This window comes from Gossypium hirsutum, chromosome D04 (assembly GCF_007990345.1).
Source record: "Gossypium hirsutum isolate 1008001.06 chromosome D04, Gossypium_hirsutum_v2.1, whole genome shotgun sequence".
In the NCBI taxonomy this organism is placed as follows: domain Eukaryota; kingdom Viridiplantae; phylum Streptophyta; class Magnoliopsida; order Malvales; family Malvaceae; genus Gossypium; species Gossypium hirsutum.
Genome location: NC_053440.1, coordinates 3,122,964 through 3,184,157, shown reverse-complemented (window position 1 = coordinate 3,184,157; position 61,194 = coordinate 3,122,964). Strand labels below are relative to the sequence as shown.

Genomic DNA, 61,194 nt, shown 5'->3' with positions numbered 1-61,194 from the left:
AATAATTCAATATCTCAAGTTAAATATATATCATGAAAAGGAAATATTTTTTTTTTACCGAAGAGTTTCACTCACAAATTGGATGGAATGAATTAAATTTCAATTCTTCAAACTTTTTTTTTATTTATAAAACATTAATAGGTACCTCAGTGACTCTTTAAAAAAGATCACTTTTTAAGTTTCAATTTTTGATTTCAAGAAACCATTCATTCAACCTTTTACAAGTATTCGTTGGACCTAGTGACGCAACTTTTCGATTTGGGAAGGCTCACCCGAATGGTCATAATGCTTTTTGTTGAATAGAAGCATGTTCAACTAAATTTTGAACAATGTCATTACCATTCAAAATGAAAACAACTTTTCGATCCATTAATAGACCCTTTTCTAAATGTGCATTTTCGTTCAATCTTCTTTCTTTCTTTCTTTTTTTCTTGCAAGATATATAATATATATTACAATGAACTAACATTTGATTTTTTTTGTCAAGTAATTGATGCATGAGACACCTACATCTTTTGCATAATGCAATTCAATAAACACAACAATTGAAATCTAATTATGCAATAAGAGTAAAAAAAAATGACATACCTTTTTTTGTGAGAAAGATATTTCTAAATCAAAATTTGACAAGATGATTTATTGTCATGCAACCACAATTGCCAGTATCCATCTTCATAGTACCATGCTTGTAGTGGCATGTGAATGTGTGGTGAACAGACAAGTCTTCTTTAATTTTTCATAGATTGCGAAAATAGAACCTTAAAATCATTGGTGTGTGGGGATAAAAATAAACTTATGAGAAATTAGTGAAGGTTTCAAGGCGTGTAACAATATCACTTTCTTTAAGGTTCTATTCGCCCCCACCTATATTATGTGTGCAAAAGAGTTACTGGCAAATGAACCCTTGAGGATACAGTGAAGCTCAATGACTATCTACGTTTTACACTGACGGAAACAGTCTACTGAGTACTGAGCAGAGCATAACAAGAATTTATAAAGAATTTTTGCAATAATTCTTTATAGAACAATCTAGGAGTATAAAAGATGGTGAGAGAAATGGAACAAACTTTGTTTATATGTTTTGGGTGTATCCTACAAATTCATAGGGACATAACTACTCAAATGGATAGTCATATCATTAGCAATAAAAATATTTATTCAATAGATATCTACTTGAATAATTATGACTATTTATAACTTATTCATAGGACATAACTTTTGGTTATTTATAACTTTTTATTTGTAACTATTGAAACACTATATATATTTTAAAAATATTCCAACAAAGATGGAACTCAAAATTGTTATCGGAGATGTTTCATGAAGTTAGATTGGGATGGCTGACTCTTTAGCAAAATCAGGATGCATTTAATCAGAAATGTTTTATGCAGCTTGGTGACTACTCATACCACCCTGTTGTTGCTTTCGGTGCTTGCTGCTTAGCTTTACTATGCGACTTTTCCATGAGTTGCTTTCTGTTTTTTTATAGCTTTCCTTTGGCCTTGTATTCAGTGGTTTTCCATTTAGTTTAACTTTGTGGATACCTAGTACATTGGTTATTGGTTAAATTCCACCATTCATTAAATTAAGAAAAGATGAGAAATATTTGGTTATTGGTCAAATTCCTTCATACATTAAACTAGGAAAAGAATTGAAAAGAAAAATGCCACAAGAAGTGAGATTAACTTCAACATGTATAAATTTTATTAGTTTTATACAATTTTTATAATTAGTTTTATACAATTTTTATAATTTTTTTTCAGTTATGAAAATATTTTTAGGAAAACATATCAAACAACAGAAAATATTTTGCACAGAATCATTCAAATACTAAAAATGTTACATTTTCTAAAAAATCAATCCATGAACGGTACGATTGGCCCAGAGAGACTTCTCAACTTACAATTTGCTTGACAAGTGGACTCACTCATTAACCGCCACATCAGATCTCAACTATCACGTCCCATCTAATATTACTCAAGGCACGTCATAACGCTACTTTACTTAAACCTATGGCACCAGACCTATTGACCACTTACCCCCGGCCCACTAATAGTGACCCGACACGTGATACATCAAGACAGGGTATAACATGTAGATAAGCCTCATGGCTTAAGATTGGATGCAAGCACCCTACATATCCTCTTTTACGATCTCACTCCAAGCTGTCTTCTTCTCCCTATCTTTTACTCCAACCACCCTACTAGATGACTCTTTCACTCTATCCTAAAAAGGGTGAACTACCTATCTCCGCCCCCTACTCTTTGAATCAACAAGTTCGAAAACACGTCAATGACGATAGTTGCCATCATTGACGATTCCAATGTACAAAATATACCAACTAATATTGGCGTTTCTAACGAAAATTAATTCAGAATTAAAGCAAATATGAACATACGAGAGAACCATGAATGGACAACAAAAAATGGCAATCAAACTGTATTCATTGAAAACTGCGTGTATGTTTCTGTGTATGATTTCTTTGTCTGTAAACAAGGCTAATTTACATTCATTTTATACAATAAAAAATACAAACCTAAGGTATATTAATTCTATCCTTTGGATAGCAATCAATGAAAATCTGACGATGAAATTTAATACTCTGCAGAAGCCTAAAGAGCATGATACTTTACAAGAAAGAAATATGGTCAAAAGAAGGAACAAAATCACCTTATCATCGCCTTTGATGGTCCAAGATCGGACTCATTTCTACTTCTACTGCTGCAGACTGATTCTGAGCCCAAAACTTCTCTGCTTCCCGTGCAATCTGAACATCGCAAGGTGCGTAAAACTGATAAAGAACTTTCACGACAAATCGAGGTATTAGTGCAGTGACAATGATGGCAAGTAAACAGCACCAAAACAATCTGGTTTTCGCAATTTCAAAAATAGCCCTGTCAAAACAAATAATAGGTTGCCAAGGATCAGAAACTATACGCAAGCAAATTTAACTAACTTCAAATGAATCATTTACTAAAATGCATGGTTGGCATGCTAATTTATGGCAACTCATTAGCCTTATAATGTAGAATCAATTGCAGACAGTTCTTATACCATTAATTATTGCCATCTTCCTAAGGCCTAGAATATAATAACCTATATTTACTCGAACTCAGGTATGTGTTGGATATGAGTATGTATCTGACATGAGTATGTTCAACTTTTTCTAAGTTTTTCCATGTATTTGGTGGGTCCTTGGAGGATCATATCCTCATACCAATGTCTGAAAATATGTTCGACATGGGTACTTAAAAAAAATAGAGTTGGAACACCATAGATAATAACCTCATGGCTAGAGCTAAGAGCACGGAAACTCTGAAACTTGGGGACAACGATATTTATATGCACACATACACCCCAAAGCACATCTATATGTTACATGGAGGTAACAAAGTAAACTCGAACCTTAAAACCCGTCCAAGAGCCCAAACGTAATCTAAGTCGAAATGAATAAAGCGAAAGACTCAGACACAAAGAATCAGAGATAACCTGATCCCTAAAAAATCCAAACCTAAACCTAAAATAACTCACCCAACAACACCTATTTGCCACCTCTATATGAATGCACTAGTATATATATTTTTGTATAATACTTTTGTTGTATAGCAAGTAAGGAAAAATAATAACGTTCTTAGATATGTTAATGTGGAAAGTGTCAAAAACTATTATCTTGACACTATTCACCTACATGCTTAATTAAAATAAATCTGAAGTAAAAGAGCTTACCAGTAACCAACTAAAGATGGTATAGCATCTATAATGATGACGCAAATAAAAGTTGCGATTATAGATCCCCAAATGGCTGCATGAGTTATCCAATTCCATTGGATGACATCCATGGCCAAGTGTAAATTAACCAATATAACTACTGCAAGAGTCCAAAGATCTCCGATACTTGAAGCATCAATGGTGCTGCCCCAGTATGAAAGAAGAGGAATGAAAAAGACAACCACACTTTGGTAGAGAGTATCGAGCATTGTCATCCAAAAGAGTGTTTTGTTATAGCATTCATCTCGGTGCCCAGCCCCATACAGCTGAGGATGCTTTAAAAGTGTGAGTCGACTTAGGTCCTTGTCAAGAATACCGACAACAATTGTAGGCACAGATGTGTAGATTACAGAATACAACACACTGCTCCACTCATTGATTGCAGTGGTCAAAGTGAAACCAGTGAAGAGAACATACCTGCAAAGAACATAGAGAAGTAAACAAGTGCTCATCTATAGGTGAAAATCCGCACTGATTGACCAAAATGCGATTCAAAGTCTATTCCAAAAGTGGAAATTATAATCTTGAACGAATAGGGATAAAAAAATCAATTATATTTATCCTAATGGAGCAAAGGAAGAATTTTACTATACATATGCATATATGAAATGATGACATTTTATTGCCTCAACCCCACTTTTGGCCTAGTTAGGACAAAAAGATACCGTCCCTAAGCCAACCACCTATTGTAGGTTGAATATCGGCAATTAGTACACATGAGAAGATTAGTATCTGGAAAATAAAATAACTCACCAAAATAGAACAAGGACGAACACTGCATTCCTGTAAAAATTGTATAGTATCATGTAGCCCATCCGCTGGTAATTCCAATGCCCATGGACAAACAACAGAGGAACTAAGAATCTGAACTGACCCATTGCAAAATCGGATGCCATTACAGCTTGCCTACCCTCTTGGCCACTGATGCCAACTCCCACATCCGCCATTTGGATCATTGAAACATCATTAGCACCTGTGAAGCATCCAGTAGCATTGCTTAAATCAGCAAAACGAAATCAGTTGAAAATCAAGAGAATGATGATTACCATTCTCTTTTTTTATCGTAAGATTATGATTAGAAAATCAAAAGAATGATGATTACCATCTCCAATGGCAAGTGTCATGTCTGAGGTCCTCTTCTTCACAAGGGAAACGATTCCGGCTTTCTGTAATGGGGCCACCCGACAACACAAAACCACAGAACAATTACAGGCTAACTCGAAGAGCTGCAAGCAAAGATGAATAATAAAGTCACATCATCATGCAGGATAGTAGAAAAGTGAAAAAAACAAAACAAAGGCAAGTTGACGACTCCTTACCCTTTCTTCGAGTTCACTGTCAAGAATATAAACAAGGCTGGTACCATCAATAATCAATGCTACAGGTGTTGAACCGGATCCCAAAGTTCTGCCAGTTTCATTTGTAGTGCCAGACATAGTTGTAAGTTTCTTAGACATGATGATGGCATCTTCTAAACTCTTTCTGCATGATTCCTTAGAGTTGCTGTTAACTATAACTTGTGTCATTTTACTGGTCAACAGCTTTGAGGAGTATCCAATTGATATGGCAGTTTCTTGCTTGTCCCCAGTCAACACCCATACTTTGATCCCAGCTGTTCTAAGAGACTCAATGGCTTCTGGAACTCCTTGCTGTAGTTTATCTTCGATACCAGAGGCACCTAATATGCAAAGATTGCTTTCGATATTGCTTGCAATCTTACGAAGCAATCTGGCTCTACCCATTAAAGCAGTGCTAGCCACCTCAAATGCAGAATGCCATTCCTCAAATTCTGAAGTACTCAGTTCTCTCATCCCAATGACAAGTGTTCTCAAGCCTATTGAGGAGTAAGACTGCAGATGGCCTTCAGTTGCACGAATTATACTCGTATTCAGAGATCTGTCTATGACACTAAACATTGTTGTGTCAGCTCCTTTTACAAACACTTTAACGGACTGGTTTGGGAACCCCAATATAACAGACATCCTCTTCCGATCACTATCAAACTCGTGCAAACCCAAAACATTGAACCTGCATGACCCAAAAAAATTTTATTCAACAATGAAAACTTAATATAAATGAAGTCCAGGAGTACAACCAGCATTCCTTTAATACGATTGTATACTATATAGTATATATACACTTTTCTTCTCCCAAAGCAAGAGAATTTTCAATGCCAGTCCCTAAATATTACAATATCCCAACCTCCAAGTGTCTTGAAATTTAAAAAAAAAAAAAGGAAAGAAAAATGATGATACTAAATTCAAATAGGTATTTACATACATTTCACCTACCTCAGTACTTCGTATATATGTAAAGATTAACATAAAAAAATGCCAATAACCTCAAACAATATAAAACTATGATTAATCCATGAAAAATAAAGTTCATAGAAGTCGATCACGCCCTCTTCCCAAGAAATACTAGTTATTTTCACTTGTGCAGATTAAGAATGTAGTTTTCAAACCATCACTTTATTGTTGCAAAAGTAGTAGAGGAAGCTTCTCCAAAGGAAATATATATACTGACTATCCAGAAAAATAAAGGAAATTCACATGCCTGCTTCATGGTATAATATGTTCCATAAAATTTTGACCCTCCAGAAGTTCCTATCACAATTAAAGCACTCTGTCCAAGCATTTACAGTAAATACCGACACCAAAAACTCAAAACAAATCTAGTAGCAATTCCTGTATTGATGCTGGCAGAGGTTATCACAATATAATGATACAACAGAAATGGTGGAAACAAAACCAAGACGATAGAAGTCAGCACTTGATATTTACCTTTTCCTTTCTCCTTGAATGTCAATAACAATATGGCCAGAGGTTCGCTCTATCAGCATAAATCCATATGCTGCAGCAGCATAAACCAATGCCTGTTCATCTGGAGACTCGCCTTGGTAATCTATCAACCTCAAAGTAGGATCAGGTGTATCCACAATTATTGGCACAATAGTATTGCAAGCTGCCAGTGCAAGGAAGAAATCATGGACATAACTGCCTTCTTTTGTCTCTTTTCCATTCCTAACAAATTGTAGAAGCTCAGGGTCAGTCTTTACTACCATCTTCGGCCTCAAAACCTGCCCATCCGCTAGATAAGAATAAAAGAGTTTAAGTTAGAAAATGCTAAACAAACCTCAAATAAATTTCTTTCTACACAGAAGTATTACCAGAGATAAATTTTTTGTTTACCTTGGACAAAGTAGCCATCTTTCTGATCTTGTGAAGTTGCCTTTCCACCATTGTAATCCACTCCCCAAATGCTTGCACACTGGAATTCCATCTTGTTCTCAGTAAGCGTACCAGTTTTGTCAGAGAAAACATATTTTATTTGTCCTAAGTCCTCATTTATATTCAAAGCCCTACACTGAAATCTTGTATTTGAAGACTCATCATACATCTCAGCATCTCGAATCATAAAGTAAGCCTGACCGACCCGGACTAACTCCATGGAAATATACAGTGAGATAGGAATCATTATCTGAAACACAATTACTGACATGAGGAATGTGAAAAATATTTCCAATCCCCATCCATGATAATTATAATTTTTTTCTTCATCCTCAGAGAAGTCCTTTCTTCTATAAAAGGGCAAGTAATCCAACTCATCCCTGTGGCGTCTCAACCAAACAGCAGCACAGACAGAGACAACTGTACACAAAGCAACAAGAAACAGTGAAAGGAAGATGATCTCCAAGTTCATATGGGTCTCAAGTCGGCTCCTCTTTGATGGAGCCCCTGAGTTGTTAAGCATTGCTTTGGTCTCACTGCCAGCATACACAACAACCCCAACTGCCCAAGTAGTATTTTTGAGCTCACAGCCACGAAGTATAATATTAGAGGGACCAAGGGACACTCGTTTCCCATCAACTTCCATGTTAGCCTGAAACCCATATATGTTCCTGTTGGGTTTCTCGCACTTGATCAGCCCAGAAACATTTTCCTTTTCCGGAATCTTCTGAAGAGTCTCCTGTTTGGCATATCGTGTCTTCAAATTAGACTCTCCATCCAAATTAATAGTCTGCACGTATGCAACTCCTGTCGGTTCACTAGTTGAGAGTAGAACCATATCACAAGGAATAGTTTCATTAGCTTGAATCTTGATTATCTCACCAACCTGAATGTTCTTCCATTTCTTTTGCTGAAATTCATTATTAACCAAAACCAATGCTAGCCTATTATTCTCAATCCTGTCTGCCCTATGGCGCCTGTAGTCCTCGTATGCGTCTTTAACAGCCGTAACAAGAAGGACAAATGCCAATGGCAAAATGGAAGCTGTACGGCCGAATACAGCAAGCTGAGGCAGCTGATTGAGCACTGCGATCACAAGGAAGTATATATAGGCAACTCTATGAAACTGCTCGAACAAGTTCCTAGGCAAAAATGTTAGGATTGAGTACTTTGCGGTCCGAATGGAATTCCCAGCAAACTTAAACCTCTCATTTGTGTTGACAGGATCATTTATATGTACCAACCTAGCATCTTCATCATTGATCTCTTTCTGTGACATGCTATATGTATCTGACTCAGCACCTTGAGATCCATATCTCACAGGCTGTGGTCCCACATCACTAAAGTTCACTTCTCTAATCGAACTCCCTCCCAAAGATTTGGAACGAGCAGAAAAATTACTCCTCCTTGATGAGGAACTTAAGGCAGGTTCAATACTATACAAATTCTCAACAGGGGTTTTTGAGTCCATCCCAGAAACAAATCCAGGATCCCCCTTGTTGAACTTTCTTCTCTAAAATCAGAGGGGTATAAAATAAAGTAACCCAAAAAAAAAAAAGAATTCTAGAGAAACCACTTTTGAGGCTATGATCTATGGACCAAAGACATCTCCAGCAGCTCAAAGGTCAAGAAATAAACAAAATTCACGAGAGATACCCAGAATATGATTTGAAACAAATTTGCTAAAAGACCAAACTTCAGCAACAGATATTAAGAACAAAAAACCAACCCAGAATTCCAATTCAGCAGAGTGAGATACATCCAAAATGATTTACACACATGAACACATGATACAAAAACAAGAACAAACAAGAAAGAAAGGAAGGAAGGAAGAACCTTGAGTTGATGATCGTGGTGGGAATATAATTTAAAAGTAACTTTAGCAACAAGAAATTGAAATTGAAAGGGATGAGAGGATATCTGTACAATGAAAGGGAGAGGGTGGGGTGAGGAGGGCTGCTTTGTAATCTGTTGTTGTTGGTGTAAAGGCGTGTTTGAAAGAGGGAAATGTCCAAAGTCAAAGGCATTTGCAAATGGAAAGGAGAGGAGTGGGAGGGCGGCTTTTGCAATGAAAGAGTAAGGAAGAGTCTTCATGGGGTGGCGACAAAGGAAGGATCAATATTCAAAACCCAACCATTTTTCTCATTTGACAATCAAGTCTTGAAGATTGCCTAAACCTGGTCTACACGTAGAAGAAGGTTCTTCGATAGTGAGAGAAATTCAATATCTTACTTTTTCTATTTCTAGAAAGTCTAGGGGCTCACTTTGATTTACACCGTAATATTCCTATTTCTACACGCTTTGAATCACTGAATTTTCTTACGTACTCTTTTTATTTACTTATATTTAATGTTTTCGGATAAAACAAGTTAAGAAACTTAAATGAAATTAAAATAATAGAGTTTCATTTGTTATATAAATAATAAATTTATCCACCCCTCCTACATAGAAATTTTGATTTTTTTATATAAATAATTTTAATTATTATTTAATTAAGAAAACAGGAAAATTATATACGAAAATGATCCGTTTGTTATAATACCCGTCAGTGCCGCCGGTTGGTGCCCCTTTTCCTCCTAATTATGACCCAATCATCAGTGTTTAATTTTTTTTTAAAACACTGTCGATTGGGCCATGACTAGGGGGAAACGAGGGTGTCGCTAAGAATGTTCAAACTTCGGTTAAAACAGAATTAATTGACCGAACTGATCTAGTTCGGTTAATCAGTCGGTTAAAGATTTTTTGGAGTTTCGATTAACGGGTTTGAAATCGGGTAATTAACATAACTTAATAAATAATATTATATATTATATGTATTAGGTTATTACTAGTTCGGTTAATCCGGTCATATGAAAATTATAAATTTATTTTTTATGTGTTTCATACTTGTTTTAACCAAAACAAAGTATATAAATTCCGATTAACTGACTAAATTAATCAAAATATTTCGGTTCGGTTAATTTTTTTTAAAAAAAAATTCTAGTTCGATTAACGGTTAAAGGATTAAAAAATTCGATTAATACTAATTCAGTTCGATTAACCGTTTGAATACCCATAGATGTCACCGATTAGATATTATAACAAACGAATCATTTTTTATTATAAAATATACTATTAAGAAAAAAAAACAATGATGAGAAAATTCCAAAATTAGGAAAGAGAATGATTGGCATTAATTAAAGGTAAGGGTGTTCCATTAAGAAAGTTACAAAGTTGTCTGATATTTCCTCTTTATTGTCAAGTTTTAACAACTACTTTATTTATTTATTTATTAAATTAATCAAATTTGGCTGCTGCTTTTCCTATTTTTTTTAATAAGAAAATTAATTGAATCTGTAGTTTCAATGTTTCATAAAAAACAAATTATTCACGTGTTTTTTTTTTTTATTTTTGCCATTTATTTATGTGTCCACTTATAGTTATCTAGAAGGCCATATATCATTATTTTATAACTAAGGTATATTTTGGTATTTGTATTTTTTTTATCTATTTTAATTTTTAAACGTGATAATTAAATCTATTTTGATCTATTAAGTTAGCTTCAGTCAAAATTTGATGATTTGACCAATATCACTAGAACATGAATAGATTGGACGGATCGAGAATCGATCAATATAACGGTCCAAACAAAGGAATTGAACCAATTAACTTGGAAATTGTTTCAAATTGGTAAAAATTGAAAACTGGGACAAAAAGCAACAATTGAACCAGTTTACTATTTATTGTTGGTCCGATAATCGAACTGATTAATTGAGAATCGATTATTAAAACATTGAACCCGACATAATCTCAAATTATCACATCATCAAACTTTTTGATAATTTTCAAGTTCAAGAACTAAAACAGACTTAATTGTCAAATTCAAGTACCAAAGTGAACCAAATTTAGGGGCCAAAAATTATATTATCCCTTATATAATTTTTGACAAATCAATTCATTTAAATCTTGATTATCGAAATACCAAACAAATCATATCAAAATCACGTAAGTTTGTTGATTTCAAAATGCTCCATTTCCGTCAGCACAAATACTGATCCTTTTTCGAGAATCTATGGTTATCTCTCTTAACAATATTGTCTCCAATGTCTGGACTTATGTTTTTATTTGAAAGTGTAATATGTGTTACTATTGCACCCAACACTTGTTGGTATTTTTTTTTTTTGTGAATTACAATAGCAGGGCTAAACCCTAACAGCAACACAACCAACATGACTCGAACTCAAACCACACTTGAGACAGTGAACATCCTATTTATCAAATCTATATTTAATTTTAAAAATGAATGAAAGGTAACTTTATTTTTGTTCTTGGATCACTTGCTTTTTTGAGAATAGACAGCTTCTTCTTAAATTGTTTTTTTATTTGTTAATTATTGAAGAATCTTTACTCATCATTAATATTTTTACAAGTAATTGGATTTAGCAGTTTAGCATTATTTGTCTCTTAGAATAACGAATATAGAATTAGCGTACGCTCACCTACTAATATCTACCCGTAAAAAGATTTTTTTTTTTTTTTAGATATCGGTATTATTATCAATATACGAGGATGTAGATTCGAGTGAGCTGAAGCGTATTATCTTCCTTCTTTAAGTATTAGAGAACATTTATAAATAATTTTAAGCATTATATTAAAAATAGCGAATATATATTTAATAAATAAGTAAATGAAACTTAGTGGTCAATTTTTTATTGCTTAATTGGGTTTTTTTATTAATTAATTATTATTATCGGAAGGAATGGGTTTTTTTTTCCAAAGTGTTTGGAATTTATTTATCCAAAATTTGTATATGTTGTGGTATATTTGATATTCCATTACCACAAACGAAATTATTATTCGACTTTTAATTTATTATTTTTATCTGAAATGCTATTCTCAATTACTGTTGCATCTTTATTAATATTTTAATAATTTAATTGTATTAATTAGGCACAAAATTTTTGAGTTGATTTAAGTTTTCGTTGGATGGATAGTGCTTGTTTCCGGTGAAGTTAAAAATAAGAGTGAAAGTGAAATTGGATACTGCAACGTGAGAATAAAAACAGTATAGAGATATGTGTTTGGATTCAAATTGTAGCTATAGTGGTGATGTGAGAATAGAAAATGACTATTAAAAAATTAGATTAAAAATAATAATTCTTCTACCATTATTAGAAATTATATATAATAGAAATTGTAAATTATTTTATTTTATAAAATTATTAAAATGTGTAAAATTATAATTTTATTTAACCATTGTAATAAACTAATAATATTAATATTAATATAATTATAAAAATTAAATTTAAGAAAATTGTTTAATATATAATACAAAATCTACCATAATTCTTTTTAAAATAGATAGATACAAACATAAATCAATCTTCAAGTGAATGTCATTTTAAATATTTATTTTAATTTTGTTTTTTTAATTGCTGGATATAGATCTTAAATCAGCATACAAACTATCATATGGATCAACCTTTTTTTATGGAATTAAAGTGTCATTCATATCCGTTTTATGATCTATAAAGATTAATTCTTTTGAGATTCATATATACCCGTATTGACAATATCATTGTCAAGGTTCGAACCCAAATTCTCGTTTTAAAAGTCACCAACACTTATATGTATGGATAAACTACTTTAAATAAAATAATCAAATATATAAAAGAATTACAACATCCTATCTAGTACTTATTTCAATCATACTCATAATTCAACAAAATAAAATAAAATACTTAAATCTTCACATTTAAAATAATTAGTAAAATAAAAATTTTAAAATAGATCAGATATAAAATTGATTCATGAATTATATGCAACAATACATTAAAAATCGTTTAAAAATAATCGTTTGTCGATTAAGACTTAGCTCAATTAACATTGATGTTGTTACGAGTGTAGGAGGATGTAGGTTCGAGTGCGTTAAAGCACATTATCCTCCTATTTAAGGGTTGGGGAAGGACTATGAGTCGTTTATAGGTATTGTATCAAAAAAACAGATAAGATAATAACCTATAACGAGATTAATATTAAAAAAAATTCACAGTGATAAAAAAATTCACAATTATATATGTATTATTAAAATTATATGATAATAAAATTATCAAATAATAATATAAACTAAATATATCAAATAATAATGAAAAGCATATATTTTTAGTAAAGAAAAAAAACTATTAAAAAATACTAAAATACGATTTTTCATTAATTCTTTAGATGAAATTATATTTATAAAAAATATTTTTAATTTAAATTAAAATATTTTTTCTAGTTTTGACATATAAATTAAAAAATAAATTTATACATTATACATACTATTAAATTACCAATATATTAATATTATCTTTATATATATATAATGTTAATCTCCCACGTTTAATTTCTATTAATTATAAAAAAATTGATTTTAACATGATTAGATATTACCATATTTATATATATAAATTATATTTATTTAATTAAAATATTTAATTATAAAAAACGTAAATTTTTATTTTTTTAATTTACCCAATTATATTTAATGATTTTATAGATTTAAAATTTTATTGATTAACAATATATTATTTTATTTCTAAGTAAAACTTTTACATGATATGGTTAAATTATTTAATTTCACATTCATATACTATCACGTTAATTAATATTATTTTTTATCACATCTTATTTATTAATATACTAATAAATTGTTTTTAAGGTTGACTTAGTAATATAATTAATGGATAATGATAAATTTAGCCCTCCATATTTACATTTTTTTGTCAATTTAGCTGTAACATTCATACTCGACCCGCTCACCAAGTTTGGGTAACGGATGCTACAATTACCCGTCATATCTTACTAAATTCCTAATTGATTATTTGCAATCCTAGCCATAGTATATACTCTTACCCGTTACCAAATTTTCATAAGTAATAACAATAATAACTTCTCATTCTAAACGTTGAAATAATTACTATTCCATACAAGTATTGGGCTCATGTCGCCCTTCCAACCTAAGAGACTATAGCAATCATTTACAACTTAACGAGACATATGACTTTACTATGGTTATACTCAATAAATTCTCGAGGCGTGGACTCTAAGGGTGCCCCTCTATATGCATGAAACATCTACCCCCATTCACATGGGTCTAGCTATGACTGGCTTGATTCCTCCATCACAATCCTCGAGTCAAACATTAACCTTGCAACCAAATGGTTCAAATGTAAGTTCAGACGAACTTAGTGAGATTCCATTCAGTAATGCTATACAGGTTATCTAGTTCATGAGATAAGAAATGAAACGAAAAATTTTAAAACTCCCTATTTATCTTTAAGAGCATCATGGACATCCTGGTGTAGCCAATGCTTAGCATTCCTCGTGCTATAGTGGTGGTCTATCAGATAGTCCGTCCCAATTGGCGAATTCTTACCGCGTTACCCTCACTGAGTCTTTCTTACAATTCTGCACGTGTTAGAATTTTTATTCAGGTGAAACCCCTTTTAAATCATTCTTATTAGCCATCTTGATTGGGAGATTTAGCGAATATGCGAACTCCTAGATCAAGGTGATTTCGTACCTGCCTAATGGACCTTATAGGACTATTCCATTTCTGGTTATTTTCCCACGATGTCCCCAAGGTATCAGTCAGTACCTAATGGCTCACTTTTCCTTAGGTTTTTCCTTGGCGAATTCATTGACATGCCCATGGTTCCATCTCATATCACCTTTGACGAGTTTCCGTATTATCTAGGTGGTTTATGCCTTTCTAGCAAACCTCTTTTATGCATATTCGTAATTTATCGTGTCATTCACGTTGTTCTTTCTAGGTGGTGAACTTCCTAGTTAGGGCCCCATGTTTTACATCTTGGCAGACTTATCTATGTTTACTGTCCCAACAGACTTTCCATAATGTCGTAACGCTATACCGTCATGGTCTAACTTAGCGTAATCCCTATGTTTAACATCCTAGCGGACTATTTGCGCTTGGGTACCAGCGAACTACTTTGGTTTCCTTAATCAAACTAAGGTCTTACACCTTTCTCACTACGTATTCCCTTAATCCTGTCAGATCTCCCCGTGTTTACTGTCCTGGCGAACTATTTGTTCTGTGTTTACTATCCCACCAGACTATCTCTATGGATACTATAGAGTCTTCCATCCATGGTCTTACTCAATATACCTGGTTGCCACATCGTCTTTCATTTATGGTCTTACACCGTATATCATATACCTTTTACCATGCTGTCATGACATCTTTCATCCTTGGCCTTATGTTACGTACCTCATACTTAGACTGTCATGACGTCTTTCATCTATGGTCTTACGTCATACACCGTCGTCACAATGTCGCCCTAAAAGACCAGTCGATACCACCATCATGATAAATACCTTTCTATCATTTTCATTTCCCGAATTCTCCTCCCATTACCTCCTTTACACCACCTAACCTTGATACTCGAACACCGTAATGTTCCTTCCGCAAGGTCCGAAGCTTCGCCCGTGACAATAACTAACAGGGTCACTCCCCATTTCCCTTCCTAACTTTATTTATCCATTCACAGTTTTCCCTACGGATATCATGCAATGTATGCAAGTGTTATCATACAACACAATAGCATGAAGTACTACAAACCCCTAAATCATACCATGATCATTTCATGCATACTGACATGCATCGGTGAATACTCATGTTATCATGCATACATGTCATACTAATCCAATAGAGAAAAAGAAGAATAGATAAATAGAATTATGAAGAATTTTGTTCCCAACTCGTCCTATTTTCCCTTGGCACGATCTCCACATACTGTTGTCACCTCTCAGTTCTAATTATTGTGTCTTCCACTATGGAACCAACCGGTTCTAGTCTAACCAAATTGGGTTTGAGATTTAACTTTCCCTAACCAGCCATTAAAATTTCTAAGTGTCTCATTAGTGCCCGTGAATTTTTACTCCTATTCAATTAGATCCCCGACTCTATTTCGAGTTCAGGTATTTAAGATAACCGGGTTTGACATTAGCCCTTATTCTTTTTTTTAGCTACACTTGACCATTTGCCTTTCGAAAGAGTCGAATTATTTTTTAATGGAAATGCTCACTAAAATATTATTTTTTTTAATTGTGTTGCATTGCAACCTATATGAGAGTTCAAGTGCACTTTATGCTTACATTGCTCTATTTATTTATATGCCACGTCAACAAGTAATAAAAATTTATTAGAATATTCTAAAAATAAAAAACATATAAAGTTCATAAAAATTAAAAAAAAAACCATTAAGTATATATGGATTGTCATGCAGGTTGCTATGCTTAAAAATTTAACATTTTAGTTAGTATTTCCGTTTAAAAAAAACAATTCAATTCTTTTTAAAAAGTTGCTGTTCAAACTTGATTCATTTTAAAAAGTTGAAAGTCAATTTAGCCCAAAAAGAATAATAAAGGCCAAATTGACATAAAATATAAACGTTAAAGGCTAAATTTATCATTATACTTATCATTAAGAATATTTTTATTTGTTGAAAACTTTCTCCGAACTTATACTAATATATATATTATAAATTTAAAGTAAAAGTTATTTTATTATTAATAGTAATTCATATAGACCCTAACGGAATTACAAATTACTTATCTAAAACACAAATAGGATAAATGGTATTACTTTAGACATGTTTGAAAATAGACTTGTCCATGGGCTATGCCACTCGAAAAGTAAGAGGGTTTGGACAAAAATATAAGCTCGAAAATTGGGCTTGAGCAAAAAAATACCCATTTAAAAATGGGTCGAGCCTCGGGTAAGGCTTTTTTGAACTAGGCTCGGCTCAAATAAGCAAAAAGACACACAAAAAAAATCTGTTGTTTTCTTGTTATTTTCTCATTGTTTTGCTACCATTTCACTGTTATGTTACTACTATTTTGTTGTTATTGTTTTGGTTATTGTATAACTCTTGTTTATTATTAATTTTGTTGCTATTTTAGAGGCATTTGTTTGTTAAGTTACACTATCTTAATATAAATATTTTTTTAATTTATTTCCAATTTGTTGGGAAACATTTATTTTAATATTTTTAGTATTGTTGATGTATTATATATTTTTTAAAAATTATATAATAAAAAGAAGTAATTCGGACGGATCGAGCCAAATTTGAGTTTTAACATTTTTATCTGAGTCGGGTTTATATAAAATTTTGACAAAGCTTGACTTAAACCCGTCCCGACTCATGGACAGGACTATTTGAAGACTTTTGAGAATGTATGTTTATTTGATTGATGTGTGTGTTTTTTTTAATGATAAGCAAATTATGTATTTATATCCATATGAATTTTCAAAATTTGAATGATGATGGAGAAATTAGAGCACAATATTATTATATTATACTTTGAGGTTGGACATAATTTTCACTATTATTACCCTCAAAATTATTCTTTTGTGAGAAACAACAAACCAACTAGAAGGATCTAAGCTTTACGATGCGACCAACAATTTATTCAACAAATTCTAAAATATTGAATATGACTTTAATTCATTGAATTATTAAAAAGTATAATAAATATTTTTACATAAAAAAATCAAAATTGCTCTTAAAAAATGAATTTATGAAAATATAAAATATTCATTGAATTAAAATCCGAAATTTTCAATAAAAAATCTTACATATAAATACTATAGATGGTAAGAGAACATAAAACAAACACATAAAACCTTGAAACAGAATACAGTCATGCGCGTGCACGTCACACTCTTCTAGATGGAATTTAGCAACACAACGCTTCTAGATGGAAATATATTTTATTCATTAACCTTTCCACATCATACCTGACCTTTTAGGGTCTCTCGGAATTTGAAAAACATGATGTAAATTTTGGAAATTAGAGTTTTGGTAAAAAGAAAAAAAAACCCTCCATTGGGCAAAGAGAGAAGCATTGATGTATAAAAAACTGATGATAATGAAAGTTCAGAAAGCAAAAGCAACAAAACAGACAGAAAAGAAAGTAGTTCTATATTTTGATGAAATTTAAAACTGCATATCTTCAAAAAAACAGCAGAATAAAGGGGATAAACGTCCCTTTCAATGGAAAACAAGCAGATGATTGGTCCTCTAAAATGCCAACCACAAAAATTATCAATATTTTTAAAAGTAATAAATATGGTTTTCAGAATTAAAATTTCCTGAAAATATAGAGCATTAGCAGCACAAATTCTGAGATTTATTCCTTCACTACCGTCCTGTAATTGAATAAATTTGTATTAATGAATAAACCGACCCTTGTAAACTCCTTGCTTTTCAAGTAATAAACACCAATACATGCATGGGATGCCCATTCAATGGATTACCTTCAATTTTTTTTATAATGAATTTCGCCCCCTTTTTTTTACTTTAAAATATCTTTTTCTATTTAACTTTAATGTATTTTTATATTTATATATTTTTACAAATCTAATTATATTCATTACATATTACCTTTTAATATAACTTACATTTATATACATCAAATTTCATATTTTTATTTTCTAACCCCATTTTCTATGTGACACGATTTTACGTTTAAGTCATGTAAATTTCTGACATTACATTTTGTTAAATTAAAACACAAACAAACAAATTTAAATTATTTCCACCTAGATTAAAAAATAAGCACACTTAGATAAAAATGCTTCTTATTTTCTCATGAAATTTGTTTGTTTTTAATCTAGATAGAAATAATATAAATTTGTTTGTTTGTTTTTAACCTAAAAAATGTCATGTTAACATTTACACACGACTTAACAGAAATTTATTTCACATAGATAATAGAGTTAGTGAAACTTAATGAAATGTAAAAATTAAACCAAAATTAAAGTTTGATGTATATAAATGTACTAAATTAAAGTTGCTATATAACATTACAAGCTGTGTCAAAATTAATGTATAATTTTAATATTTATCTCTATTATCATTTCTAACCAAGTCTTCCTATACATATATATATATACACCACTGCCTATGTATCCCAACCATAAATTTTAGAAAAATAACATAACATGGTTTTTCCTCATTAAGCAGCAGTGTAACGATTATTAAAATGATTTTTATAGAAATAAACCTATAATTATTGCATTTTTCTTAAAAAAACCTAAAATGTTTAAATAATCCTTAAATCCTGCAAAAATATAATTGCAGAACTATTTCTTTACAGAGCTCAATGCAGCAGCCTACATGCAAATGCAATCATCAGCTTTTATGACGGTTGATGCTTGCATGCGAGGAGAGTTACCTTAATTTATACATACATCATGTATTTGTTTCAGAGATCTACATTCTCTGTTTCAGCGATCAGCTCAGACATCTGATGCAGATCCCTCAGACGTTCCTTGAGCCAGCTCCTCACTCTGATGTCACCGAGTTTCGGTAATTGATCATTGAAACAATTTGAGCACCAATCAGCAGTAGATATCGAAAGTTCTCTTCGTTTTAAACCCCCGACTCCAGGCCACTTAGAGCTACAATGGAAAGGCACATCACGCAGCAATAGAGAAAAGGATACCTATCGTCTTTTTGATCTTCGACGCTTCCCCAAAAGTTTTAACATGTTGTCAGTGACATCAAGAGGGGAACCATCATCACCACGACTATTGTCAGAGGTATGAGTCAACCATGCCAATGCTTCTACAGCGGCATCCCTCTCAGCAAGCTGCTTGTTTTTCATGGGCTTTCCCACAAACTGCATTCCTTTGAATTCCACTAGTGCCCTAAACTCATTTGTCTTTAGATGCTTCGTCTTGTATTTTGGAGGTGAGTGCCCAGCCCTCATTAACAAAGTCTGTAGCAAGCTCTTTGGATTTGTTCCATCCCTCGTGAATCTACTGTTGTCAGCAGAATCCTTGGGCTTCCTACTTGCACGGCCAAAAACAAATCGCCCTTCACATAAATCTCCAGACACTAGCTCTTGAACTGCAAGCATAAGGTACTTCCCTTCCTGGAGAATATCAACACTAGGATCTTGAAGCTGCATATAAGGCAACATATCATTTTAAACACAAGGCAGGTCATGCAGCAAAATACAAAAGTCAAAGCATAAAATCTATGTTAATCTCAACTGAGTGCCGGCTATGGGTATGTTCAAATTTTATTTTTTTAAGCTCTTTATATTTAGAGAGTCATTTTCCCAAACTCATGTCCATATGTGCATCGGACACAGATACCTGCTACATCTACACTATAGAGCACCTTAGCATGAACCGGAACTAAATAAATCCCACCAATGCTATATTTGATCTCATCCTAGAAGTCAGCAACAGGATTTAACAGCTATTTGCAATGCTCAATACATGAAATCTTGAATTCAATTAAATCGTGAGAAGAGAAAAGAATAGAAGCGCAAAAATTGTGGTGTGATGATTCAAAATGCCAACTGAATACATGAATTCTTTTTTCCCATTCTCGATAAACTATTCAGATTTTTTCAAACGGATAGGTGTGCTATAATCAGTGAGATAAAGAATTAACAACTCAGAAGAAAAAAAAGTACACTTAAGATATTGACATCCAAGTCGAGGCTGTATATATTATGCTAGTAAAATAAATATGGTAAAAATATCAAAAAGAAAGAATCAACTTTTGATTGATAAGACAAGCAGCAAAATCTTAACACTTAACACAAGACACATTTTGTAATTTCTAATATGTAAAAGAATGCATCATAAGAATTGCATATAGAAGTATTCTTTCACCTTCTTCTGAATAAGTCTATCAAGTTCTTCTTTGAGCTTCAAATAGCATTCAGCCAAGGTAGAATCCATGAAGAAATCAATGTACCCTTGCAACATTTTCAAATGCCCAACCTGGAAGCAACCAAGAGATTAGTTAGAAATTTTTTCACAGTTCAATCCTATAGGAAGGAAAATTATGCGTAGGTTTTCAAAAAATGAAATCACCTCTGCCCCACGGCTTAGAGAACCACCAAAGAGCATTAATATAGAATCTGATACGCCAGTGGAGTCACGTATGAAAACTGTATTGACCTTTACTTTTTCACCAAACACTAGCCACGGATAAGGTATTGTTTGGTACCGTGCATTCACAGAATTCTGAAACAAAAATCATTATCAGCCTCAAATAATAGCAGTGGCATCTGGAATTTAAATTCCACTAAATGCGCCTTTATCTTTTTTGATAACTGACAATAACGTTAACACAAAATTACAAGATGTAGTTCTGAGTAAATAACCCTTTCAATATCCACCCCAAGATTCACCTTTTTATGGTATTATTGACTAGCCATAGATGTCTGGCTAGTTATTAGGACCAACTGATCCATAAATTTGTATCCATGTATGATGAACTATGTAACTCAAAATTAGGGGTGACTGCTGGATAGGGTATGCTCAATTTTCAGGTTTACTATGTACTTGAAAGGTCAGTGAATAAAAACTAATAAATAATTCAAAATAATTTCTAAAACTGACAATATAAAGGCCTTGCATGGATTTCCAAAATAAGCTATTACTTCACAAATTTGTACTTTGGTGCCAAACTTAAAAATTTTGGCCCTTGTTACAAATATTTTCTTGACTTGTGTGCATGCGTATATAAACTAGAAAAAAAAGGTTGAAACAATCTGATTGGCAGCAGAAAATAAAATATAAAAGCAAAATGATTGACAATAACTTTCTTGCCTAAAGGAGTTCAAAGAATGTAAGAAAAAAATAATTTGTTGTTTTAATTTGCAACTTGAGTCCCCCATGATGAAATAAAATGCTGCCAAAGTTATTGTACAGGAAGCAAAATAATTAAATATCATTCTTGCTCTACTTCTGGTAAAGAAAAAGGCAATCTCAGGACAAGATTTGGTCTAGCTTCCTTTAAAAAATGCAGATAAGGATTATTGAATTTTTGTTTCATTGCAAAGGATGGGTTGCCAAGGAAGCATGGTTCATGGAACAATAGTCTTAATTTGGTGTTTTCACTTACAGCATATAACAAAACCTGGCCATCATCCATTGTTTTAAAAGACATTGATGTCTCTCTGTGCTGCATATAAGGCACAAAAATGAAGATGTCATCTCATATAATCAATAAGAAATATTGAAGCTGCATTTACAGATAATAAAGATGTCTCACCACTACAGATGCTATTCCAGGAAAGAGTCCAGAGCATATGACAGCTCGAACTAGAGACTGGTTGTGACTTAATTTATTGTTTGCAGCTACATCTGCATCTACCAAGCCAGCTTCTTTTAGAATATAACCAAATTGTTTCCTAAGAGAATGAATAGCCTGAAGAGTTTGTGCAGACAGGAAGTTTCTCCAACAATACTCATATGCTGATCCTTCTCTTTCCGCATCCTTCCAGCCTTCATAAGCACGGACAAGAGCCATGTGATCACTGTAGTCTTTCGCAGAAAATCTAGACTTGGCTGTCCCAGCTAACTAAAATATACAAAGGATAATTAGTCAAAGAAAAAATTGACTTAGCCCAGATATATTAAAAATTTTAAGATGGCAAAGAATGTTGGTAATACAAGCAATGATCTACAAATATCAACAGCCTACATGTCAAATGATCAAATTGATAACTGTTATCTTGTAGAAAATTAACTTAACAGAAATAAAAGTAATTAAGCACTTTGAAAAAAGCTACATAGAAGCACCAGACGGTTACGATACTATAAAATTAACAAGCTGCAGAAGAGATGGGCCTCAAATAGCAATAAGCAAAAGATCTTTGGTTGGGCTAATATGGAGTGCAAAAGGATATTTACAATAAAAACAGAATATACATCAATAATTCATAGTTCAGTGGTAGCAAGTCTTTCCACATAAAAGATGGAGCTTATAAGATTAATCAATTTTCAGGGTCAGAATTTGAGCCACTATTTTGACATTTAGAAAAATATGACCTTTTAAAAATAGACAAATGGAGTAAAATGCAAGTAAATAGCTAAGATTTATATGAGCCAAGTTCAGAGAAGTTGTGTAAACTACTTTAGAAACTCCCATTAAATTAGTCAAAACACACACTTATTCATAAACCTTGAGAGCTTTACAGCTACCAAAAGTGCCAATATCACAGTTACTTTTTCGGAAGCCAACAAAATGATTATAGCCAATTTGCTTTCTTTCCCTATCATCTACAACATCGAAATGAGATGCTTACATATATGCCTCTAGTTGTTCCTAGCAAGGCAGTCAATACTATACTGGTAGACATACCATTTTTCTACCGGTACTGGTATGTACCAGTACCGGTCTGTTTCGGTGTACCGTTTTGGAGTTATCGTTATTTTTGAAAAACATTTGATATGTGTATATGAAAAGTATATACAAATATCAAATAATGAGATTAAATAAATACAAATATCAAATAATTCTTTTTACAAAAAATTTAAAAATATATTAATTCTTTTTACAAATAAATAATAAAAATTTAAATTTAAAATATAATTTAAAATTAATTTTTTTTGGGTACCGGGCAGTACGGGCGAAATCAACCGGTATGCACCGGTACGAGTGGTACCGACTGAAATTTACACTGGAACAGAACCTAAAGTTTGTTGTTCTGGTTTACTATCAGAATGAAGCGCTCCAGCTGGTATGGGCGGTACCAGAATGGTACCCGACTACCATGGTTCCCGGTCAACTTTCTGCCATCAAATATCATTTTAATGAATTATCACCATAAAACCAAAAGTTGCGTTCAACTTGTACCTTAAAATAGCATTATGATGAATAAAGGCACAAAAATTATTCAAAGCAACCAGTATTTTTTTCTTCCTAGGATCAGTAGCCATTGTAGTCTTGTCCTGCACCTACCCACCCCAACTCAACCCCAATCTGCACTATGTGGATTCCAGAATAATTATTTGAAACTCATAAAAGAGAAAAGAAATGAAAACCCAGTAATGCAGAGGCATTATCCCATATGGTAAATCTGAATCCAGATTAATGTTGAATTACTTGCAAAATACTATTCTAGCAATAGTGGCAACCATTCTCCTTTTCCCTTCGTGTTTAAGCCCATTCACTCTTTTAGATTTTTTTTCCTTTTGTTTTTAAGAGTGCCTCTTTATGGTTTTATTTTTGGTTTGAGCCAATGGCACAATTAGAAAATTGTATTTTGATACTCTTTTATTTGTCTTCCTTCATTTTTAAAATTTTCCACTTTTCTAAAGAAAGCATTCATATATTCTTTTCCAATTCCTTACTTGTCCTTCCTCCCCTTTCTCTTAATTCAAATATTTGTTGTTACATTTATTCGAGTTCTGATACAAATTTTAACTATACCTTTGTATATTAAATAAGTCTCACAATTGCAGCATCCGTTCTCTATGTCAATATCTCCAATTTGTTCTTTATGACAAATAAAGCTGAATTCTTCTCTATTTGTTGATCCTATCCTTCAGTACTCCATCAAACTAAGTGAATTATTAAGTCACATTGTAGTGCAAATATAAAAGTTCTAATAAGTAAACACTTTACTATTACTACTTAAATCAAGTTAATTATATTATATGCACTATCAGTTTAATTTTTCTCATAAGAAGAAAAAATTACATGTTAAATCTATCATACTAATGAAAAATACTTCCATGAATCACTTATACATGTATAACAAAATTTCTAAATTATATCATTCCAATACTAACAGTAAACTTATATATATCCGGATCTTTTCAATCAATAACTTAATGAAAACATAAAAGTTATGTCTTGCAAACTTGCTTTACATCACAACTGCAGAAGCAGCAGAACAACTAATGATTATCAAGGCGTCATTTTTTCTGTTCTCAATGTGGATTTGCAAGGAAAGAGAAAGAAAGGAGAATAATTTGAAGAGAGGAATGGAAACCATTATATGTTTTGATATACATTTTGCAAGAAGCATTTGGTAGTATCAAGGCAGTTCAGATCTTGTCATAGTTCTCAACACATGAGCAGCAAACATCAAAAGATAAGAAAGCAAAACACAGTTCAATATACCAAAAAGAACAGATGTTTATGCACTTACATCCTTCTTGTCTTGAGGCAAAAGAAAAGGATCCCTGACACTAAGTCCAGACACTATTGTTAATACAGGATCAAAGCAACGGAAGATGGCACCCATGATTAGCATTTTCCCAAGCTTGGGATCTACAGGAAGCATTGCCAAAAACTTTCCTGATTGGAAGAAGGGGGAAGACACAATAGAGGGAAATAAGTAACAATAGTGAATACCCCTTCAATTCCACATTGAACATGCACATTTGACTTGCACAAAGTTTAAGAAAAGAACTAGAACTCATGGTTTTTATTTTAAAATTCTGAAACATCATAAAAAACTAATGTCTAGTTTTTTAGTCCAAAAGGATGAAAAAGATCATGATAAATAAATGTATGAAACAGTAAAGTATTAGCTTGAGATATTCAAAAAAGGAAAGAAAACATAATTTTGAAACACCCAAAGAGGACAGATGAACATTCAATCAGTCATAAAGGAAAGAATAGATATAAAGTTTATGCTGCAAAACACATTTACCCAGCATAGCAATAGCAAACTAACCTAGATTAGTGAGATTTTCCTTCTCATCTAGTGCCCCAACCATTTTTAGAAAATCAATGGCGTTTTGGACCTGTCATTCATTATTTTGTCAATGAGCCATGTTGCAGTATTCATAAAAATGAAAACAAGAAAGAAAGAAATAAACAAGAGCTTAAGCGAAATTGCTAATAGGGAGACAATGGAAGTATCATATATATATATATAAATATATGTATGTATTGAGTATTGAGTATTGAGTATTGAGTGTTGAGTATTGATTATTCATTCTTGCACTGGGAAGAAACCGCTGTCTTGCCATCCTAACTTCCTTTTTCCCTTTCTTTTATTACTTTTGAAAGGATCTTAACCAGTTCACGCTATCTATAGTCATACATGCCTCGATTCTTGCATGTTTTCTATGAAGGAACATTTTTACATTCTCGCATGTTTTCGTAAGGTATCCAGTCACTGGAGTATTATTCTCATAATTTCTTCAATTAAACCTTGTTCTCTTATAGGAAATATAAAGATATGATTTCATACAGGTGAACCAAATTCAATAGTGTGGCAGATATAAATATGCTTAAACTATAACTAGTAAAAGCTTAAAATAATACTTACAGCCAATGGTTCTGGTGCTTGCAAAGCTGCTGACAAGAATCCTCCAATGCTTTCAACCTGCAAACTTTTTATTTGCAAGCAGAGAGAATTCAAAGGAGTTCTCAAAAGTTCAGGAAGTTGATACTCAGAGAAAGCTTCATAAACGCATCTTGGATATAGGTGGTAGCATTCGCCTGGCTGCACACGACCAGCTCTACCCCTTCTCTGGCCACCAAAATATCAATCAAAACCACTTACATCAGCCACAACAAGATAAAGTAGGCAACATAAACACAATGGGATCTGATATAACAGAGTCAACAATCAGAGTGTAACTCTTTTAAACATTGTTAAAAACACACGCTAGTCTTTGAAAATGTCTAAAGGTTGACCAAGGCCAAGAAGAACCTAACCATACTCTCAGGCAATCAAACACAAGTAGCATCTCCTGGACAACGCATATGAACACATGTACAAATAGAAAACTGAAAAAAAAAAAAATCAGATTGCTAAACTTCTGTAACACCCAACAATTAACATAGCCAGATTTGTATAATAGGGGTATACATGTACAGTGTATACTCTACAGAGTATAATAGAGCTACACATGTACAGAGTATATGCAACAATTGACATAGACAAAATTTTATAATAGAGGTACACATATACAGAGTATACCCAACAATTGACATAGACAAAAGTTTATGATAGATACACATGTACAGAGTATACACATAAAAGGATAATCAAAATTACATAAACCTAGTTTCAAAGGATACTTACTTGCCGGGCTGATGCTTGAGATATCCAGGAAGGTAGCAAACATGGTGTATTATTGAGAGCATCGTATGTGGTCTCTTTTGCTTTTCCACAATCTACCACAAAAACTATATCATTGATTGTAATGCTTGCCTCTGCCATATTTGTAGCAAGAACAATTTTACGTATATTGGGAGGCGGTTTCTCAAATATTAATTTCTGCAATAATAACAACAGAAGACAGCCAAATGAATGAAATGAACCTGTACAAGAGCATAGTTGCCCTTTGCTTTAAAAGCTTAATCTTCATTTAATGGTATCTTTGCTTTGAGATGGTTCAAGAAAGTATGTTAGGCTCCTGAGCTAAAAAATTTAAGTTATTAGCAAAGGGATATATACTAACTGCATTTCTAAAACCCCTCCAAAATTGTGGTAAAAGGGATCAAACTATTACAGTGATTGATAGCATCAATGAAAGAATTTTCCAGAACTCAAGTTTGGTGCTTGCCAGCTACTTAGCTTTATCATATGGCATTGCTTATCTTTATGGGAAACAACTAAATGCTAGCACATTTGGTTCTCCAAAACCTCTGGATCAAAAGTTAATATTTCATGGTTTTAGGTCAAGGTAAATTTCTTCATCCATGGCCTGCCTACTTGCTATCTTTAGTTTCCAATTCTGTATTGATACATATCATCTCTTATTTTTCGTTGCAAAACTAAATGCTGAGCACCCATTAACTAAAAGTTACTGTGCTTGAATTTTATTTGAATTTTGAAATGCTTAGATTTAATGTGAAAATGTGAATGCAATTTCTTTAGAATGATAATGCCTTCATTTTCTATTCATTGTTTGGGCAACCTTCAATCATAAATTATAGCCAAAACTTCAAGTGATTCAGAGAGCAGAAATAAATCTACCTGTTCAGATGTTGCCATAGAACCATGGCATGTTAGAAGCAGAACCCTGTTAGGATCTCCCAAAAGAGGATGAGCTTTAAGTTGATCCCTCAAAGAACTGATATCTTCCCAACCAGTCATAAATACTAGCACAGCACCTGGTCTTTCCTTTCGGCATATATGGCATAGAACTGCTTCGATAAGATTGAATCCTATGCAATCAGGCATCCAACATGCAAGAGAATCACGTGCTCTTGAACTATAATTCTCAAAGCTTGATTTGTTGAGAGCATCCTGCAGAAATATGAGAAAAGGCGAAACATTTAGAGATAATCAGAATTTTTGTATTTAAGTTTAGCTTTAGAGGGTTTCAATCAAACACTATTCAGAAACAGGTATAACTGTCACACTATTCAGAAACAGGTACAACTGTCAAAATAAAAACAACAAAACCTGGCCTTAAAGTAAGTAATCATATCATAATGCCCCCCCCCCCCAAAAAAAAAAAGCAAAAAAAAGAAGCAAACATTACATGATATAATGCTATTCGCTGGTCAGACAACTCCTATCCGAGGACAATGATGAATAATTGCAAAAGCCTTACTACAATAAGTCAAACTCAAATATGCTCAATGCTACATCTTACAAAAAAGACTATACAACTTTGTTTGAACAATAGAAAGTTCAATTTAGTGAAATCAATAGAGTAATGTAAGTCAGATGATCATCATCCGGTCCCAGTTATTCTAAGGTAGCTTCCTATGAGGGTTGATGCTTGTGACATTTCAGCATCAACTGCTATTTAGCCTCACTAGTCCTATGTATTTGCAAGAAAGCACAATTCCAACAACATGCATTACAAGTGGGATTAGAAACTCTTCTAATCTAAGTATACATAAATCCAGACTTTTCATCTGTTCAGTGGCTGCTAAGTCACACACCCAGACACTGCACATTAGCTACAGACGAAATAGTGCCTTAGACCTTTTCAAACGAAGTGCATTTGATCAGCCAGACTTTTTATAAGGTGATGAGCAAAAAAAAACTTGATTGAAATTCTCGCCAAATTTGTTTTTCTAATTGTTCCTTTTCCTTTAGAGAAAAAGGATTAATATCAAATTATCTACTCCATAATGTAAGTATTTAACAACACAGATGGAACTACACAGAAATCCTTCATTGGGGGGGGGGGGCGTGTTAGAAAATTGACCAACAAAAGAAAAAGAAAATTTTGCAGTATAAACTGTACCAGTCTTTAAAAGTGTAACATCAGAATTACATATCTACAGACACAAATATACCTGCTTTACTTGGGCAAGGCCCTTTGGCCTCAATTAATATAAAGGTTCTAGTTTTCAAAGTGTTCCTTGCACCCTTAGCAATCCAATACCTAACAAAATTGACTTTCTTTTCTACTATCCTCTTTTAAGTACAACAGTCTGAACTTTGAAGTAGAGTAAGCCAAACCAAACTGACCAAATTGATTCCAACTCCAAAGTTGCCACTAAAGGAAGTAACTTCGATGAATTTTTAATCCTCCCAACAAATCATCACTTCTGGGGTAGAAACTAGAGGTGCTCATGGGCCGGGCCGGGCCGGGTTCCAGTGCCCGAGGCCCGGCCCATCTTCTAAGCGGGCCTCGTTTTTTTGCCCAAGCCCATATTTCGGGCCTATATTTTTACCCAAACCCTCCCATATTTCGGGCAGGCAGTCAGGCCGGGCCCGGCCCATGAGCACCTCTAGTAGAAACTATACCATGCCCACGCCCGCCACCAAAAAATATGCAGATCAGATTGAAAATATCCAGTTGGGACACTTACTTTCAAACTAAACTACCCCCAGAAAGGAAGACCAGAGTCCAAAGCTCCTCCTTTTAACTTAACCATCAGACATGTTCTTAAATAATTATACAAAAGCCCAATTAGGAATTGCAAGAAGAAGAGGAAGAAGAAACCCCATATGAAAAATTTTGAAAATATCACTGCATTCATCAATGGGACAAATGCCAACAATCCTACAAATTTTAGATTGCTTAAAAGTTAAATCGAACATTATCTTTCTAACAGCAATTAATTATCACTATTCCAAACAATGATTCCCAAAAATGCCATGATGTCCCCAGCTGATAACCAAGTAATTGTAGCATACCTCTACAAGAGCAGTAATCTGGTTTTTCCTTTTCCGTGGGGCAAGTTGCTTCTGCATTTTCCACATTTTCTCTTGGCCATAATCATCAATTTGATTGAAAGAAGTCAACTTATATCCAGTAAATTCCAAAACATCTTCCAGAAAATGTGCCCTGACCGGATACGTAAAACCCTGAGCATACATGAACAAAATTAGACTAGCACAAAGAAGAATTTGGGTAAAAGGATCTCACTAAATCCCATCCAGAGTAAAATATGTCAAAATCATGAACAGGTTTAAGATAAATAGTTGAAACAATAAAAGAAACATGAAATGAATAGACAAGCAATAACACAGAAACATTCAAATGCACCCCTTTTCCCATCAACATGCATGGTAAGAAGAGAAAAATAAAGATAAAGGAAGGAAAAAAAAATGATTAACTCCTTCAGGATGCAAAAATGGATTTAATTATATGAAGCAACTGAAATGTTATTATTTACTATTTTAGCGTTCAAACTAAGATTTATCATGAATTTGATAAGTTCACGATATCAATCCTGTGAAGGTTGTAAAAAGTAGGGACAAGTTTAATCATTAAAAGAATCAAACCAAAAATGAATTCCTCTATTGAAGTGTGTATATGGGTGGTCTGTAGGTAAGACAACTTTGCTGACCAACAGACCTAGAAATTTGGCAGATTTTGGAATGAATAAAGAAACTACATTTAGGTTTCCCAAGAATACAGAACAATTTTGTAGTCAATTAGATGTACAATCAATCCAACTCCAAAAGCCATATATGAATAACTAAAATCACATGCGTAGACTCTTATTTCCAACTGAAATAGAGATGATACATATGATAAAGCAGAGCTTATTATTCAGATTGATGACACACCCAGCTTGCATATTCTGTGAACACATATTAACAGAAACCTACAAATCAGTACACAAAGAGTAAGCTCAACTTCTAACTTACTGGAATGTGAATTTTAGGTGCCCCGCCAAAATAATTGGAGAAAAGCTCAGCATTCAAAGTGGCACTCATTAAAATTAATCTCAAATCTTGGCGACGTGGAAGAAGATCCTTCAACACAATAAGTAGAAAATCTGGAAAATTTCCCAAAAGGGCAACATACAATATTAAGAATCACACTAGATGGCTTTTCAAGAGTGAAAACACATAAAACAGAGTCTAATAGGATGGCACCTTCATTCATTCCTCGCTCATGTATTTCATCAACAAAAACATGAGTTATACCATTCAAGTTCCGGTCACTCAGCAGCCGCCTGAGTAAAATTCCACTGGTACAAAAAAGCAGTTGGGTATTTTTCCCTTTCATTCCCTCTAATCGAACTTTATAACCAACCTACCAAAAAATATCTATTGGAGCATGGAAGCAAGAATAAAGAAGTTTTCAAAATTAAAACTGCTGTGAGCAAGAATTTTATAATATTGTCCGCATGTGCTTGTTTATTGAAGAAGACAATACTTACTGTTTCCCCAAGTGGCTCTCCTCTTTCTGAAGACACTCTTTCTGCAACTGCCATAGCAGATATTCTTCGAGGCTGTGTGCAAATTATGCTACAGAATGCTCCACGACCAGTTTCTATTTCTGACTCCAATATGTATTGTGGAAGTTGAGTGGTCTTGCCACATCCAGTCTCCCCCGATATCACTATGACCTAAAATAGTAGTAAACAATTAACAGTGGTACTAGAAGCACAGGCATGAATAAGATTAGGTGCTAATTAACTCTAAAGAAATTCAGAATGCACTGCTTTTTTTAGTATATTTGATGCAGGGTGGAATATAGAGTAATCATTTACACACAAAACATGTTCTAAATTCATGATTAGTCCAACTTGTATCATACTATAATAAGCAACTAAAAATCTGTTAGCTGCAATTCAAATTAACACACAAGGAAAGGTACCTTATGTGTTGTTTCACAATTTTCTAGAATAAAAGAAAACAAAAGGCTAGAAAAACTACAACAACCAATAACCAAGAAGAATATGTAATATGCAACAGTCCTTCCCAATTTTTTCTTTAAAGCAGTAGAAAGAGACACATACATTGTCAAAATTTCTTACCAGGAGAATCTTCTCCTTTGGTACTCAATAATATATCCTTCTATATTCAAGTTTCTTCTTCTTTAAGAGATTCCTAATGAATTAAGTGGATTCAATTTCCTTAACATATCAATTTGCCGATACAAGTCATGATCAATACTAAGAATGTAATTAGCAAAGGCGAGAAAAAAAAAAAGAAAAAAGAAGAAAGACATCTCTATATAATTAATCAGAGGCATAAAGAAGATCAAACCAAACAAATGCAAAGAAATGAAAACCAGAAACTTCTCTAAACAGAAAAGTGACTACAAGGACATCTCTCAGCGACAGTGTTGTATGATTGAATATGCGTAGTTCAAATGATCACATGCACAAACCTGATTACGTGCAATTGCTTGCAGAAGCCTTTCCTTTTCCTTGAATGCAGGCAGAGATTTCCGAAATTCCATCATCTTCTTGCCTTCAGGTGATTCCTGAAAATGTGAAGGAGAACTGATAAAAAGGATATAAATGGTGGTTCTTTTGCACTTTTTACCAGCCTTCTACAAGTATATACAGCATGATACAATGTAAGTGCTTCCAATTTACAACAAAAATGGACCCAAAAAAATCACTTTATCATAGGGGAAGCAATCAAAACCAACTAGGCATGTAATTGACTTGCAAATGAAGGAATTTGAACCTCAAGGCCGCACCCAAAAACTCTCTGCGTGAAATCAATACCAAGTTACTTGTGGTTTAGCTTAGAGTAAATGCGCCAAGGCAAATCCAAGACAACTCGGAGGCAACACACAGAAAATTGTGTCTGATTTGGACTATTCCACCACTTCAACACAAAATTGACATACATTTGATCCTTGGTTGGTGATCAACAGAAGGCAATGTGTATAATAACCCAACTCATTTAACATAGTTTCCCTCACTGAGCATATACAACCCAACCCATGCAGATAATATATTAAGCAGGTCAATTTTGTGTTATTATGAATTACTTAAAGAAAAAGTAACACAAAGGACGAAACAATGGAAAATAAATAGGTCAGCTCCCTATCTTGCTCTAAACAGGGATGTAATTTGCAAGAGCGAGACTATGATTTACCATCCACCATTAAAAACAGAAAACTACAGATGCAAACAATGATATCAAGTTTCAAAATAAACACTAAAAGAGCAAGAATATGAAAGGAGACAGACAGACAGACAGACGGAGAACCATTATCAGGGAGATCAATGGCAGTAAAGAGAGGATTACCATTGTACTCATCAAATAACTACTTGCAATAGAACCATGATGAAGAGTACATGCCATTAATGCTTGAAATTTGAATATATTGTCAACAATTCAGGTACTGATTAAAATACAACATCACATATGCAGATCAAAACTTGTAAGTAACGGAGAAAAACTTCATATCTAAAACCAAAATAAATGGTCAAATAAAGGGAAAAAGGTACAAAACCATGAAAGTTTATCATAGAAAGCAAAAGGCTAGAAATTGAATGTCACAAACGTTACGCAATTAACAAACCAGTCATGCCCCCCAAGCTCTTACAGGTGCACAAAGGAAGAAGAAATTTGAAAAAGGTCATACCTGCCAAGCTCTTTGCATGTTCCGTAATCGCAAACTCCTCCTTTGAAGAACCTTTTCCATAACAGAACTATCCAGAAATGAATCTGGATTCTCATCTGGGTTCACATATTCAGCCGGATCAATGGAATTAGCAATATCTGAATTCTCGCCAACCTTCCCAGAATTTAACTGCAGCCGATCAAGGTACTCTTGCAGTAAACCCTCAACTCTCCTTTGTAAGCCTAATGGTACAACAACCTAAAAAAGTAAACCATCAGAAATTCCAATTCTCCTTTCAGGCAAGAATTAATTTTAAGCTTGATGAACTTAATAGGCTGTCAAGCACTCCCAGAGCTTGTTACCTCCCGTTGTGGCCGTTTATCATCCAAATCTGGCCTATAGTTAGGAAGTGGAACCTTGCTTGCAACAACCACTTTTCCATACATTTCACTGATACATAAGAAAAAAAAATGCATAATCAGGGCAGAAATTCCATTCTCATCATGCCACATACATATAAATATTCAAAAATATATTTCCCCATACATCAAATATATTGTTCAAAGCATGTAAAGGTAGTATATATACCTGTAAAGTCCCATCCTTTTAGCAAGGTTGGAAATTTGTTCATAGTCTCTCCTATCTCTTTTATCTCTAGATATAATTTCTTGGTCATTTTCACTACGTGACAGCATGCCGAGTTTCCATTTCCATTCATCAATGTTGGCAACCGAAGACGACGCCTAATTACATCAATCAATTATAAACATAGCTATCGATTAACAATCAGAGAAGCTTTTTTCTTTTCGATTTTCATGAAATGCAAGTGAAAAGAAAAACACACAATTCAAGTAGGAGGAAAGGAGTTGAGATAAGGAAGAAAACCTTATGACTCTCGAAATCACACTCGTATTCATCGTCTGAGAACTGCTCTACGGCGTACCCGCATAAACGGCGTCGTAGAGGAAGATAGAACCTGGCAGAAGAAGTATTTGGGAGTATGAAAGGGAGTGAATCAAACAAGGTGGAGACCCTAGCGTTAGTGAAATTGAATCCCAAAAGGAAACATCTGAGCTTTGGATTTTGCATTATAAGCGGTAGAGCATTTGAATTCAAAAAAAAAATCGAACAAATTCAATAGACTACATATAAAATCTGATTTTTTTTGTGGGGGGGGGGGGGGTTTAGGGTTTTGGGAATCAAATTTCTTTCATGAATGGAAAGCTGGGCAAGAAGATGATGATGGAAGGGGAATGTTTGTGAAAGCCCATTAAGGCATAGCCCACTGGAGATGAGTTCGTTTATTTTGGTTTTTTTTTTTTGTATTAATTTGATTTAGGTTAAATTAAGGTTCAATGAATATTTGACACATGTGTTATATGAAAAAAAAATATAGCTATTTAATTAGGATAAAGAAACTTTGAGATATTAAATTGTATGCTGAAACCAAACTCAGGTACTAAATTAAGACAAAAAAACTTCAAATATCAAAATGAAAATATTCAAGTACCAAACTGAATATTGAAGCCAAATACAAGTACCAAATGGTATATTAACCCTTTGATTTGGTATCTGAGTTTGATTTTAAGGTTTAATTTGATACTCCGGCTAAACGATATAATGAGGTTCAATAAATGTTTAACACATGTGTTATAGGGAAAAAAATAAGTATTTAACTGGGACAAAATCTTGAGGTACTATGTAACACTTCATTCCCGACTCAATCACCGAGTCCAATAATTGAAACACCACATTTGTGGCCAAATCAACTACAATTTCATTTCAATATTGAATGAGAACAATTCATACAAGTTAAAATGAGTTTTAACACTTCTAAAAACATTGTCTATTCAAGTTCGGGTCATAAGTAAGCTTATGAAAGCTCTTATGATACTTTGGTAGCAATTGAAGGGTTGAAATATAAAACTATCAAAACAGGGTAGTTGTTGTCGCAACATTAACAAGTAGTGTGGCAACATTGTGGGCAACAACTTTATGTCACTATTTCAAAAGGGTTAAGTCGCGACCATGGAGGCAATAACCCGATAACGCGACATAAGTAGAGGAAACATCATGACATTGGAGGCAGTGAGATAGTGTCGAGACTTCAGCAAAGGCAAGTTACAACATTGCAGGTAGTGAGCTAAGGGTCGTGATACCAACGGAAGAGAGTCACAAATTTGTGGACATATTCTCCAAGTTTTGCATATTTTCCCTTAAACCTGCCAAATACCAATTTTAAATGGTCTAAGTGACCCAAAAACTCATCACACTACATTGTAGGCATTATTTCAAATGGCAAATTACCATACTTGTTACCACATATCGACTTCGTACCATGTCAACTAAACCTATACACGAAAGAGTCATAAGGCTCGTAATAATAAAAGGACTTGATCAATAATATATACCAAGTATTAGGTATTTCCTAGTTCCATCGTAATAAGGTTAAGCATAACACTTTTACACAAGAGTTTGACCATTACTTACAAAAGACATATTCTGCTATTTACTTTTACTGAAAACTAAAAAAAAAATGACTGAAACAGAGGAGAAATTGTATTCTCCTGATGGGTAGAAAGAGTAAAGTAAGTACGACTTTGCATGCTTTGCTTAAGTATATGCCACAACATTAAATACAAACATAAGCATACTCTGATCATCTCGTAGATAGTGTGGTATCCGCACCAAGCTGGCTTCAAGGATTCTGATAATTATAGATATACACATAAAGAAACAATGATAGGTAAGCATTCAATGTTTAGTAAGTTCAAATGGAATTTAATATACTTACCTTGATCATAGGTGAGCATGTTAAATACCAAGTGAACTAAGCACAAGTCTAGCTAACAAGGCACATAACATTAAAGCAAGGTGACCATAGGAAACATATGTATTCATATATCAAATATCATAACGACAACCAAAAGCATCATGAAATCGTACCACTTATTATAAGATCATATAGTTATCATTTGCTTTCAATAAGCTACTCGTCTATACCATAATGGTTATAGTTACAAAGGTTTATAGTATAGCATACCAAGTTCATTTTTTTATTACTCGATTTCATTTTCAATTTAATGTTTTTTTCCCAATGCAATCTTAGTAAAAATGGACTCGGACACGTAGGTAAACTACACCACAGCAAGATAGCTCAAAAAAGCATGAACTACACCGCACCAAAGCACATGAGTACAAAGCCCGTAGGCAACAAATGCATATACATATGCAAATACATCTCTCCACCACACCGAAGTCTTCATAGAGACAATGCATACTCAATGCTCCACAACAAAATCCAGATCCTAAAATATCATAACATAGTCTCCACATTAATATCAAACTCGTAAGAAATGCGCATACAACCATATTGACATGTCAATTGTATCCTAGTTTTTCTACTAAATTTATATGGGCATCTAACATCCATATATGTATTTACATAAGTTGTGACAATCACATATGCAATTAGTAACACATTTAAAGATCTTTTCCCATTCTCTTGGCTACATTTCAGCAGACATATCATCTTTCATATAAACATTACTTTCATTTCATAGTTCACGTATCATTATTCAACTTACCACAAACGCACTCCAATTCATTAATGTTTCCTTCTCAATTATGTCAATTCCATTATAAACTTGGCATGAATTATAACTAGAGATAAAATCAAAAAAAAAAAACACAAGCATACATATCAAACAAGGAAGGATAGTAAGTTCCATGAGAACTTACCTTTTAAAACACAAAATGATTAAAATTTTCAAAGCTTAATCAACAACTTTAGCCTTTCCTTTACTTGCTCCACTTCTTTCTCCATACAAGTATATATATACACAACCAATGAAATTAAACATATAATAGTTATTCAATGGTTCACCAATAATAATGTCATGAGATGCATGACTCTAGTTAACCCTTTTGAATCTCAATGTCTAACGTACTCATATTTTTCGATATTTATCATTGAATCAAAGTTCAATTTCATTTTCTCTCATTAGGGACCTTGTACTTCTAATCTATAGTATATATATTTTTAATAAGTTTCAATTTATTCAATTAAGTCCCTAATGTCATAAAATTAAACATATAGCTTAGTTGAATTTCAAATCAATTCCAACACTTTTCTCTACTTTCCAACTTAGTTTTAACATGCTCAAAACTCATACTTCGATTTTCACATCAAAATTAAACTCAATTCTATCAAATACTCATTAATGGAAATTTGATAAACATTTAACACTTTAAAAAAAAAATCTAAAACATGGGTAAGCTTAATCTAGATTAATTAATCTCAATTCTATAAAAATCTACCTTGGTGAAATTTGGAATAGTTTGACTAGAAAACCAAAGAGATTTTTCTCCCTTCTCCACTAAGCATAAACAACTCAAACAAGGAGAAGAGAAGATGAATGCCTTTCATCTTTCCACTAACTTCCTATTTGTATCAAGATTTAAATATAATTAATCCTAATTAACTAAAATTTTTCCTTTAAAACATAATTAATCTATTACTTAGTCCTTCTTAATAGAAAGTAAGTGGATCAACATCGACATCCACTAATTCCATACAATTTAATGGTTAAATAATCACTTAATCCCTTGTCTATTTGCTAGATGGGTCCTTTTGCATTTTTCCCAATTAAAATTCAATAGTAATTAAACTTGTACAATTTAGTATTTATATTTTAATTAACGTTTTTCTCGTTTAAAATTTTCAATTATTCATTAATATATTTTTATACTAACTCCGCAAATCTTCCCGTTCATATTTTCATTGACATGGCTTAGGGAATTGAGTTTCAAAAATGTATTTTTCGACATCAGTAAAAGTTGGGTCATTACATACTAAATTAATTGAACATTAAAGTCAAACTCAGGTACTAAATTGGGGGTGATAATACGCTTTTAACTCATCATGAGGCATTTGCTAGAGTACATTTCATACATAATACCTCTTTAGGTGCCTAGCATTTTATTTCCTAGGGACTGTTTTGTCTCTCGTATCAGCTAAGTTGTAAGCTTTGAAGCCAACTTCTTGACCACCTTGTACAGGTCTTCCCAATTGGGAGCCATTTTTCTTCTTTGAATTGGTGTGAAGCTTACTTCTATGTTCCTCATTACCAGATCACCCACTTGGAATTGTTTATTTCTAACTTTGGAATTGTAATTGTTGGTTACCTGTTGGTTTCTTGCAGCCAACTTGGCTTCAACTTGTTCTCTTTTTTCCTCCAAAAGGTCAAGGTTGGCTCAAAGCATTTCTACGTTGAGACCACGCTCATAGTGCGCAGTTCTAAAGGAGCTGATTATGATTTCAGTGGGGACCACGATCTCTGTTCCAAATATTAGATCAAAAGGAGTTTCCATTGTTCCAGTATGTGAAGTGGCTCATAGTATGCAGTTTTAAAAGAGATGATTATGATTTCAGTGGAGACCACGACCTCTCTTTCAAACATTAGATTAAAGGGAGTTTCCCCTGTTCTAGTATGTGAAGTGGTTCAAAAGGCTCATAATATCCCAAACAGCTCCTCCAACCAAGCCTCTTTTGCCTCACCTACTTTCTTCTTGAGAGAGATCAAGATCTTTTTGTTTGTAGCCTCGGCTTGCCCATTTGTCTGAAGGGTTTTCACTGAACTCTTTGCTGCTGTAATCTTGAGGCTTTGACAAAACTCCTCAAATTTCCCTTGAAATTGTATGTCATTGTCAGTATTGATGACATGGGGAAGACCGTACCTACATATGATTACCTTCCAGACGAAGTTCTCAATCTGCCTTTTTGTTATAGTGGCAAACAACTCCTCTCCCTTCAACACTATGAAATATTCCAGTGACTATTATGAATTTTTTTCCTACCTACGACCTTTACGAAAGGACCAAGGATGTCCATTCCCCAAGTAGTAAATGGACAAATGCTAAGATGGCTTGCAATGATTTTGCAGGTGTATGAGGTACGAAGCGAATTTTTGGCACGACTCACACTTCACTACCATTTTCAAGGCTTCTTTATGAATGGTTGGCCAATAATAGCCCTACTTTAGAATTTTCTTAGTTAGATATCTTCCTCTCATGTGATGCTTACAAATATCTTGATGAACCTCTCGAAGAACATAGTTTGCTTCATTGGGACTTAAGCACTAGATAAGGGGTTGGGAAAAGCTCTTCTTATACAAGACTTCATCTATGAGCGCCACTTTATTTCTCAACTTCACCCTTTCGGCCTAAAATTTAACTTTTGGTACATCGTATCCCTCATCAATGCAACACGTTTTTTGTTAGTCTTAGCTCGAATGTGCACGATGATCTAGTAAGATTTTGCTTCTTTGTTGGACCTCTATTGCTGCCACTAACTTGGACAATGCATCGGTTCGAGAATTTTCACTCTGAGCTATCTATTGTAGATTATGGTTTGAAAATTACACAACAACCAATAAACTGCTAATGATACTTGGCTAACACTGACTCATTTACTTCATATTCCCCAATCACTTGCTTGGTCGCTAGCTGAGAGTTTGTATACACCTAGATATTTTGTACCCCAAGTCGGATATCCAGCTTAAGTTTTATTGTCAATGCTTTATCTCATGCCACATTATAAAATCATTAAACCCAAAAGATAATCCATCGTGCCATTCATTGTTTTAAGGGTCAACAAGCAAGATTCCAATGCCAACACCATCCTTCCCAGCAGACCCGTCCACAAATAGGGTCCACCGAGGTTCAGGTGAGGGATTCTCTTGACTTGCATTACTTGGTTCCCTTTCCACCCAAAGGGTGCCCTTTTCCACCATAGCTTGATCTTTTTCCACTGGTAACTGAGAGAAGGAACATTTTGCAACAAGTTCTGCAAGGGCTTAAGCTTTAATAGCTTTCCTTATTAGGAAATCTAGTCTGAACTCGCTTAGCTCAATGCTCCATTTAACCATTCTTCTTGAAGAAACAATTCTCTGCAATAACTCCTTTAAGGTTTGATCCGACAAGACCATGACTGGGTAGGCCTAAAAGTATTGCAGAATCTTTCTAACAGCTATTACCAAGGCGAAGATAATTTTCTCAATCTTTCTACTATTCTTTCTATTAGTCGTTGCACCACCTTTATTGTTCGAGGGGGGGGGGTTCATCTCCAAAATAGTTGTTATTTTCTCTAAATTGGCTTCAATTCCTTTTCTAGAAATTAAAAACTTCAGGAACTTTCCTAGCCCAACCCCAAAGGCACACTTCGCAAGGTTGAGACGCATGCTATATCCTCGAAGAACTTGGAACACCTCTTATAGGTCCTTTAGGTGTTACTCCATAGTGGTGCTTTTAATCATCATATCTCTACATATAAAAGGCATCACCTTGTAACAGAACAAGTCATCCTCTATAATAAAGGAAGTTTTCTCCTTGTCCTCGGGTCTATCTGGATCAGGTTGTAACTTGAAAATGCATCCTTAAAACTCATATATTTATGGCCAATAATCTAATCGACTAACCTGTCGATGAAGGGCAAAGGGAAACTATCCTTTGGGCATGCATTATTCAGGTTGGTGAAATCTACACATATCTGCCAATTTCCTTTGGGCTTCTTAACCATCACCACGTTCGAAACCCAATCAAGATACATCACTTCTTGGTTAAACCTAGCGGAGAGGAGTTTTGCCACCTCTGTTCTGGCTCATTGAATCTTCTCATTTGAAAGTTTCCTTTTTTCTACTTGGTAAGTTTTGTCGAGTCGTTGACATTTAATGAGTGGAGAATCATCGAGGGGTCAATACCTGTCATGTCTATGGCAATCCATGCAAAGACGTCTGCATTTACTCATCAGAAACCTCATCATATCTCTCCTTTCTAGTTTTGGGAGACTAGCAACAATTTTGGTTATTTTATCTGTTTCACCTTCAAAAGGGGGAAATTGTCGGTTTACTCGACGAAATTTGCTTTATACAGACTTAATTTCGGACCCATATCCTGGCTTTCTAAATTGAGAGCAGCCTTGTCCAAGAGATTCACCTGATTGCCAATGTTTATACGGGTTTTTCCACCTTGTCTCGAAGAGATCCCTTTTTGTGACAACTGCAAAGACATAAGATGGCAGTGCCTTACTATTTGTTGGTTGACTTTCATGTAACTCGTTCATCGAGGGGTGGGGAACTTGCCTGTCAAGCTAAAGGGTAGCCAAAATTAACTTTTTTTTCCATCAACGGCTTCCCAACAATAGTGTTGAAGGCTGAAGGCTGAAGGCTGATCTACCACTAAGAACTTTGCGTCAACTGTCACGGTATGGTCCTTAGCTCCCTTGGTTATATGTAGGATAATGGAGCCTTATGCCTCGGTTGGTTAGGAAAGCCATAGATGGGGCTTTATCTTCCTAACTGTGATTTTGAAAGACTCGTTTGCTAAAAAGCTTTCCAATGTAGGACCTCTACCACGCTACCACTGTCGATGAAAATCTGCTCTACATCAAAATCACATATCCAAGTTGTTACTGACAATGATCATTGGCCGTCTCATCTAGAACCATTTCTGCATCCATGTTTTCAAAAGTAACCCTCCAATCTTCATCGGACGAGCTTTATTTATTGTTGTACTTATAAACAAAACACTTCATGAGCTAGCCATCCTTTTAAGAGAGAGGGTCCATTTCTCTGGCCCCCAAACTATCACGTTGATAATGCTCCCACGCAGGTTGCTTTCCTTCAGATTTAAACTGCCTATCGTGGGTTTCTTCTTGGTCCATGAACCCATGTTTGTGTCTACCTATGAACTAAGTTAGCTTCCCTCTGAGTTGCGGTATGTTTGTTGTAGTTGTGGTTGGAATTCTTGAGACTGCTTGAATTGTTCTTGAACTGTTGTTGTGGCTCTAGGAATTGTTGAGAGCTAGCGTTCTTGTTTTGGGTTGTGCAAGTTTGGATAGGCCTCGTAATATATTTGCTAGTACGGATATGGCTGAGCATAATAGTTGTAGGGGTCATGGTAGTAGGTTTAAAAGTTTTGATTTGCTTGAGTTTGGTTAACATTTTGAGATTGGTTTTGAGCTTGATCGGTAAGGATATTTGATGTCACTTTGGGAGTGAGTCTCTATTAATTAAATAAATTATTAAAAACCATAAAAATAAAAAAATATATTTAAAAAAAAATTTATTCAATTGTTTCTTTTAACTTGATTAATTAGTTCAGCCTTTATCTATGAACCAAAACCTCGGTAGGTTCCTAGTTCGGCCGACCGGTCCAATTCTGAAAATATTGGTTTGGATTAATAAAAGAAGTTTTCAATCCTGTTAGGTCAAGTAAGAAGACAATGAAATTCAAAAATAAATATATATATATATCTGTAATTTTCTCAAACCTCGAAAGGATAAATTTCAAGTATTGTTGGTAATATTTTTAGAAGCGCATAAAGCCACACATTACTTTTGTAATCCTCACCATCAACCATTGCTTAGTTTTCAAATTCTTTACTATACTACACATGGCGTAAAAATGAACATGTCATCAAGTCTATCATTACTTGGGGAGTTGCCACCCTAGACTAGAAGCTCAAGTTGGCCATCCCTTAAGAATTGGGAAAAGATAAAACTTTTAGAGCCGAAACAGTAAGAAAGCAACAGTGAACATGTAACTTTTTTAACTGTATCAAACTTCAGGATAACTCACTGCGCTCTTTGATATAGTACTTTTACTGAAATCCTGAGAATACTACCGTTGGATCTCATGTTGCCAACGCTAGTCTCCTTGGATAAGCTAGCGAAATAGAGACCCACTCTTGTGTTACCACCTACAAGGTTTGTTGGGAAATGTCTCTCGGATTTGACTTTCTGACCGGTATGAAATGCACTACCGATGATAGGTCGATGTCCTCTCGTTGTCACTCGGTAGCAGTGAAAGCTCCTCATGGGCGGTTATTAGCTATTTGGGGAGGATCTTTTCTGACGTTGCCATCGTTGCCAACAATTGGTTTCCCCGACAGTGTATAAGTATGTGAAGGAGAGGTTTGTGGAGTGGCAACAAGATGACGACAAAGAAAAGAGAAAAAAATCCATTTGGAATAATTAATACCTCAGTTTTAGCTAAATCAACTAATATGTCACTAGTGGATTAACATAAAACTATTAATTAAAGTGATTAAATTGAGAAAAGGAAAAAAAATTTAGAGTAATCAAAAGACAAATTTATTTTTAGGGTGACTTTAAATGTATTTCACCCTAAAATAATTGTCTTGACTTGCATGTTATAGTGATTAAAACTTATGTCAAGATACCCAATTGATACGAGTTCAAACTATATAACTTCCATTCTAATATAAAAAAACATTTTAAATGATAATTTTAATACTATAATAAACAACAAAAAACCTATATTGATCAACTCAATAATTTCTCCAAACTTATAATTTTATATAAATAGTAAAAGATAGTTAAATTACACATATAGATAAAAAAATATATAAAAACCCTATAACTCATGTTTTTCATTTCTTGACTTGAAAAAATCTACAATATAGCTCTAATTTCCGTTTTCTAAATATATACATGCCACATTATTTTCATAAAATTACATGATAAAATTTTATCATCTCAATAATGTTAATTTATTTACAAAAAGAAGAGCTTAATTATTATATAAGTAGTAAAATAACTTGTTCAGGACAGAATAATTAAACTAAATTTAAAACTTAAAATAAGATGAGAAACTCTAGTGAAAAATACCTCTTTAAAATAAGTAAAATGCCTCCCTTAATAAAAAGGGGCGGTGACTAAAAATCATTGATCATACTAAAACATATTCGAAAACAATAATACTCTTTACCATTACATGACCTCTTAAAGTGGACAAATGACTATTGTTGATATGCAGACTGAGAGGCATATTATAATGTCAATACTCCTACCAAACAAGACAGGAAATTGGAGGCTCAGATTAAACGAATATAGTGCAAAAGAATGCCAAGTGTAAAACATCAGGGATTCACTAAGGTTGGGCATCTTTGACTTAAAAAAGTGCATTTGGGTCTTCATCCATAATGATGGTTTTAATGGAATGTGTTGCCCAATTCACCAATTCATAACAAACATACATACATACTCAAATGGGCTCAAACAGTTTTGCAACAAACCCCATAGAAATAGGAAAAGTATTCTCCAAAACACTACCAACATCGAAGACTTCAGAAGCGATGGCGGTGGCGTCGTCGCCATCGAGGGGACATACTACTTACACTGCTTATAAACACTGCCAAAATTGTAAAATGTCCACTCTAACATATACGCACTTCTTACCTTTTTCTTTTTGCACCAGCTCCCGAGCCACGCCCACCTTTCTTTTCTGCAGATGCAGCCCTACCACCACCTTTTGCTCTACCAGATGGCGCCTTCTTAGCACTTGAATTCCCTGTCCCTTTCAACTCCATTTGTACTTCGATTCCTGGATAAAACAATGCAAAATATTTAAAAAATGATTAATTAGTGAGGTTGGGGTAATATAATAATAACTTATCAATCAAGAACAAAAGGATGAGATAACATCAGCTACCTTTCGAATTCAAACTCTGAAGTTCGGCCTGCAGCTTCTCACCATTGGTAGTACCTTCTGGTGTGCCAAGTCAAAAGGCATAAATATAATTACTTAATGAACATATTCGGATATTCACCCATAAGATCATGACTTTTGATCTAGATTATCTTATGGGGGCGGGTTTACAAAATGGCCGACAGCCAGCACCCCTAGTACAATCAAGGCCTAGTGGAGCCCAATACACATCACACAGGTGAAAAACCAAAAAACTTTCTACACCCTCACTAAGCAACTTTTTCCTTTCACTTCGATGCCAATAGCATCGCAATTTTCCCTGATATAATGATAAATCCAATGTCCTTGTCCACTTTATTTCGCATTAGTAAGCAGTATAACATATTTCCCCTGCCACTTTAGTAGGTTCGAAAGTATGTGTGTTTCCATTTTATCTCACTTATTACTTTTAGTCTGTAAACAAATAATTTTTCTTAGAATCAGAAAGTAGAGAGACCTCTGGCAAGATCATGTCAGATCAAATGAGCCTAAAAACAAGTGAGACATTGCTAAGGACATAATAGAAAGATGGGAAATTTAGTAAGTAAATGTGAAATGACTTGACACATATATTCAACAAAAGTAATTACCCAAGTCCTCCGTGTCTGAAGTGTTCTCATCATTTTCTGGCAATTCGTCACCATTCTCCTCCCCTAATACATCATCTGATGGCTCTAGAATTGCAGCAATCCGCTTCTTTGGGGCTTTTTTAATTCCAGGAAGAGTTACTAAATCTGCAGCTCGTATTATTCGTGTTTTGCTTCCTTCCTTGTATGCTTTTGTCAGTGCTGCTTTGACAGCTGGTGGAATGCCTTCCATTGGATTTGGATAGCCCTGAGCACAAATTATTAAAAAAAAAAAAAAAACCCAACCAACCAAACAAACTATGCATGTTATATAGAGAAGTAGCGTTACCTGGAATTTAGATAACTCCACGATGGTATCGAAATCCTCTTGGCTTATTGAGTAAGCGTTCATACACTCTAAAACCTGCTTAACAGCTTCATCCTGCTCCACATCAGAGAAAAATGGGAACACTTTAAAACAGCAACCCTTCAAATAAATACAAGGCACAAAGGGCAACTGCAAACACATCCAGATGTTTGTATACACCAACAAACCACAATGAATGGAAGAACAAAATAAAATAAATAACAGAAACAGGAGAAGCCACGGGTACAAGATAAATAATGAACATGCATCATAATAAACAGATGAACAGAAATAAAATAAATGAAACTAGGAAATTAGAGATGCAATAGGTAAAGGAGAGTATGGAAACTAATTCTTCAGGCCCACAAATCAGGCATCATGCAGAAGCAAAAGAATAGCAGCAAAGCAAATAGTGAGGTGGTCAAAGGTTCCAATGAACAAAATTCACAGCAAGGGATACCAATCGATAGTTGTAAAGAGTGATGAACACAGCCCCTTCCCCATTCCACCCATCTCTCAAACATGCAAACTCAACAAACAAGGAGCTAATAAAAATTATAAAAAGAGGTAGAGAGGGAGAAAGGGTGGATAAGAGTAACCTATGTCCATTTAGAGTAATAAAAACCAATGGAGAACAAAGAGTTCATAAGTTGCTTTTATATAATTCAGAAAGGCAAAGTACAAATAACATTAGTGGTTCATTGCATGCCCAAAATAGAGGCATGAAATGGATTAGATGATAGGGCACTGGTCATACAAGGCACGTCCTAGTCTTACATGTAAAATACATACAAATGAAAAATGTAAGTTTCAAACCTTAGGCATGTCTCGAAGCGGATTGATCAATCTTTTCAGAAGAATTGTGAGATATTCAAGTCGAAGAGTTTCTCTGTATCATTTACAGTACACAAAACATTATACAACATAGGATAAATCAACAAAGACAAGGTAGTCATCTCAGGTGTAATAAATGTTGGAACTAGTAAAAATAACATGAAACGTTGAATAAGCTGCCTTCTTCTTTCAATATCCTCCTACGGTTCGTGTCAATGAGTAATATAATTTTTATTAAGGGCATGACTCTGACACAAGCATGCAAAAATCTATAAGCAGACATGAGCATTCACATAGATGAATGTGGGAAATGAGCAAATAAATTCAATTGAGTTCTTCAGTTGTCACTTTCTATCTCTCTGAACACAATAAGACTTAAATATTGAAAGCCAATGCCTAAAAATCAATCAAGCTAGCCACAGAGTAAAACTTAGAACAAAAGTTCTGATTAAAAAAATGTCAATCAATGTTATCTCCTTTAACTGATTGACATAACCAGATTATGGGAGGGCATTTTCTGAAATGAGTATGGGAATCTTTTGGTTTATGTCAAGGCTGTTCGATCATCAAGCTAGCAAATAAAACTGATGAGATTAAACATCTGCGTCAGTACATCTCAGTATGCCAGCAGTTGCACTGAAAAGTAGAATTAGTCAGACTTCAGTAGTAGGCTCTCCGCTTCAGTTAATTTGCCTATCAAAATTGGCTATGCAAATGCAATAAATGATGAGGCAAGAAAAACAAAACATTAATGATGATTCAAGCTTGTTACAACATTATAACTTATCAAAGATTCAGCTATGCATATCAATGGAGGATATGGATAATAAAATCTAAGCGATGCTAGCATGCCTTGAATTATGTGTTCAGCAAACACAACCCAAAATGTTTTAAACTCACGATAGTTATAAAACATAATTATGAATTACCTTCCTGAACAAGACTCACGAGAAGCAAGGAAATGAACATGAAGATCCTCCAAAAGCCTATAATTTTTGCTCATGGTTGAATTCTTTCCCAGCCAGCCACCAAATCTATTGAAATTGCGTTCTCCCTGCAAATATGAGACCAGCCTTAAATATTAGGACCTATCTAAATTTCAACAGGATATCATCATTAATAAAAGTGCTAAAAGTTAAGCTTCATCACAGAAGGTTCTACTCTAAGCATCTGAACAAGAAAATGACAAGAACTTTTAGATTTTATTCCTAATGGAGGCAATTTTGTAAAAGCATGTGGTAGCAATTTCCTTGAATTCTAATGCATCAAACACTGCCTAGTACATACAGATTCATGAGAATAAGTAGCAAAAGTGAAATCAAAAGAAGCCACCAAAGAAGAGTTGCCAAACAGTATTTGTGTCCCCTTTCTCTCCTCGAGACTCTAGCTGCCTCCAAGGCAGAAGTGTAGGGCCTTACATGCTGATCAGATAATGCCTCTTAATTCTCTTAATTGTGATCGACTGGGATTTAAGACATGGGTGCTACAGTTTTGGAAGCTACTTGTTTGGTAAAGTTGTGTTTTAGTGTATGTCAAGCTATACTAGAGAAATTCTGATGTAACATATTTTAGGGGTGCTTCTCTACTAGGGTCAGGACAGGAGTAGCTGTGTGCAGATTATTTGGTTTGGACTGCTGTTTTCAAAGGTATCAATGGAAGTTTAGGTTGTTCTGTAAGAAGGTTTCCAAGCAACGGTTGAGTATATGATCTGAAGTGAAGAGAATAAACACATCCACACTCAAATCACTTGGAAGATAGTGGCACTGGTCAAGTCATAATCATCTTGTTTAGGCATTGGATTCCTTTCAAGAAAAACAATAGGAGGATAGAATAGAACACAATGAAAACAAAAGCTACTGAGCTCCAATACAGGATTGGGAACAAAATGAAACCTTATAAGCATATCAGTCATCAAAGGACAAAAACTGAGTTAGCCATGATCAGATTTCTTAAAAGCACAACAATTCAATATTTTGGATTGAAAAATTATTTACGCCTAGTAGAAAAATAGATGTTAAAGCACCTTCCATACAGTACTTGTCAACATTGTAAGAGGCATACAGTAAAAACTAACAAGTTCATTTTTTTTAAAAAGGGAACTGGAAACAATTATGGCAAAATATTAAAAGTTATAACTACAACCAAGAACCTTCATGATAATACTCACCTGTTCAAGCGTCTCTCTTTGTCCATGTAGCAATGCAGCACTGATGAAACAAAAAATATACACATATATATCACACGGCAAAATGAAAATAATTTGAAGAGCTCTTGATAGTTTAAGGCCTGAAGAAAACAACACATACGGAATGATACATGATGAAAGGGCACTAGTTTGTGAGAGCTGCCACTGTCGATATCTTCGAATCTGCACGTTTATTATATCACCATCACCAATAGACTCAGCAGCTCGGGCAATTGAGTTCATTCGTTTAATTCCACTGTCATCTTTACCAATTGAACTGGGCCTATAATTGATATAATTTTCCTGCATGTAGAAAAAATACCAACAATTAGCAAGTAGTTGCAACATGAGCAACAGGTAACTGTCTCACCACACATGCAAGTATTGCATTATAGAAAATGATGGTTTAGGCAAAACAAAAACATAGAACAATTAATCAAACAAGTGTACACAAAAGAATGCAAACGAACTAGCTAAAACTAGAAAATACTAGCACAGTAGAGAGGAAAGAACAGTGCAACTTTCAAGCTAAGAACTCTAATCTTCAGCTGTGGGGCACACTAGTAACAGAGCTCACATAACACAAGGGAAATCTTACAAACCAACACCCAAAATTATGCATAAGTTGGAAACCACTTCCGGGACAGGAACTAAAATGAGCATAAAGTCCTCCAGTAGATAAACTAAGGACCAAGGAAAAACTCCTGCCTTCATGAGGGCCACTATGGTATTGTGGTGTTTATAGTCATAGCAAAAAGAACACCTACTCAACCTAAAACCATATAATGGACAAATGAAAAGCAACATTTCTAGACAAACCTTTGTACTTTTATTTGATTTACTACCATCTTCCAGATACTATTTATAGTCTCGAAAGTTCTAAGAAATACCATAGTATTAGAAATGATCAATCAATAGAGCCAAAATACATGGAAATAGGGCCAGCAAACAAAGGCACTAAAGTTTTCTACATTTTTTCATTGATTCAGAGAATCCCAACATAATAGGTTTGAGGTCTCCAGGAAGATCTTTCATAAATGAATAATAGCAACCAAACTTACGGAGACAAGCAAGAAAAGGTATAACCTGAACAAGAAGTGGGACTAGATCAGGATCGCTCATGCTTAGATCAATTCTTTCGTCCATCCTCAACTTTCCGCCATTAAAACCAAACAGCCTAAATTACAACAGATTCAGATGAGAGACATGAGGAAGGAGAAAGAGATTAGTAACTAACAACATATTGGTTACCATAAGCTTCAACAGAGGTAAAACCAAATTATCATTAAATCTGCAAGCACAATTGAACATTTGTAAATGCCTCATGATTAGGGATTTCAATTGACAGGAAAAAATAGGATTGTATTAGAATTCTTCTCAATGATTGACCAGTAAAAACATGAAAATTCTAAAACTCATCAATAAATCATGCTTGAGCGAATAACATACATTCTAATGGTGACATAATTGTGAGGCACCAAAACTATATATTTTACATCACAAAACAAATGAACCACAAAAAGATGGATTATTTTGTGGAAGGATTTTGTGATCCGTAAAACTTGAATTTGCACTTGCCAAAACCATTGAGTTATTGGAAGTGACAAGGGAGATAAATACTAAGAGAAAATACAGGATTAGCTACATCCATGATTAAGTAGCTCAGTAACAAATATGGCACATATGATCAAACAGTAAGAGAGAAGCAAGAGGGAGGAGATATGATTAATCAGAAGAGACCAAAGTCCATTTTAGATAGAAAATGACAGTAAGAGAAATCATATCTAGGAAAAATCAATCAAAGAGCAACACCCAGCAAAACTTATAAGCTCTTAGTTCATACTTATCAACAGCTGTGAAGGGGGACATATCTTCATCCTTGGAACTGCTAAGAAGGCGTTGCTTTATGTCATTGTAATTAATAACAGACATGGACAGACTCATGTACTGCAACTGATTTAGGGCCATGCGCATGTCTCCGTTCACTCTTTCTGCAAGTTCCTCAAGAGCAATCTGGAAAATTAAAAAAAAAAAAAAAGATTATTTTTCTTTTTTTTCTTTTTTTTTTCTTTGGTGAAGGGGAAGGGGGTGGGGGAGGAAGAGCTGGAGGGAGAACATAGCAGATCTTAGGTGAGGGTAACAAGAAGTATAATCATAACAACAAGAGCAGTAGCTATACACCTAACAGTGAATGAGGAATACAAAAAACAGAAAAGGTGTTGAGCTTCCAAAAGTAAATTTATCCCAACTTAAAACATGCCAAAATCGTTAGATTACACTTTCTCCAAAACTTAGTAGACAAATTATCTCAAAACCAAAATGAGAGAGAGAGTTCATTGAGCCAGAATCCAGTAAGTCCATCACTAAATCACAACTCAATTTATACCATAAACCATTTGGAACAGCAATGGAACAGGAATACACTCCGAGTGATTTTTACCTCATTAACTTGAAGACCTTCAGCATTTGCAACTTGCATTAATCTCTTTGCCATCTGTCATGCATAAAGTTCAAAGTTAGAAACTGGAATGATGATACTCTTCTCAGAAGGGAGAATCCCACCCCTGAGCCCCCAAAGAAACAAGATTAATTTGTGTAGAAAGGAAACTTCATATAACTGCATTAAATTGCATAAAGTTCAGAGTTAGAAACTGAAATGATGATGGAGAACCCCACCCGTGATCCCCCCAAAGAAGCAAAAGCGCTATAAGAAAGAAACTTCATATTGTTACTTTTTTTGCCTTTCATTTTTGCGCACCCGAGGTGGGGGGAGGGGGATTGGGATTCAACAGGCACTTTGTTGAAAACCCTAGTCCACATCCATGCCACATGCACTGATGCACACAAAATTAAGACCCATTTAACTAATATAGACTTGTATGAGTTTATATTTGTTTAACAGATCACAGGACTCAACAGAAAAACTGGACTGAAACAATAGTGTTAATAAACAAAAAACAGTTTATTAACCAACAATAATAACAGGTGGCTGAAATAACCAGCAAAGTCTGGTGCTCTCAGCAACATAAAAATAGGCTTGCACTAATTTTAGTAAAACACAGTGCATATTGGCTCTTCAGAGCAAAAAATAGGCAGTAATCAAAAGAAACATCTATAAAAGTAATAACAAAGATTACCTGCTGTTTTGTAGGTTTACGGTAACTGAGAAGCAAACAGTAGTTTACAAGGCTCTTCAGCTTCTGACTGTAGCGGTCATTACAGATGCAAATGATTGGTATTTTGGAAATCTTTATGCTAGCAATAAGATCAGCAATGCCACCTCTATCACCAGCAGACATGCCATCCACCTCATCCATAATCAGGACAGTCTTTGGATGTTTTGAACTGCAATTTCCATTAAAAGTTTATAGCTCGAGTGAGAAAATAATTGAGAAGGGATTAAAAATTTCCTGTGCAGTACTGATGCAGGACTGAAGAAGCACAAAAACAAACCGGTCCATATTAACACCCAAGGCTTCATTGCTAACTAGTTCCTTTATGGAATTTGCATTGCTTCCACCTATTCCTTTAGAAACATTGGCGTCAGCCTTTCCACGACTATCACTAGCATTTACCTATATGACACACACAAAGGATACAAAGCAAGAACGGGTATATAAATTTTGTGCAGTGTAATCAGAATTTAACTAATAATCAAGATTTCTTTGGGTAAAATAAACTTCACCTCAATGGTCTGGAAACCTAGCATCTGACTAACCAACTTTGCTGATGTAGTTTTCCCAATTCCAGGTGTTCCACTTAATAGAACAGCCTTTTTAGCACCAGAATCATTTTGCTTTTTGCCCTTTCCCTTGCTTCCAGTACCAAGAAATTGCTTGTTCCATTGTGTCAGCCAATCATGGAGTTGTTTAACCTGCAGCCATGACAGAAAGAGATCATAATGAGAATGCTTCTACCATATGATCAGTCGCTCAGACTCAGGACTCCTCGACAAAGATTTGTAAATCAAAACCCATATCAATGGCCATCAGATATGTCTGCACAAGTAAAAAATACGGCTACTAACCTTCTGAAGACAAATCATAATGTAACTACTAACAAACAATGGCAGAACATACTCATACCAGTGACTGATTCCCAGTGATTTCATTTGGAACTTTTGGCCTATATTTTTCAGTCCATGGCAGAGAAGAATGCTGGACTGGTTGCCCTCTTTTCTTGGCAGATGAGACACTTGGACTCGGACTTTTGGTTAATGTTGCTGAAGAGTTGTCAATGAAAGAAGCAAGATAAGTTTAAGACCATGCGCTTAAAATAAAATTAATGGCATTCAGAGTCCATCCATGAGAAAACAACATAGAAACAATTCACAGAGAGATATATACAGGACAACAATATTCAGCAATAGTAGCATCAGACTGATCTCAAACACCAATTTCCATATTTCACACCACTACTCATAATCTGTCAAATGCATTCTACACGTTGCCAAATAGTATTCAACAATGACAATTCATCAGCCTTCATTATAAATTTTGGCTTGAAAGAATAAGTCTTTTTGCAAGTCCCATTTCTAGAAAGTAATAGTCATGCCACAACAAACATATATGCTGCTAAATGCAGTTGACCACTAAAATAATGCACCAGAAGCAAAAAAGAAAAAAATGATATTTAGAGCATACTCTTCACTTCCGTCTGTTGGGGACTCTTCTTAGGTAGAGAAGGAGCAACAGTGACTGCAGATTTGTTTGACTGTCCTTTCAAAGGAGCTTTTCCATGATTTGAAGCACGGATCATGTCAAACAATCCATCCTCAGTAAGAAATTTAGTGCTACAGTAAGAAATAGAAACTAAGCATAAACAAGAGTAAAAACCAATAGGATACAAACTAAAATTTTCAAACAAGATAAAAAACAAACCCAAGCTCTTTGGCTTTAGAGGACTTTCGACCTCCAATATCTTCATCACACAAAAGATAATTCTGCAGATGGACAACATTAACCACTCTCAAATATTAGGACCAGGAAATTAAGCTATTATCGGGTAGAAAAATGTATTAACCGTTTTTTTGCTGACAGATCCAGTAACACGACCACCATATCGTTTGATTAAGTCCTCTGCTTCTTCCCTTTCTAAACTGTAAGGTCAAAGTTCAATGATTATGGGACCATGAAGAGCCAATAACATCAAGGGAAGTCATTCGTTCATAAGAAAAATATATATTTAAGAAAGAACACACAATAATAGTCGCAAGAAATATCATAATGATAATAACCTTCCTAGAAAAATACTGTTTATTGGTCCAAGCTGCTGAGAAATATGTGCATGTGCATCAAGAATAGTTTTACACAGGACATCAAGTGGAATAAGTACTTGCATACCAATATGAGTAACAAATACAATACCTGTCAAGTGTTCCACTAATTACAAAAGTTAGACCAGTTAAGCAATCAGGGGCACCTTCAGGGACTTCCTGACAGGACAGAAATTCAGCGTTACTGAGATCAATAGACCCCTATAACATTAAATCAGAAATTGCTTTTATATCTTCACCTTCTCTCCTTTATGTGGAGGGTCTTTCCTTTCTCCAAAATTCATAAATCCACCCCGTCCACCACCTCTGCCTCTTCCACTAGCTGATCCTGTTGATGCACCCCTACCACCACGAGCCCTTCCACCAGACTTCACAGGAGACTCCAAATCTTTAATATCCTCTTCATCACTTTCGTCAATATCACCACCTCTGCCTCTTCCGCCAGCTGGGCCTTTTGATGCACCCCTGCCACCACGAACCTTTCCACCTGGCTTTACAGGAGACTTCAAATCTTTAACATCATCTTCATCACTTTCATCAATATCTACAGCTTTTTGTGCAACACCCTTGCCTGAACCACTCTTCAGTTTCTTACTAGGAGTGACATCAACAGAGTTCTTAGATTTGGGCAGAACAAAGTCATCATCAACATCGACTTTGCTTGGTTTCTTTGAAGGTGGGGCTTTTTCACTACTTTCATTTTGAACTTTTCTCTTGACTGGAAGTTCCTCATTTTCTTGTTCATCTTTTGGCTTTTGCTTTTCTGCAGGAAAATACTTACTAGTTTTCCTTCTGCCAGAATTTTCTTGGCCTCCAGGTACCTTGATTAATTGCAAAATGGAAAGGGAAAAAAACAGATTAAAAAATAAACAATTAAGACCAAGTTCCACCGACATCTTCATGTTTACATAGGGGAAACAACAGGTAGAGATCCATATCTGCTCATATGCTTTTTTTCACGCATCTCCTCTAAGTACAAGATTTAATACATGGAGCCAGCCCATTAAGTATAGATTGAGCCACAGTATTCCCAGAACTATGAAACAGCCTAAATTGAATCTTTAGATGGAAATGCATGAAATTCATTCAAATCAATCTCGACAATATAACCAAAAGTCTAAGAATAGAGAATCATGCTGAAACCTTATTCTGGACAAAATAAACATACATGAGACAAGAAATATACTCACAGAATCTGTTTTGGTTTCTGCTGCATTTGCCGGCTTTGAAGCAGTGCCATTGCCTTTGCCTTTGCCTTTATCATGTGCTTTCATAAACCACTTCCTAATATCCGACTGCAATTAACAATAAAGTAAGGCCCATTGAACAAAAATAAACAAAGCATCAACATGATTAAAAATTAAGTTTTACATATAAACCTCAATTTCCCTCATAACTAAAAAGTATCACATTTCATATATGAACCCTAATTCCTACTTGATTCTTGACGAATAACGAAAAATAATTGGGAAAAAAGCCTCTGTTTTTTTAGCCCAATTTTTTTAATATAAATAAAAAACCCTTAAACCCTAACCATCCATTGTTCATGTTTAAAATTGAAAGAAATTAGGTTCAGGAACTCACCATATCCGGTGCTTAAACAAACCCAATTTCTTCGGGATTTCACCTTCTCAAAACAATCTGCAAGAGAAATTTCACCCGATGTAGGTTTAACCAAACAATGCACTCGTAATTTTGTCAGAAGAAACTTCAAAAACAGCAAACTTATCAAAGGGTTGCCCAAACAAAGCAGGGACTTTAGTTTCCAGTGTAGGGTTTCCTTGAAAGTTTAAACTGGAAAGTGAAAGGACTCTTTTTTTCTTTTTATTTATTCTCTACTTCCATTTTTAGTGCCCGGGAAGCCTGATTCTTATAAATTCATTAGTACGCGGGACGAGTACGGGGTGTGTCACCCTGTAGGCATATTGGGTAAATTTTAATTTTAGTCATTTATAAAGGGGATTAAATTAGTTTTGGTCCCTGAATTTTAAAAATTACAATATAATTACTTACGTTATAATCAATGAATCATAAACTCCTGCTAATGGTATAACACCTCTCACCTAGTCCATTCATCAGACCTGAGCTATGGAGTACTACAGTCAAAGCCGAAACAAAACACATTCAATTCACATTGATTAATTCAAATAAAAATAGAATTGCTTCATAAATACACAATTAACATTCAGATTAAACATGAGTCAGACAATTATAGTAAATTTAGATTCATGCATTTTTTTTCTTTTTTGAAATATACAACTGATAGCACTAAACATACTTTAGTTTGAAATATCTATATTAGTGGAGACGCAAAATTCCAGCTACGATACTGATAGAGATCCGTGCGCTGACGGTGACCGAAATACCAAAAAAGTAAGATTCAAGGAAGTTGTTGATGGGGAAGCCACTAATATGGTTATTAATTCTGATCAACAACTGATTATGTCTTTTAAAGATAAGCTTTTGGGGGGAGGTGTTGCCTCCTCTGATGGGAATCTTGAAGGGATTTTTGGAAAGAATGAGAGTGATTTTGAACTTTTGGAAGGAGATTTGAATATGTCCATGGTTAATGGGATTCCGACAATCTCTTTCTCAAACCGCATCAAGGACATACTGTTCAAAGAAATGGAGTTGACGATCAATCTCAAGCTGTTAAGGCGTAACATTGGATACAACGTGCTTCACAATCGTATCCTTAATCTCTAGAAACCTGCAAAATCTTTTCATCTAATGGATATTACTAATGGATATTTTTTAGTTAAGTTTCAGGATATTGATGATTACAACAAAGTCTTAACCCAAGGTCCATGGATCATATTTAGGCAATATCTTACTGTGCAACCGTGGACAAAAATGTTTAATCCAGTGTAGCCTTACCCTAGTATGGTGATGGCTTGGATTCGTTTGTCGGGCCTTCCGGGATACCTGTACAAAAGGAAAATTGTTAAAGCTATTGGAGAACTAATCAAAAAAGTCGTCAAATTAGATTTACAAGCTGATAACAGAACCAATGGACGGTTTGCCCGCTTGGCAGTATTCATCAATTATCAAGGGAACGTTGTTCTTTCTTGTAGAGATCTCTATCGAATATTTGGCCTCTTATACGTGAGAAACTCCTCTGATCAATTGGAGATGGGCGCAATATTAACTGTTGGAAGGATTCTTGGGTTCTTAATGTTAGGCCTTTATACAAAAAGATAGCTTGCAATTCTAGCTTGGATATGGATTGTTCCCTTAGCGATATGGTCACGGAAAATGGGGATTGAAATTTAGATTTCTTCCGTCTAAGTTACATGAAGATATCATTCATCAGATTGTCGGGATTCTGCCACCTCAATCAAACTCTGGCATGGATAGAATTATTTGGGGGTACCACGTCTAGCACTTTCTCAATTAAAAGTGCGTACAAAAAACTTCGATAATGTTCATGGAATGCAAAAGAGGATGTTTGAAAATTACCGTGGAAATATCAGGGACCACAAAGGGTTAAAGTGTTCATTTAGATTGCTATTAAACACTGTCTACTCACCAATGTTAAAAGGATACAAAGAGGATTGGGATTAGATACTGCTTATGGTACATGCGGCCATAATTATGAGAGTGTCCTTCATGTTCTAAGGGATTGCACAACGGCAAGAGATATATAGATGCAATTAATCCCTACAGCTAAACAATCTTTTTTTTTTGCAAGGTCTCTATATGAATGGATGGGGCTTAATTTACGGAATCAGCAAGCCGTAAACCTAGTGGGATGAGTCAATTAGTCTTGTCTGTTTGGGATTATCATTTGGCGCATTTGGAAGAATCGGAACCTATGCTTATTTCAAGGTCTTTCGTGGAGTACTGATAAGGTTATCAAAGCCTCTCTATGTTGGGCAAAGTAGTATGTTTCGATGTCAGATTCGCAAGGCATTAAATTTTTAAGATCGGATTTAGTTCTGATTTCTTCGGATGGTTGGGTCTATTTGAACACGGATGGTTTGGTTAAATCTATGGATATGTTTGCCGCAGCTGGAGGGCTTCTACAAGATCATAATGGGAATTGGATTGTTGGTTTCACAAGGTATTTGGATAATTGTGAAGTTATTGATTCAGAATTATAGGGCATCCTTGATGGGTTGCAAATTGCTCTTGATCGTGGCTATCAGAAAGTCATCATTCGGATAGATAATCTTGAAGCTGTTAACCTTATTCATGAAGGAGTTCGTAATGGTTCTAATTCTGCTTTAGTTAGGAGAATGCTTTTTTTTAAGCTCCTAAGTCACTGGAATCTTAAACATATTCCTAAAGAAGAGAATAGAATTGCAGACAGGATAGTCAAGTTTAGGCGGGACAAGGAACCGGGTTTGCGGTTGGTTAACAAGGATTATGTGTTGAGTTTTTTTAATATTTGATACTTGAGTTGTAATTTCTTTTTCACCAAAAAAAGTTTAATGCATAATCATCAAATGTAACTTTTCTCGGGCCTTATATGAGATTATGTATGCTCTAATATCAACCTAGAATTTAACTAGTATTGATTTGCAATATTTTCAAAATTATAGATAAATTAAATCATAAATAAATCCTTCAAATAATCAATCATTTCATAAACATTTAAATATTATGATATACAATTAAATTCAAGTCTTATTCGAGCTTACGAAAGCTCTTAAGTTACCCGAACACAAATAAATATCAAATTGAAACATTTTCAAAAGATAAAGTTAATCATGTAAAATAGGGATCACACAGCCATGTACCATCGTGTAACTCCCTATGACAGTGTGATCCAAAATACCAATTTCACCAAAAGATACATGGTTGCGTGGCTAGGTCATGTAGCAAACGAGAACCGTGTAACTTGAATGACTCTTACATTACAGTGGTTACGTGGTCGTGTCACCAGTTCGTGTGTAACACACAATTATGTGCCAGCCTGTGTGGTATAAAATATGCCATTTAACTACCCAATTCATTTCAAGACAAACCAATGACTCAAATGGTGCATATTTGGCCATTCAAACCTATACAAAACCAACTAATACTTATATCCATACATGCATTTAGCCAACTGCAAGACCATTCAACCAAACCACATGAAATGATCACATGGTCAACCTTAACAAATTAAGTATTCATCAACTTCTCAAACAAGGCACTTCCATCATCTTAACATTTCAAACTTAACCAAAACATGACGTATATCAAATTCCTAATCACCTAGCCAATATGTCTCATTGGCACCATTTCACAATAATGTTATAAGAATAGCAAACCATTCAACTAATTTGATACAAATCTATACCATTTCTATCACATTGATCCAACTTTTTTCCCCTTCAAATTAATCATTAGAGATTTTCAAATATAACATATCACAATGTTGACAAGCATACTTCAAACATCATAATAAAACATCCCAAAACCAATCACACTCTTAGTTCAAACATATGAATACCGCAATTACTTAACATATACAATTCAAGCTCTAAATACATATCATGTATAAATCCAAAATAGGCATATTATATTGACCATATCATCGCCATTCAAAAAAAAAAAACACATTTTCACTTCAAAACCTATACACATGCCACATAATCGGACCTGGAACAGATTAAAAATCTATCGAGACTGAAGTTGGATAGTGTGAGCCTTGGAGATGATTCGATAGACACATTCCGCAAAGTGCCAACTACAGAAAACAAAAAATGAAATAGAGTAAGCATTAAATATGCTTAGTAAGTTCATAGGTTCAAAACAATGTAACTTACATTAATTCTCATATTACAAACAAAGTAATTAACTAAGCATTTTCCCTGTTACCACAATTCACAACAATGGAGAGAACATCAAAAGTAAGTCTCAAAGCAATTCAATTTATACAATGTCATTCAACTCAATTTAATGTCATTTAATCAGTATCGTCAAATATTTATATACTTAAGTAACATTATTCAATCATCATAGAACATATCCATTCGGAACACATATCATCATTTTAGTATCATCATTTCAGTCATTTAACACTTTCAATTTATACAATTCAATCCAAATCAATAATCTTCCATCGAAACCTTTGAGCAGAAACAACATTTCCAACATTCCAATTTCAAATAACCAATTCCAATCACAATGCACAATATCAAACAATCAGTTTCTTTTAACTTTAACCATTTAGCTCAATGAAATATAATGAACATATATGGATACACGGGTAACCACCCAAAACATACCTGATTGCTCAAACGAGCTATACTATCCATATACACACCTGGGCACTAAGTGCCAAGCCTGTAGGTTATACATCCCTCTAAAAACACACTTGGGCACTAAGTGTCAAGCTCGTAGGCTATACATCCCTTCAGAACACACCTAAATCTCCTTAGAGATAAACTCAGTAATCCGCAACAAATGTAGGATTCTGGCACCATCAGTGGATTTCTCATACATCTATATCACATCTCATACAAATCCTGTACAACGCACGAATAACCTTATTGGCATGCCATTTGTATCTTATCCTATCATTCATTCGGGCACGATTTACACATCAATATCATTTATTACAATTTATTCCATTTCTTAAATTTTGTACAGTTCCAACAACAATTCAAAATATAATCACATATCATCAATTTAGTCCACTTGATGTCAAAATAATATATATACACCTTCTAAAAATATAGCATGACCATGTATATATCATATACTCGTGTAGTAAATTTTACATTCAATCAACATTGTATATCTATCTGTATTTTTCACAAATCTCACATTTTCTATTATAGTCATATTTATGCCATAAGTTATTGAAATTACATTTATATACAATTAATAAATACAATCACACAAATCAAGAATAAATAAATAAAAGTTCCATATGATCTTACCTAGAAAACGATAACTACAAAGTGTCAGAGACTAATCTGCAATTTCT

General features: G+C 34.3%; 4 protein-coding genes across 5 annotated transcripts; 1 reads left to right on the top strand and 3 right to left on the bottom strand.

Annotated features, from left to right (window-relative positions):
- Nucleotides 1-2,426: 2,426 nt before the first annotated feature.
- On the bottom strand, nucleotides 2,427-9,242 carry LOC121216235 (phospholipid-transporting ATPase 1). Its single transcript, XM_041091689.1, has 7 exons — nucleotides 6,960-9,242; nucleotides 6,552-6,858; nucleotides 5,088-5,796; nucleotides 4,871-4,994; nucleotides 4,522-4,741; nucleotides 3,727-4,185; nucleotides 2,427-2,894 (listed from the first exon to the last, which is right to left on the bottom strand). Exons 1-7 carry the CDS (start codon nucleotides 8,467-8,469, stop codon nucleotides 2,675-2,677), a joined length of 3,549 nt encoding a protein of 1,182 aa, XP_040947623.1. The 5' UTR covers nucleotides 8,470-9,242; the 3' UTR covers nucleotides 2,427-2,674.
- Nucleotides 9,243-18,786: 9,544 nt separating this feature from the next.
- LOC121216234 (DExH-box ATP-dependent RNA helicase DExH3) lies at nucleotides 18,787-34,772 on the bottom strand. 2 transcript variants are annotated; one of them, XM_041091687.1, is made up of 19 exons: nucleotides 34,381-34,772; nucleotides 34,084-34,238; nucleotides 33,858-33,945; nucleotides 33,517-33,753; nucleotides 32,302-32,397; nucleotides 31,346-31,534; nucleotides 31,059-31,218; nucleotides 30,828-30,958; nucleotides 29,868-30,038; nucleotides 27,741-28,013; nucleotides 26,844-27,038; nucleotides 26,082-26,285; nucleotides 25,482-25,551; nucleotides 24,951-25,099; nucleotides 22,064-22,372; nucleotides 21,914-21,973; nucleotides 20,878-21,030; nucleotides 20,674-20,784; nucleotides 18,787-19,949 (listed from the first exon to the last, which is right to left on the bottom strand). In XM_041091687.1, exons 1-19 carry the CDS (start codon nucleotides 34,582-34,584, stop codon nucleotides 19,488-19,490), a joined length of 3,417 nt encoding a protein of 1,138 aa, XP_040947621.1. In that variant the 5' UTR covers nucleotides 34,585-34,772; the 3' UTR covers nucleotides 18,787-19,487. The 2 variants fall into 2 exon arrangements, with proteins under 2 accessions (XP_040947621.1, XP_040947622.1); XM_041091688.1 differs by lacking the exon at nucleotides 34,381-34,772 and having other exon boundaries at nucleotides 33,517-33,737; nucleotides 34,084-34,112.
- Nucleotides 34,773-44,444: 9,672 nt separating this feature from the next.
- LOC121216233 (replication factor C subunit 1) lies at nucleotides 44,445-56,196 on the bottom strand. The gene is made up of 22 exons (XM_041091686.1): nucleotides 55,857-56,196; nucleotides 55,463-55,567; nucleotides 54,512-55,093; nucleotides 54,364-54,431; nucleotides 54,020-54,095; nucleotides 53,878-53,939; nucleotides 53,641-53,789; nucleotides 53,083-53,219; nucleotides 52,683-52,871; nucleotides 52,451-52,572; nucleotides 52,135-52,342; nucleotides 51,438-51,491; nucleotides 50,841-51,010; nucleotides 50,084-50,174; nucleotides 49,119-49,300; nucleotides 48,980-49,019; nucleotides 47,742-47,866; nucleotides 46,795-46,867; nucleotides 45,961-46,053; nucleotides 45,636-45,879; nucleotides 45,010-45,066; nucleotides 44,445-44,901 (listed from the first exon to the last, which is right to left on the bottom strand). The coding sequence occupies exons 1-22, from the start codon at nucleotides 55,857-55,859 to the stop codon at nucleotides 44,753-44,755; spliced, it is 2,979 nt and encodes a 992-aa protein (XP_040947620.1). The 5' UTR covers nucleotides 55,860-56,196; the 3' UTR covers nucleotides 44,445-44,752.
- Nucleotides 56,197-58,264: 2,068 nt separating this feature from the next.
- LOC107927555 (uncharacterized) lies at nucleotides 58,265-58,666 on the top strand. The gene is made up of 2 exons (XM_016858641.1): nucleotides 58,265-58,321; nucleotides 58,376-58,666. Exons 1-2 carry the CDS (start codon nucleotides 58,265-58,267, stop codon nucleotides 58,664-58,666), a joined length of 348 nt encoding a protein of 115 aa, XP_016714130.1.
- Nucleotides 58,667-61,194: the final 2,528 nt, after the last annotated feature.

Coding starts and splice junctions, on each gene's coding strand:
- LOC121216235 (XM_041091689.1), bottom strand. CDS start 8,469: ATGGACTCAAAAACCCCTGTTGAGAATTTGTATAGTATTGAACCTGCC. Junction 6,859..6,959: donor AGATGGCTACTTTGTCCAAG/GTAAACAAAAAA, acceptor ATTCTTATCTAG/CGGATGGGCAGGTTTTGAGG. Junction 4,995..5,087: donor ACAGTGAACTCGAAGAAAGG/GTAAGGAGTCGT, acceptor CTTTGCTTGCAG/CTCTTCGAGTTAGCCTGTAA.
- LOC121216234 (XM_041091687.1), bottom strand. CDS start 34,584: ATGCAAAATCCAAAGCTCAGATGTTTCCTTTTGGGATTCAATTTCACT. Junction 31,219..31,345: donor GAGAGCCACTTGGGGAAACA/GTAAGTATTGTC, acceptor ATTTTTTGGTAG/GTTGGTTATAAAGTTCGATT. Junction 25,552..26,081: donor AAGCACCAGAACCATTGGCT/GTAAGTATTATT, acceptor AATGAATGACAG/GTCCAAAACGCCATTGATTT.
- LOC121216233 (XM_041091686.1), bottom strand. Junction 52,573..52,682: donor TAGGTTTCCAGACCATTGAG/GTGAAGTTTATT, acceptor TGTGTCATATAG/GTAAATGCTAGTGATAGTCG. Junction 51,011..51,437: donor AAGGTCTTCAAGTTAATGAG/GTAAAAATCACT, acceptor TTAATTTTCCAG/ATTGCTCTTGAGGAACTTGC.
- LOC107927555 (XM_016858641.1), top strand. CDS start 58,265: ATGGATATGTTTGCCGCAGCTGGAGGGCTTCTACAAGATCATAATGGG. Junction 58,322..58,375: donor ATCATAATGGGAATTGGATT/GTTGGTTTCACA, acceptor TCAGAATTATAG/GGCATCCTTGATGGGTTGCA.